Genomic DNA, 72,089 nt, shown 5'->3' with positions numbered 1-72,089 from the left:
GTGAATTTTAATCTGTTACTGCCGTCACGTTGGGTAATCCTTTTTTGGTTTGTTAGGTTTTGTTTTTGCTGGGAGGAAATGGATTCATTTTACAATTTCCCATTTTTCCAACTCCTTCAGAGGTCCCGTTTACGTCAGGGGCGACCATAACCCCCAACCAGATCTACTATCCCGCCACCAGTAAGTACGTTTTTTGTAACTTAAGGCGGAGGCATACTTTAAAAGACATAAGAACAAAAGACGTAAGAACACCGGGAGAACATGTCCCAGAACACTGTACTCAAGAAAATAAGAACTGAGTTTACGTCTTTATTTCATTCCAAGCCACTAGAGGGCGCAGAGTGATTCCAAGACTCCTATTTCCAGAGAGAATTGTCAGAAAGAGAGAAAAACAGCGAAACAACAATGGCGGAGGTGAAAGGTGCACTAATGCGTCAGCGAGAGGAGTCGTCTGTGGCTTTGGCGGATTTGAAGATTGTCGTGGGAACTTGCACCGACAAACGCAGAAAGAACCCAAATCACTGCGTCATTTTGTACTTCTCTTGTTCCGAACACATCTTTTTGGACGAAAAGTTATACTCCTTTTTAAGTATTCCTCCGCCTTCAATGTACAAATGTCAGCCTTGGCCGAAGTTCCACCGACAAACCCGAGGTCAGCTGCCTTGAGTGGCCTGGGAATCTCCATACTGTGGCGTTTAAAGAGGCATCATCATCATCTAGGATGCCAGACAGGGTTGTGTGTTTTGGGTGACTCACCATGGAGGGTTTAGCATACTGCGGGGGTGGAGGTGGTGTCAGGGATGCCGTAGGGGAGGCTGTGGCGTTAGCGTTGCTACTGCCACTGTTTCTCTCCGGTAGCGTAGGGCAGGGCGGATCGGGAACAGGGTAGGAGCTCAGGCCCTGGGGTGGCGGCGCAAGATTCCCCGGGGTCGGGGACGGTGTCTTCATACTATTCATGTCCATGGCGAGCTTCTGCTCGGTCGCATTGAGGTCGGCCACCAAGTCGGCCATGAGGGCGTCCAGGTCGTTGTCCTCCAGTTCATTGAGAGACTCTGGTCGTGTCAGAGATTCAACACAGAGAAACACAGATTCACGGACATATCAACGGCTTGTATCTACGTTAATACTGGTGTACACCCTACACTAACAACAGGGACTGGGTCTGTATGGCTGTATGGAGTCTTGCTGTACTCCACCCCGTAAGTACCCTGACATTAGCACTGCTTGTTTTACAGTCCATATAAACCCAGAGGCGCCAAATTAGCATGTAAAGTGATCTTTATCAGTTGTCTGAAAGCTGAGAACGAACAGGAGCCAAGTTACACTTCAGAGGTAAAAGTAAAATGCTCTTTATCAGCCTCTTTATGCCAGTGCCAGTTCTGCCTGTGATTATAATCTTTGTAATTTTCTGGTTAATGGATAAAACGTTTTCCCCCGTCACTGCAACTGGTGCTCTGCAGCGATTGCCATCGCGAAAAAACAACCAGTTTCCTTTGGTGTTCCTAACACTGCACAGACTTTGCGGGGCCTGTGAATGTATGAATGTTCCCCAAGTCACCGTTCAGGTCTGTGAAGCCGACGGAGAAGTTGACTTCTTTGGAGGTGCTGGCAGGAGAGGCCGGGGGCACCGTTTCCACCCCGAGACTCTGCAGGAGACACAGAGAGAATGAACAAGGGTCTGTGTATACAAGAGAATGAATGCAATTTCTGTCGAACCGCGAGAGTTTGCGATAGAGCATTCAAACCGCCGGAGGGCTCAGTCATAGTATAATCCACAACACATTCTCTGAAAAATGCTGTAGCTCAACGTGAAATGTCTACTTGTTTAAAATAGATGCGTGTCTAACAGTACTATTTTGACTCACAAAAACTTGCATTTTTTCTTGTATATGACCTGAAAATTTAGTGCAGCCCTGTGCCTTTGGTTGAAACAACATTTTTTGACAGCGCTGTCCCTGTGATTACATAAGAAATCAACATGTTTACATGGCATCTGGATTGAACTATTACACCGCAACTTGACTTCTATGTTAAATAACAAGCTGACCTGGCAAAATTGACATGATTTAAACTGTCTTGTAGCTGGAAAAACAACATCAAAAGTGACCAGCGGGGCTTTTTTCACCCCACTACCCCCCAAAAAAGGGCCATGTCTGTCTGGTTTATATGTTTGCCATTTGACCTCCCTTCTTAAAAGAGGGTGTAATTTATGGATGTTAGGTGGCCGCAAAGAGCGTCACATTATAGTGTCTTGGTGATGGACGGTGGGATTTGGAACTGTTGTAGTCTGTATCTTAAGTAGACATGCTACTTAAATGGCTGTTAAGGTATCACTTTTGGGAATTAATGGACCCTGGGTAATCTGGGGTAAATGTGCTGTCCATGTGTTGCTTGCCTGTTGGTATTGGAGGAAGGTGTTACATTGGGGGGTTTGGGGGATCTATATACACCTTTGATAAATAGATGAATAAGAAAGATATTAAGGGAGTTCCCCTGCCAGACTTTTTATTATATTATTATCATTATTCTACACAGGGCTTCCAGAAGGGATCAAGCTCACTGATAACTTTGAGAACTCCCTTCAAATTCCCATTTTCAGAGCGACAAAATGTTTGGCTGGACTGCACTCAAATGAGCTGTAGTTTGTATTGATAGAGGGATAGATAGACAGACACACAGGCAGACAGACAGACAGACAGACAGACAGATAGATTAACCCCATGATTGCAGGTATGTATTGGTTTACTTTCTAAAATGTGCTCTGTGTGCCAAAATCCCCTCTTTCTCTAAAGCTTTATGTAGCCACGTCTGGGCCATAATGGGCTGATTTGCTTGGATGTCACACCAGAGAGACACTCAAGGGCGGTCTCATTTGTGCCCCCAAATAGCATAAACACTATATTTCCTTTTTGGATGGAATAAAGTATTATAGTATGCGTCATGGGTGACTCATTAGCCCAAAACACAGAGGATCCTGTCCAAAAAATTTTTTTTACTTTTTATTTTTATGAGCTAGGGTCACATGAGCACTTTCACTAGTGTACCATTCCTCGCTTTGTGCTCCTGCCAGATATGGAGTTGTTAAAAATGGTGTAAATTATTTTCAGATGACTGCCCATCCTGTTCTGGAACCCGAAACTTTAGTGTGGGCGTTTCGCGCACATCTATTTTGTGAGTTTGTTTGACTTGACGTACCTGCGTGAGGAGATCCATTTCCCCCAGCAGGTCGCTGAACATGGCGTCAATGTCGTCCATCTGGTTGGAGGAAACAAGCAAAGTGTTCAATGTCACATGGGGGATAAATACAGAATATAATTAGTAGCACAGATTTATATCGAACGACGAGCAAAACAGTGAGTTCAAGACATTTCAGTGCTTCTATAAAAACATGTCATTTTAACTTAAAGGTCATCAAGTCTTATATGTTGTGTTAGTCTCCTTTATATTAGGATGTGTTTTTTCTACATAGACTCAAAATACGGTGGACTACTACTAAATAGAGTTTATTTTCTTTACAAGATCTGCATATTGTAATTGATAGCATTTTCTCATGAATTATACTTAAGGCCTTACTTAACATATATGTTTTCCACTAGTTTTCACCCTATTTGATCTTGTTTTTGATCAATTCATTTTTTTATGCACTTCCTGTGGACTACCTCCCATGTATAGCCGATTGCACTGCATAACTACAAAGTACGCTCTATAAATACAATTTCATTTATTGATCTAAACCCCAAAGACTAAAAATGATGTAACTGTAGTGTGAGGGCGGTGTGGTTTAATTAGCCAAACCCGTCTTGGGTCTAGGTAATTGGGCCCAGGATCAGTGTGGCTGTACGCCTGTTGCTCGTTAGGGTAATCAACGAGCAACAGGTAAAACCCACATCCCCACACACACAGGAGAGGAGCCTTTGTCATGACATGCTGTCCATCTGCTCCGGGCTTGTTCCACCTAGCCCCCTCTCTGCAATTAAACTGGTGGGTTTTCAACCCCATCGCCTGTCTCTCTGTGGCGGAGGGCTCTGGAAACGCTACTCGTGTGGCGTGTGGCGTGTGGCAGGCGAAACTGCCACAGTGACTCATGTGTTTATAGAAATAGACAGTATTTGTTGTTTTTCGCACCAATTTGTACAAGCCTGACAACATAAATGGACGGAGATATTGTTGAAGATCAAAGTCAGATCACTTGAAGATGAACAGATCTGTGACGGCCACCGGGGCCGTTTATTATCTGCAGCTGTACGCAACTTTTTCAGCTGAGCCTCAAACTAATATTCCCATTAAGCTTCAGTCACGATCTTCCGACACATAAGATAATAATAAAACTTGCAAAATGTTCCTTTGACGTGACTCGTATCGATGAGTCAACATGAGCGTGTGGTTCTTCCTAAAACGTGTCTCTTACTGCTGTGGAGATCTAGAGAGGCCTAAAAAGTGTCTCGCTACTGTTTCCTGCCATTTAATTTAACTTTTGTGCTTCACCGGACCTGGGGGGATATATTTATGCCCGAATTTTTTTTGTGTACTCAGAATCAAAAACGGAGCCCCAGGCTACATTATGTTGCCCAACCGCTCCACAGACCAAATAGAAGGATGGAAAAGTTTGGTATGCAGAATCTCAACTTGTTGTGTCTTGCTCGTACTTCTGAGGAGAGAGCGAGAGAGAGGGAGACAGAGAGATAGAGCACTCAGGATCTGATCTGAAGCCAGCGTTTATTAGCTCACGAAACTGATGCCACGTTGAATTTTGAATGCAGACTCTGAGTGGCGCGTTGTCGTTGTTATTTCAACAATGCACCAACCAGGGGCCTTTGGATGAAACCTAGGTCCTCCCCGGCTAATCGGAAATTGACCGTTTTACTTCCTGGTGATCTTGTGCTGTGTCCGTTCACACACCTTAGAATCAAAGGTTTGCAAATCCAGAAGTCCAGACTCGACTTACTTTGTGGTATTATTACAGTATGGAGCTATTTAACTGCCATTCAACGCTCCGCCATGACACAAGCCGTCCTATCCCCAACCAAAACCAAACACAGTGCGAGAAAGTTGCTTCAACCCTCCAATTTCACGACTGGACAGCTCCTAGTTACATCACAGTAGAGTGTCTGGTCTATCTGTGGCTAATTCCGCTTCCCCAATACTATTATAACACTTTTTAGGGGCCTGATACTGTGAAATATTTCTGACAAAATCATTAAGGGGTTTCACAGCTCTAAATTTCACTGACACATACAGACGTGATCAGGCTGCTACAGATGAACATTAGTGACCATGAACTGCTGTGTGAAGAGCGTTTCCACATATATAAGTGCGTGTGTGGGTGCTGGTGTGGTTTTAGCAGCCACGTCTGTCTGGGCCCCGGGATGGGGGTGGCTGTACGCCTGTTGCCCGCCCGAGCAATCAACGAGCCAAAGGTAAGTCACCCATCCCCACACACACACACACACACACACACACGGCGGGGGGGGGGGCTCCGTCATGACATGTGGCCATCTGCTCCCGGCTTGTTACATCTTGCCCACTCTACAAAAACCTGGTGTGTTCGCAACATCTCTGCCTGCGTCTGCGCGCGGCAGGCGCCACTGCCACAAGAAGATTCCGATATTTTACATAATCTGGTTATTTAAAATACAACCATGACGGCTGAAGATTAGCAGAGATACAAAGATGGAAGGTTTTACTCAATCGTTACTTGCCAAATATTGTACCTAATTACAAGTAAAAGCAATAAAGAAGTGAATTACCCAAGTATAAGTAAATAAGACTCATACCCATAATATAAACGAGAAATAGAGAAATAGAGATATAGAAATAGAAATAGAGAAATAGAGATAATCCTTGCATCCACAGGCACGAGAGGCACTCAAAGTGAAGGGCATTGCCTCTGTAACTCTAACCCACCAGTCAAAAACAATTTTTAAAACTCAAATGTTAGTAATTTGCAAGGTGACTCTCGTGACAGAAAGACTTTAGAGTCGTTGTTTTTTCGGTCTGATTTTGAGTGTGAAGGTATCACATACAGCCCCAATACTGGAATACTTAACGCAACTTGATTCAACTCTATTTAGCAACCCAAACACAAGCTCTTCATCTCAGATTCTCACATCCTCGCTCATCCTTCCATCATTCGATACTAATCCATCGTTCGAGACGCCCAGACCGGCACCGAACCAGACCCCCAACCCCCCCCCCACCACCACCCCCAATTTGGTTCTATAAAAGAATGGAATGGGGATCAGATCGCCGCCATTAGACACGGAATATCTCAATCGAGTGAGCCCATGCCCTGAGGGGCGGACGATCGATGTGTGCCAACAACTCCAGAGGATCGGCTTGAGATTTCTGGTAATTGCTCTACTCTCTCACACGCATGCACGCACGCACGCACGCACGCACGCACGCACACACGCACGCACGCACGCACACGCACGCACACACACATATTCAGTGAAGCTTCATTTTGGTAGAATGCAGTCAAAACAAAGCCCTTGCTTGTGTTTCTGTGGGGGAATGCGATGGCTCGTGCCCGGGGAATAGGAATAAATTCCGAAATGTATTCACATTCTCTCACAGTGTCAGTATGATGAAGTATGAAGTATCGCAAATATTTTCATAGGCTCCTTTCCTAATTATTAATCCACACGTGTGCGTGTGCGTGCGCGTGCGTGCGTGTGTGTGTGTGTGTGTGTGTGTGTGTGTGTGTGTGTGTGCGCGTGTGCGCGTGTGTGTGTGTGTGTGTGTGTGTGTGTGTGCTCCATCCAAAGCGACACATGGTGAATTCGCACATTTTCCGTGGGGGTTTTGTTCTCCATTGTTCCAGAGGGGCACTTTTAAAGGATGTGTTTGTGACTGAGACGCATAGCGACGCCTCCAGTCAGTCAATCAGTCTGAATGATCGCTAATGATCGGCCATTAAAGCTCCGTCTCGTCGTTAACTTTCGTGTTTCTCTCGTTTTTTTTTTTTGTTATTTTCTCTCCCCCTGCCGCCGTTGCCGCTGCAGTAAATTGGACGTGAAAATATCGTTCTGCATTGATGTCTCTCGTCACCCTTTAGATTCATTGTTGGGGAGATAAAAATAAAAACAGGAAAGGGCCGAAATGAGTCAAACTGGATTCTGCAGTCGAGGCCGCTGAGTGAGTGAGTGAGTGAGTGAGTGGGTGGGTGGTTTCCGAAGAGGAATTCACACAGTCAGGGTGATGTTTGTCCACGGTCTCTCATGTGAACTTGGACTGGATTAATATTGTTGTAGTGTTGGACTGTGTGTGTGTGTGTGTGTGTGTGTGTGTGTGTGTGTGTGTGTGTGTGTGTGTGTGTGTGTGTGTGTGTGTGTGTGACTGCTTGTGCGTGAGTGTGTATCTATCTTGTGTAAAAGGAAAATCTGCGATGTGCCTTTGTGTTTCTATGAACGTGCACCCATGTTAGTGTGCGTGTGTGTGTGCGTGTGTGTGTGTGTGTGTGTGTGTGTGTGTGTGTGTGTGTGTGTGTGTGTGTGCGCGCGCGCATGCATCTATGCTCTAAAAGGATAAAAATATATTACACCCAATACACCCACCAGCGTTAATAGGTCACGCCATGTTGTGTCCTCATAATATGAAAGTCTTAATAATCCAAATATTTCAAGTGATTTACAAACACTGAGCATGTATAATTGATTTTAAATATTCTATTTCATGCATATTTTGATTCACTATAATGTTTCAAAAATGTGTTCAGGCTGTTTGTACATCGACGTCATCTCGATGATTCTGAAAACCACCTATATCTATATTTGATTTGTGGCTGTGGGTGGTTGTCGTGTGAAAAAGGAAAAAGAGTTTGTATAGATCTGTCTGGTGGAAATATTTTGTCATTTATCGTGAAATACGTGTTCATTTGTTTTCGGGATTTTACCTTTTATTGCTTGTATACGCCTTCTGGGTATGAAATGTCTTTTCTAAAGTACTGCCTCGCAATGAGTACTTTGGCTGGTTGAGAAGTGACCAATTCCACCGAATAAGTGTGTGTGCATGTGCATGTGCGTGTGTGTGTCGTGTGCGTGCGCATGTGTGTGTGTCTGTGTGCGTGCGCGTGTGCGCACGCACAATCATCTTAAATAAGTTAGGCCTCCTTCCTCTCGAGCGGAATGTCAAGCGGAGGGAACCAGAGCTCGCTAAAAGCTCTGAAATGTAAAAAGCGCGGTGGGACTGATACCTGCCGCGTACATGCATATTTTTGTTAGTGCACATAAGTCACACAATAAACACACGTCGTTTTGTTTGGTTGTACTTCTCACCCTGCACCCGTTCGCCAAAACGGCTGCTCTGCACCAAAGCAGAAGGAAGTGGTGAGAGCCTGAGTTTCCTCCACCCCGCAGTGTCGAAATCAAGTAACAACGCCGCCGCCCCTGCCCCTCTTTTTGTCAGCTTTCAAAAATAGGGCTTTTGCCAGATAGTGTTCAGGGTTGGAAACAAATGCAACAAATGCCAAAGACCCAGCTCTTCAGAGAGCACCTCCTCTCCTAACTTACAATTACTTAGCACTACTTAGCAGTATTTATTGTTACACTAATGTCTCTGTCGCAATGTGGCTTGAATGTTATTCTCCCTTGTAAGTCGCTTTGGATAAAAGCGTCTGCTAAATGACTAAATGTAAATGTAAAATGCAAACTAATTATGTTTTAATTACCAACTTCACTGTGTAAATCCACCCCCCCCACCCCCGATTCCGGACCGACTGTGGGAGTCTCGTACGTAAAACACCAGTAAATATTACCACAAATACTGTGATTCAAAATTTCCGCATCGTTTCATGACTGACGCCTAAAAAAACCCAGATACGGTTTGTGTAATTTTCTACCACTAGGGGGAGAATGAGTCTATCATAAGCCGATCAAAATGAACCGAGAATCCCAAATGGAACCCCCCCCCCGCCCCGAATACTAGTAAAAGCTTGTACAATGTTTAGTCTACTTTGAACTCTGTCTTGGTCTGATATCCCGTATAAAAGGAGCGAGACTTCTTTCTTCCAGACGCCTGGGGATTCATTTCCCGTCCTTCACTTAAAACCCGTCGATGCCCAGGGAGTGAGAGGGAGCCGCCAGACACACCGGGCCTCGTCAGCCCGGGGGGGGGGGGGGGGGGCCGTCGAATCGAACTTCAATCTCAATCGCTGCCACCCTCAAAGTAGAAGGTAATGAACCCCCAAAGTGACGGCCCTGACCTTCAACCTCGCCCCGGTGACCTTGCGTCGCTCAGCCACCTCCTTCGGTCTGCGAGTACGGGATCTGTGAACGGCGTGGGGTGTGAAAGCAAACAGCCGTGGAAGCAGTAAAAGGGTGAACCCTGCGGAACGCGGTGCAACAGACGCGAGGCTAAACCTGGCAACCACTCGTGGAGAGAATTCTGGAAGATTTATTTCGGCGTCGCCCCCTCTGCGTAGTTCATGCTGCCGCTGAAGGCCGTCGTGACCAAAGCTGTTTCAAAGTGCGGCATTGACACCGCTGAAGAATGGGCCCTGAATCGGTGTCGGTTTTCTGCGATAATTGACCATGGTTGCCACAGGCAACCAAATTGAAGACACTGATTGGCCCCTGAGAAGGTGAAGCACACAGGAATAGAACAGTTTAGTTTGATGCGTTTGATTTTGTTTGATGATGTGTTATTTTACGGTTTACGAGTTGCACAGTGTGATTTGCTGTGATTTGTTTTAAGATTCGAAAATACGCTTGTTCAACGGGTTCCGCAAAGGTCGCCTGTGGCCGTTGCGGAATCGAACCGCTGTAGGCGCGGCACGGCCCTGCTGCCTTGCGACAATGACGCACACGGGGGGACTTTTGCTTGTTCCCTGGAGAACATTCACCAAAAAAGAGGTACAGATTTGAACATTCCTTCCGAGAGTGGACATGTGGAACCCTCTCGCAAGAAAATGGGAACCAGACGTCAACCCTAAGTGGCTCTATCCAAGAAAACAGCGCGCGCACGCGCTCAGGCTAAGATCCTCTCAGACAACTCCCTCTCCTCATCAGATCAAATTGGTCTTCAGTCAGATCTGTTTATACAACTGTACCAACAATAGGCTGCACTGTGGGGCGGTGGTGGCCGCACTGGGAGCAGAGCCGCGCATCGGCGGCGGTACGACAGTGGCTGTGACGCTGCCGTACCGTTGTTCCCCAAAAGATCAGACCGAAGGAGGGTTTCAAAGCCCGAGCTAAATGAATACGGCAGATGGTTTGAATTATTCCGGAACGCTCTTTTCGCCTAAAACCTTGTTTCATATTTTTCAAAAGGACTCGCGCCAGTGCTGAGGATGCCGTGTTTGGATCGGTGCTGTGAAACATCACAGGGTTGTCAACATTACATTACATTACATTGATCAGACGCTTTTATCCAAAGCGACTTACAATTGTTCAAACACAGACGGACGCAGCCATCAGGAGCAATTAGGGGTTAAGTGTCTTGCTCAAGGACACTACAGCATGCTAGCAGGAGGAGCCTGGGATCCAACCAGCAACCTTTAGATTACTAGACCACCAGCTCTACCGCCTGAGCTACCATCCCCGTCAAAGGGTTTATGGGTAGGTGGAAGTGAGCACGTCACCGGGGGGTGGTTACGTGGGCCTGCCCCCTCACAGCTGTGACCAACAACACCTCCAGGTGGATCAACGGCAAGTTCCAGCCTTTCACAAACACTCTCTCTCTAACTCTCTCTCTCTCTCTCTCTCTCTCTCTCTCTCTCTCTCTCTCTCTCTCTCTCTCTCTCTCTCTCTCTCTCTCTTGACATTACAGTGACATTTTGTAAAAGCCTCCATGAAAAGAATCACATCAATTCGAAATAAAAGTCACATTTGACTGTCAACAGCCTCGTGTTGTAATAGTAGGTGAAACCATCCAGAACTGTTCTAGAACCCTTGAGGACTTCTAGGATGTGGAACCGTTCCAAAGCCCTTGAGGAGTTCTAGGGTGAGGGATCATTCTAGAGCCCTTGAGGAGCTCTAGGGTGTAGAACCCGTTGGGTTCTATGTTGTAGAACCTTTCTAGAACCCTTGAGGAGCTTTAGGATGTAGACCTTTTCTAGAACCCTTGCAGATTTCTACGATGTGAAACCTTCTGGAACTCTTGAGGAGTTCTAGCTTGTAGAACCTTTCTAGAACCCTTGGAGAGGTCTAGCATGTAGAACCCAAGGGGTTCTGGGATGTAGAACATTTCTAGAACCCTTTAGGACGTCAAGGACGAAGAACCTACGGGGTTCTGGGATGTAGAACCTTTCTAGAACCTTTGAGGAGTCTAGGATGTAGAACCTTTCTCGAACCTTTGAGGAGTCTAGGATGTAGAAGCCAAGGGGTTCTGGGATGTAGAACCTTTCCACAACACTTGAGAAGGTATAGGATGTAGAACCTTTTTAGAACCCTTGAGGAGGTCTCGGATGTAGGACCTTTCTAGAACCCTTCAGGAGGTCTAGGTTGCAGAACCTTTCCAGAACCCGTCCTAGAACGCTTTGCATTATTCGTTCAAACATTTCCCGTAGTTAATACAGCTGAAACAAGTGCTTTGTTATGGAAAGCATTAGGAGGTTTACATGATCGCATGTCATTTGGCTCCAAGTCACTTTCATTTGCTGCACAAGACGTGTCGAACATCAACAAAAGCACCGTCACAAGTCTTTCAGCTGTGGCAGCTTAGAACACAGTGCCTACCCCACCGGTTCCGTGTGGTTATTGAGTCACACAGCAGTCCACTTTTAGAGCGTCCACCCAGTCAAAGGGCAACTCCCACAGCAAAAGCACTAAAATTGCATAAAAATCTGCCCACAGACACAACTGCACGACCACTGACCCCGACAACATATCACATGGGAACACAATTTTACAAGCAACCAAAAATGTCTGGTGACTGATTATAGTAATTATCCTTTGTTATACTCTTTTGTAGTGGAAACACTCGAGGTGGCTTATCACACGGGAGTGTTCAGTAAAACAATTATGGAAGGAAGCTTCAGAGTTTTGCTGATTCTTTGCAGTTTGAACTTCACGCTCAATCTATTCAGTCGCTCTCCAATGCACAATGTGGTCGGTTTGTTTAAACAGCATAAACAAATAATTGGACTCTTACACACTTAGTACGCACTACTCACTGCTATGGAAGTGACAAGTCAGCCATCCACTTTCTTTGTACATTTTTTCAGCAACACGGTACAGTTTGTTTCTTACTCACCTTTGACAATGTTTGGGTCCCTTTTGGCTTCTCACTTTCTGGATGAGCGCCCCGTGGAAACCAAGTCGACCAAAGAAAAAGTTCCCTTTTTTATTTTTTGATTTTTTTTTTTAAACCAATTAAACTCCAGAGCGCGGCACCGTCCACATGCGGGCAGTTTTGGGTGTGTTGATTTGCATGTGTGTCAGTGATCTGTTACTCAGCTTCCTGCTCGATGCGGAAGTTCAGGTCCAGACCTGTCAGAGCATTCCACCCACATTTTCACGACACTCCTGTCCGGGCAGCGCAGGCCATCTACTATACAACCACCTTATCTGTAACTAGCTGTAACCAGCGCTGTTTCAACAGCGGAGTCATAATAACAATCACAATAAGAACAAATAACCATATGAATATTGCAATCAGAAGGTGAAATTCCATAATGTATACGACACAAGGAATGTGTTGTGGCAGGGACTGGTTCACTGCAGGGCAGACAATGAAAGAACAGGCTGAAAAAAAAAACCAAATATACAAAATAGCCAAAAAACATTTTAGCCAAATCTAAAGTTAAGAAAATTGCCAGTTATTCAAAAAATTGCCAAAAAAAAAACATAAAAATAGCCAAACTTACAAAAATATACACAATATACATATTGTATTAGTGAATATTTATACAGTTATACAGGCATGGATAACAATGCATGGGTAGGTAGGTATATTGTATTACTATGAACAATACTTTACGGGGCCAACAAGGTAACAACGTGCTTTAAAAGACGACACTGAAAGCAAAACAACCAAAGTGGGACAGTGAATACAGTCTCCTCTTAATCCTCCAATTAAGCAGAAGGGATTAAAAACAATGCGAGGAGGACGACGTGACTTGATATCTGTGTGAGTCATAGTATTTGGGGGGGGGGGGGGGAGTGGGGGTGGTGAGGGCAGAAACTCTGTAAAAAAAACAAAGGCTATATATAAAGTATTAAAGTGCTGACTCTGCTCAGATCTGGTTTTGGTTAATAATTCACCTCATTGAAAGTGAGTTACTGCAGGTACGGGGAGAGCGCTGGGAGTAAGGCAGGTCAGGACGGAGCCTTGCACTGTGCCGTGCCAGGCCGCGCAACCGTGTCCTCTAATAAAAGCTATGAAGTCCATGAATTCATAAATATGGTTCGAATACATTTAAGGACATTGTCAGTGCCTATGTCACTGGATGCACGTATAGTAATAGCATCATTTTATTTTATTATAGCGTATACCGTACGTGCATAGAATCACATTTGTGTATTACGTATAGTTTTAGATATTTGACGATTTCTGTTTTGTATTTTTTGGCTTTTTGTTTATATTTTATTGTATTTTATTTTATTTTGAATTTTTATTGTATTTCGATTGTTTTTAATTCAATTTTTTTTTTTTTTCAGAATGAAACTTCTAATGCAAATTTTCCATTTTTAGGGAGCCGCACCGATGCTCACCGTGGTGAATCCCTCCTATGCAAATGTACCCGACGGAATAACGAACCGACTCTGATTCCGACTCTGGGTCTGAATCGGAATCGTTGCCACATCTCGAGAGCCTCGTCCGTTGGAAGTTGACGGGCACGGGTGTCGCGGCGCACGGCCATTTTTTTCCCGGGGGGGTGGAACAGGGGAGGTGTCAGGCTGTGAAAAGGCCGCCGCGCCTTATCGCAGCGCGCAGGCTGTTTATTTGCATTTCTCCTTGAGTCGCCCTGGGAGGCTCAGGCTGAGATCGCCGCACGTCCTGCTTCCTGTCGCAGGCCCACCGCTGTCGCAGCGCTGCGCATCCACCTCGCCGCCCCCCAAAAAAGACTCGTCGAAGCACCGGCGCAGGGAGGATCGGGGATGTTTGCGTTTACATTCTTTTTTTTTTTTTGATTATCAGCGGTGATCAATTCAGCTGGGCCCGGTGGAAAAGACGAAGCTGAGTGTGGTTGGCGGTGCGGGACATTTCAAAGGGCCCCGGGTTATGAAAATCTCACTTTTTCAGAGCTTTGGGTCTCTGATGGGGCCTGGCGACACGCCCACTGGGAGACAAGACCACCCGGTGGGTCCGTTGCGAGCTGCCTGTTTCGGAAAACGCGTGACTCGACGAGCCGCTCGGATTTGCGACGCCTTCCTACGTATGTCGGCGCTAAGATCCAAGCAGGCGAACTGCTCTGTCGGCTGCACGGAACCAGCACAAATCTTTTAACAACAAGGATGAATTCACATCTGTGCGTGTCCGTGACAAAACTGCAGACGGGGGAAGTGTAAATATTAAAAAAAAATAACTGCGTTGTGTGTTTGGTCTGGTCGTTTTCGAGGCATACCCGTTTCTCCTGGGCTTCTTCCGTATTTTACCCCTCTCTCCCGCTCTCCTCCCACGGAAATGTTTTCCGGTGAATCTCCCGTATTTTCGACCTTTCCGAAGCCGAGTGATCCCTGCTGTGCTTTTCATCCGAACAAGACCAATAAAAACGGTGTGTTTTTATTGGTTCAAGGAAATCAATTTCCTCCGTTTCCTGATTGAGTGAAGCAAATAAAGCCCCGCGCGCGAGGGGGTGATATGCAGAGCCCCGCCCCCCAGGGCAGCAGCTGGGGGGCGGGGCGTTTAAAGTGACACACACACAGGAACAGCCCCTGGAGAACAGGAGGCTTTTAGAGGCACGTTACAATGGATGGAATGCATCATCTGAGCCGTATTCTCGGCAAGAAAGACGTCGTCCTGGGGACCCCAGGGAGCTATATTAACTGGGTGAAAAGGAGCAAAGTATGGGACCTTTAACTTCCTCCCTCTCAGTTTGCACGACGAGTCCACTTTAAAGTTGAGTGAAATATTTGGGATGTGAAAGTAGCCCGAAAGAGGATAACCATGCTTCGTTTAAGACGTTTCACAGTGGACGAAAAAAAAAAACATACAAAGGTCAGCGGAGCAAGTTCAAAAATTGCTTCATTTTGTAACACCCACTAGGTTTTTTGGGGATTTTTTTAAAAATCTATCATCGAGGAATGAGCGTGTAGATCGTAAGAGAAACCCTCGCAAATGGAGGTTTAACAAACGAAAGCCACCTTGCCTCAGTTGGCAACATCTATATTTTGGGACGTTTTCTCAACTTCCCCCACTTTTTGTTCTCAATTAAAATTGGGAAATTTAAGATGTCGGAGTTAAGGGAAAACCTCAACAAAGTTTAACGGACTAAAGGTGTTTTCTAAATGCATCCCCTGAGTCCACGTTGACAAAACCCGAAAACGTGGCCGCCACATGACCTTGAGTGAGTCCGCGAGTGGGATCATGTGACTGATTAAATCAGAACGAGATTTTGTTCCGCCAGGTGCATTTGGTACGTTGCTACAGGAATGTTATCATAAAAAAAAGCTTAACAGGTCTGAAAAAAATTTAATAAAAATAAAATAGAGGAAAAAGTGAAGTGATTTTGTTTTCGTCAAATATACACAAACAGTCGAAAAATACAAAACAGAAATTGCCAAATAGATAAAACGAGACAGAATATACAAATGCGATCATATGCGCAGGATAAGTTATCTTTACGGGTGTATAGTGGATCAATTATGAATTATATCTGAATTGGGCAGGTGGAGTGGATGCAGGGAAACGTCACCAGCTATTATTTGGTGGAAATGGAATTTTTGATGGAAAATGGCAAAAAAAACCTTTGACAGAAAAAAGCAACAACCCCCCTCCGTGCCGGGCCCTGAAGCCCCACCCAGCCCCAGATGCTAGGAGGTGCGAGGGCTGGGCTGGACGTGGACGCCATGCTCTAAAACCATTAGTCTCTCCGCTGCGTTACCGCTTTAAATCATGTGCTACTCCACGCCGCTCGGCGGGCCGGGGAGGGGTTTTTTTTGTGCAAAAGCAAGCAAACGATGTGATGATGACAAAAGCTGAAAGGAAAGCTGAAAAACGATGAAGCGTGCGGCTGTGGGCCGGCGCCGGGGAGCTGTGGTGCCCTCTGTCGAGAGGCGACGCGCTGCACCGCGAGTGGCAGTTCACGTCAGATCACCGCGTGGGTGGTGGCGGCGGCGGCTGTGGTGCTGGGCGGGGGTGGTGTGCGACATGTGCTGACATCATGGAGCCGTGTTAGCACAATTATTCCCCCCCCCCCCCCCCCACAGAGAAAACAAAGGTGCAACCGTTTAACCCGGCAAACAGCCGGAGGAACTTTTTTTGTCTTTCTGCAGCTACTTTGTGTGCGTTTTTTTTTTGGTTTGTTTTTTTACTTCCCCTCAGCTGCTTTTATTTGCTGTTGAAAGCCGCGGAATCGAGGGAATTGCACGGTATGGAAATCCAACGCTTGGCCCGCGTTGGGTGGGTTACAACTACAAGTCCCAGAATTCCGTCTGAAACTGCATTTGTGTTATTTCAGCAGCAGGGTTTTTCCCCCTCGTCTGAGACAACACGCACTCTCTCTTCCCCAAAGTGTTGCTTCTTCTCATCCATAGATTTTTGGGGTTTTTTTGGGGGGGTTTTTCTTGGTCATTTGCAGTAGTGGAGTACATCTTTGCATATCTTACGTGAATGTTCATCCATATTGACGGTTTCCTGGCCACAACTATCGACGCTGCTTTACCGAATTCACCACGGCTGTCTTTAACTTCTTGCACACGCACCACTGATTCTTGCACTCTTGCCGGAAAAGGCGGACCCCGCCACCAACAATGGGAACGGCATAAATAGGAGCACATACTGAATGTGAATACATTGAACGGGCGTTTTGCATGAAGTGCAAGCCAAGGGAAAGTTTAAAATCTGGGGTCCTTTGAAACAGAGTAACTTCACGGTTCCCCACTTTAAAATGCGTGAACACCGGCCCCACGCGGCTCAACGGCCACGATCTCTTTTGTGGCTCCCTCAAACATCTTTACGTTCCGACGGGAAAGGCGGCGGGCCCCGCCAACCCCCGCACAGGGGGGGTTTTAACACAACACGCGACAGAATAATCTCATGGATTACCACTTTAATCACTTAAAGCCTGATAAGCGCTGATTGGCTGCTTTTGAAAGCACGTAACATAACGTGCCAAAATGTCAACTGGGACACCGTGTCGCATGCGATTCCAAAATGGTCCAAACAAACGCACTCCCACGGTTGATCAGACTGCAGGCTGCAGGTTTGACATCCTGGACTTTTTGGGCTTTTCCTCGCAAACCAAAGACGGGCCTTTGTCGGCGGGGCCCAGGCTGCCGGGCGTCTGGCGCTGAGGGGGCCCGCTCGGCCTGGGACGCACAGGCTCCTTCGGGGTTTGAGCGCCAGCAGCTGTCCCAACACCCGGGATGCGTGGAAAACCAAAACAAAACACCGACGTCCGTCCAGACTCACGGACGACCGCGGGGTCACAAGAGAGTCGACGGCCGGCAAGATGGACGGCGCACGCCCGGTCGCCGGTGAAAGTTCATCATTTTAACATTTTTACTGTTATTTGTTTTAAATTCTCAAGCTCTGGTGTTGGAGAGGTGGTTCGGAGCGCCGGGGGAAACCTCCGTTACAGCTCTCAAACCATTAGTTGTGTATTATAAGATAACCATGATGGTGGGATTCACTGCCTTTGTGTACATTTACTTTTTTGTCAATCCAATTTGTTGGGTGCAATTTTTTTGTGTGGAAATAGAGTTTGGGACATCATGGAGGAATGCTGTCATGTATTATTGTTGTTGTGTGAGGAAAAAGGCAAAAATAGATCTGAGCACATTTCATAAAAAAATCGTATTCATTTTATCAAATGCGTTTTGCTTCTTTGGTTATTATCACCGCAATTCGCCTGCTTGTGCACTTTGAATTGCATGTTATGTATGAAAGGTGTTAAATAAAGTGTATTATTATTAGTTGTAGTAGCACTATTGTTGGTATTATTAGTAGTAGAAGTAATAGTAGTAGTACTATTGTTAGTATTATTATTATTATTATTAGTAGTAGTAGTAGTAGTAGTAGTAGTAGTAGTAGTGTAAGTAGTATTGTTATTATTATTATTATTGTGATTATTATAATTATTATTATTATTATTATATAATTGATCATTAACGAATAATTCAACATATGCAAACACAAGTTATTGCAAAGTCTTCCTAGAAATAACAACAATACTACCCCGGTATGTTATAATGTATGACTTAAAGAGCGTTTCCCTGCTTTCTGCGGAAAGGGACAGGGAGGGTGAAGGGTTAATCTGTGGCTGTGGAAACCTGATGCTGATTAGGTTTGTGGAATGCCACGGACAGACGTTCTGCCCCAGAAGCCTCCGGAGCGGGTCAGTGCTGGAGTAATGCGTGGGTCTGGTGCCTTTTGTTTTTTAAGGGGTTTTTTTTGTTTGTTTTTTTAACTCATCGCTGACATCCAGAAAGACGCTCTGAAAGACCCTGGAGGGAAAGGTAACCCGCTCTCAACACCAAGCCCCGAGGTCTTCACGGAGGTTTTTTTTCGTGGTGGTCGCAGAAAATGTCACTGTTGCACTGGAGCAAAACTTCATTGTTCTCACATTTATTTCCCCATCAGGTCAAAATGTTCCATGTCTTTCGTCCCATTTGACTGTTTTTGTGTCTGTCTTTCAACCCCGCTGCAGTGAGAGCACCAGGACTCGGGATGGGTTTCTCCAGAGCCGTGGTGGTGCTGGTGGTCCTGGTGGTCTGGTCCTCCGTGCAGGACGGGGTGCGGGGCTCCGCAGAGCCCTGCTGGGGGACGCATTGCCCCGGCGGCGGCGGCGGCGGCGGCGGGCACACCGGAGACCCGAGACCGTGCACCGGGGCGCACTGTCCGGGCGGCAGGTCCTCCAGACCCGCGCGGCACTCCAACCCCGCGGCGCAGGGAGGGAGAGCGGCGGTCCACGACCAGAGGAACCCGAGGGAGGCTGCGCGGAGCCGGGGGAGCGGAGGGTCCGAGGGGCCGGTCCCCGCCAACGACACCCGGGACTGCAGAGGGATCGAGTGCAAACTGCCGCCGAGGATACGTCTGCAGCCGCGGCCGAAGCCCTGCGTGCCGGGGGGAGAGGGGTGTCTGGCCGGGTCCGGTCCGGACGATGCGGACCGGAACCCGGTGCGTCTGCAGGACCGAGCCGCGCAGTTCCTGGGAGACTTCCCCGAGTTTGGATACCCTTCATCCGAACTGGGGGGCGCGCCCCTGGGTGTCCAGCTCACATGTGACATCAAACCAGGTCTGTAGTAACAATTACAAATAATAATAACAATAATATTTATAATAATTATAATTAATACAAATAATTAATAATAATAATAATAACTCTATTATTATTATTATTATTATTATTTTCATCATCATAGGCTAGTAACAGTAGTATTGTAGCATATTTACTTATATATTTTTGATTCTATGTGTATATAGAGTATATTTTAATTATATTTTATTCTATTTGTTTACTGAGCTTTGTGCACCATTGCATGTATTTATGTTCTATTCATGTTATCTATCTATCTATCTATCTATCTATCTATCTATCTATCTTGCATCCTCTGTTCTTTCTCTCTCTCACTCATCTAGCTATCTGTCCCCCTCACAAGAAGTATTTCTTCTCTCGCTCCCTCCCCCTCTTTCACTCTCTCTTTCTCCTCCTCCAACTCTCTTTCCTATACTCTTTATTTATCCATCTGTCTGTCTGTCTAAATAAAAAATTAATGCAAGACTGTTGATACACATACTAATGCAACACGGTGACAGTGACAGCCTCAAAACGTAATGATGTTCCTAACATCATTCCCACAAAAGCCTTGGGGTACTACCCAGCTTCCCTCCTCACACCCGCTATCAGCAGCTTAATCTCATATCAGAGCGAGGCTTACTGACCTTCAGCTCAATATGATGTCTGCACGGCCATGTGAATTCTCACTGTGGAGCAGCTGATCTGGAAAGAAATGTCTCGGAGTGAACGGCTCAGAAAATGTGTCGTGCTTTGAAGCTGTGCTACACCAAGGGAACTCTCAGTGCCTTTTTCACAGCTGGCGACGAGGCAGCCATCACTGGTTGTATTCACACTGTGACTGCATTATCACTTTGCACAATCTAACACAGCCATAGTCATTTATTATTGTTTACGAGTAATGTAATGAATTCCAAGTCTTTCATATTTTTAATATTATCGATTCCAATGTGCCGCCCTTTTTCCTACAGGAGAGAATGAGGTCCCTTCAGAAGATGCCCTCATCCTCCACCTCCAGCTGGCAAAGGGGCAGGAGAAGCTGGTGGAGGCGCTGCGTGCCCAGCAGGAGGTCATCCGCAGCCTGCAGCAGAAGCTTTTTGAACAGCAGGAGGCGCTGCTGTCCCAGCAGCGTGAGATACTGGCGCAGCAGCAGCGCATGTACGAGCAGATGGACGTTGTGAAGGCCCAGTACGGCCTGCTGTCCGACACCGTCAAGCAGGTGTCCTTCCAGGGCCTGCAGGGGGAGCTGCAGAGCTACTTTGAGAGCCACCTCGCGGGGCTTCAGAGCCAGGCCCGCAGCCACCTGCAGAAGTCCTACGCCGTCCACAAAATGGACGTGGACGCCAAGGTGATGGACGTCGTCGGGGAGGCCCATCTCCCGCGGCCTCTGCTGGGCTGTCCTTCCACCTGCGGGGCGGACGAGTTCTGTGATTTCCAGAAGGATCCGGCCCGGTGTGAGAGGTGCACCATGTGTCCCCCCGGGTTCTTCTTGATCTCTCAGTGCTCTCCCAACGCTGACAGGATGTGCCAGGTAGTGGAGTCTCACACAATACATCGGCACCAGTGTTTGGTCTCAACTTGTCTTTTCTATGTTCACTGACGTGTGGATCGGTCGAGTCACGTACGTGTCCATATGTGTGAACTGCAGGACAGAGACGAATGCCTTGAACTACCAACGATTTGTGGAGAACGGGTGAAGTGCCTTAACACTCCAGGTGAGTTGAACAGCACACATTTTCTTATTCACAGCTTATTATGATTCTAGTCTTGGACAATTGGGAAACAAACTAGTATGAAATAGAGGAATTTCTCCTCTCCTGAGATCTATTTGACCCCATCTGTCTCCCTCACTTAACATGTGGTCTCGTGCTTCGTGACAGGAGGGTTCAGATGTCTGGGCGTTTCGGAGAGGGAAGCCATTGGAGGCTTGTGCGGCAAAGACTATTTCTATAACCAGGAGCTGCAGGAGTGCCAGGCTTGCTCCGACTGCGACGGCGAAGCACCCTCCATCACCTGCACCGCCCTCAGCGATGCTGTCTGTGGCCCCCTTTCAGAGAGCCGTCTCTCCGAGGCATGGGGTGCCAATGTTTTCGTCCCCCCAGCCAGAGCCCCTGGGAGCCACATCTTCCCGGGCCTCCAGCTCAACATCCGCAGCAAAGAGAGCACCAATCTGCTGACCTCAGAGGCCGGGCGGTTGACCTTGCAGCAGCACGGCCTGGTGTGGCTCGACCATAACTTCGCTCTGAAGCACAGCTGCAGGAACTTCCTCCAGGCCGGCATGCGGCTCAACGGGAGCCAGGAGGAAGAGGGTCGGGACCTCAGTGGCGTTCGCATCGAGCAGCCAGACGGAAAGTACTTCCAAGGCGTGAGCGTGAGCACTGGGGTGGAGGTGGAGCCTAACCACACCTTGACCCTGCTGCTGAAGAGCCCCAACCAACACTGCAACCAGAGCAAGGACCTCCATGTCTACGACCTCAACAGCCCTTCCTTTAGTCTGCTGTGGTTGTCCCACGACACGGGGGCCGTGGCCATGACCGCCCATATGTCCATGGCGGCGCACTACCAGACCAGCTACCGCCCTACCTTCCGCATGGCCTCCGTCTCTGACCCGTACATGGTCAGCCTGACCCACGACAGCCGCGGGGTGCGCTTCACCGAGAGAGGCGTGGTGAAGTTCGTCCTCCAGCAGGCCCTGTACTCCATGGGCCACACCTGCGTGCGAGAGGGGTTCTCCCTGATTGCCTACGTCAACCGCAACGGCACCGCCCTGGAGGTGATGCGGGCGTTCAAGACGGGCGTCAACTACAGGGACACCTCCATCACGCTGTCCGGCGCGGTGAGGGTGGACGTGGAAGACACGCTGAGCTTTGAGATCGTCACTCCGTCCCAGTGCAACATGCGCTACTTTGGTGACAACACCGGAATCAGCATGCTGAGCCTCATCTGGATTCCCTCGGCTGTGTCTTCAGCCCTGACCGCCACCGTGTCAAGGACCGGTCTGCCCTCGGGCGCCGTCCGGAACAAGCCCCTCTTGTTCCGGCAGACCGGCCCGGACTCACCGCAAGTCCACCTGGAACCGAACGGCCGGAAGAACTTTATATTCCGCGAAAAGGGGACCGTGAACGTTGCCCTCAACCTGAAGTTGATCCACTCTTGCAACGTGGTGAAGATCACTCTCCACCGAGCGGGAGGCGCTGGCGAGGGCGGGCGGGCGGGTCCCGTGGCCCAGCAGGTGTCCGGACACATGCCCGATGGAAGTGAGTGGACCAGCGTAGGGCTAAGGACCTCCTTTGAGGTCCAGAATGGTACCGCCCTCCATGCCACCCTGGACTGCGTCCGTGGTCGAGTTAATCAGATCACCGGCGAGGGAGGCACCAACATTTCCATCCTCTGGGTGGCGCTTTGAGAGAAGGGTGCTCTCCTCAGGATCGCCAGGCGCTTTGCTCAAGGTTTTTGCACAGAAGGGAATTGCGGAGCAGATTCTACAATTTACCAAATGGAAGCAGCTTTTCTTGTTGACAGAAAATGTCTCATTAGTCTCGTTTTAAATATTTTGTCATTTATTGTCAAATACGTGTTCATTTGTTTTCGTGATTTTACCTTTTATTGCTTGTATACGCCTTCTGGGTATGAAATGTCTTTTCTAAAGTACTGCCTCGCAATGAGTACTTCGGCTGGTTGAGTAGTGACCAATTCCACTGAATAAGTGGGTGTGTGTTTGTGTGTGTGTGTGTGTGTGTGTTTTATATCTGCTCGAAGGTAGTTTGTGTACATACAGCGCTGTGGTTGTTTTTGCATGCTGGTATGAATCGTTCCACGGGGTTATATCCTACTTTGCCTGCACATACTTTTAAGTATACATGTATTGAACACGATGTTTAATAGACCTTGAGGTGCTTTGGAGAAAGTTTTCATAAAACAGTGACAGACTCATGTGGTGTAGCCAACATCCTGAGCAGAGATTTTGACATTTGATTACTTTTTTTTTATGATAACTTATTTAAATTTTCTATATTGTCTGTGCTTTTTAAATCTTCACTATCATATATCGATTTTGTTTAACACGTACCCAGATAGGAGAAAGACATAAGAAGGCGTGTATTCTGTATAGCCTGACACGTATAGAATAGATATTGGGATTCAAACAGGCCTCCGTCACGTGTTTATTTGCACAAGCATGGTTTAACACAGGATTAAAAGTGTAAACAGAGTATGCTGTGATTCCTCCCGCCCCGAAAGAGCTGTCGGCCTATAAGACGGCCGCCCGGCTGTGCCCGTGCACGGCGGTGCATGGACGTGCACGGGCACGGCCGTCCTAATTGCCTTTGTGTGTTTTCTATCGGCGGAACAATCATCCGTAATGAAGTGTTTCAGGAACTTGGCAGCGGAGCTGCCTGGGACATTCTGGAGCTGCATTCACACTTTGTCAGGCTCGGAGGGGAGTTTAGGGTTTTTTATTTTCGTAGGGGGCGGGTGGGGTGGGGTGGGGTGGAGTGGAGTGGAGTGGGGTGGAGTGGGGTTGGGGGGACTCTGAACTGAAAGTCCTGTAAAACTTAAATAGTCTTTAACCCCTTGAAATAAAATGAAAATCTCATATAATAATTATAATAATGAAAATAAAATCTATCTGTCTGTCTGTGTCTGCCTGCTTGCCTATCTATCTATCCATCTATCTATCTATCTACCTGTCTACCTATCCTGTCTGTCTGTCTATCTAGCTGTCTGCCTGATTGCCTATCTATCTATGTCTGTCTGTCTGTCTGTCTGTCTGTCTGTCTATCTGTCTGTCTGTCTGTCTGTCTATCTGTCTGCCTGCCTATCTATCTACCTGTCTACCTGTCTGTCTATCTATCTATCTGTCCTGTCTGTCTCTCTGTCTGTCTGTCTGCCTCTCTGTCTGTCAGTCTGTCTCTCTATCTATCCATCATAAGGGGAATTAGGATTCCACTGCAGAGGCTTGGTAGATGCAGTATTTTGATTCTGCGTTTTACTGAATGTTCCTCCGTTCTCTCCCAGCGAGACGTGCACCACACACAGGCTGGCTCCAGGAACCCCACCCGAGCTCCACCGCCCCACCCGTCACGTGAAGCTCAGTCCTACGTGTCTGAGCCGGACGGCCTCGCGATGCACTCACCTGTCATGACCGGCGCGGTTCCACTTCCAGCGGAACGTACTTTCCACCGTATAAAAGGGGGGGGAAAGTTGAACATTCAGACGTTACTCATTCCATTAAATCCCAAACACGGCCGAGCTATGTGAACGCAGCCCGCTCCAGCTGGGCCCCGGCCAGATCTGCAGCCCCTACACCGGGAACGCCACAGAGACTATGGCCGTTTCTCAATACCAAGTACGCGAAGTCCGGACTCGGTAGTTCTGTCTTGGTAGTTGGACTCGGGAGTACAGACTCCCGGGGACCAATACCATTACCACCGCTTGGTGCCAAATGCATTGTGGGATACTTGTCTGTCCCAAGTCCGCACAGGTCACCACCGATGCATCCTCCATAAAATTGGCGGAGCAAGTCCACATCCGGGCATTTGGACTGGACTGGGCGTACTTTGAATTGGAACACAGTACTTGGGCTGCGACTGATGACGTTTCACATGAACACAAGTACAGACAAAAACGCTCACTGAGAGAGGGCCTCCGTGTTTTCCCCGTCGGTCGGTCGAGTCTTGAAGTGCCGAGTGCCGTTCGAGGCCTCGAATGGATCCCCCCCCCCGCCCCCCCCCCGCAAGGTGCTTTAATCGGGCGGATCCCGAAATCCAGTGGAGCGGCGGGGGAGTAAAATACCAGCTGTGGGGAGGAATGAAGTGTCTATGTCTGTAGCCCGGGATTAAAAACAGGTGTTTTCGGCGAGGCGGCGCTCCAGATGTCTGCTCCTGCAGATGAAATGAGAACGGAATTCAAGGCACAAGATGGAGAGAATATCAAAGAGGTTTTTTTATTTTATTTTATTTGGGGGGGGGGGGGGGGCGATAATTACAGTGAAAAAGACGAAGAGAGCGAGAGACGGAGCGAGCGGGGTAGGAATGCTGCTCCTAAAATAGTTTATTAATCCAGCGCCAAAAGAACTGCATCACTATAAAACCGCAGTAATCACGGAGAAAAAGAACATTTGTGGAATAGAGAGAGACAAAGAGAGAGAGAGAGAGAGAGACAAAGAGAGGGAGAGAGAGAGGGAGGGAATTGGGGAACATGTGCACCTGGTGCATCTGAAACAACCGTCCAAACGTCGCTTGTTTCCACACGCAGCGCGGACGTCAAAGACCACCCCCCTTGTGACCCGAAACGCGTGCCGTGGCCGTGGCCCGACACACACGCGTCACAGACGTGGTTTCCGAGGGGGAAGCGGACGAGCCCCCCTGTCGACTAAACGGCGCACAAGACGGAAAAGCTGCCGAGCGCCGCCGGCCCTGGCGAAAGCCCCCGACCCTGACGAGCGGCCGGAGCATGTGGCGCGGGTTTATTTACTCTTCCGCGCTCGGCGTTTGGCGCCCGGCTCGGGTGTTTACGGTTCGCCGGGGCGGTGAAAGACGATGACGACCCGTGTCCTCAAAACGGTCAAAAGGTCCAATCTCCAGACCTCCCTCCCTCTCTCGCTCTCCCCCTCCCTCCCCCTCCCTCTCCCCCCCTACGCCTGCCATTATCCGCTGTGCTTTAAAAAGTCTTTAAAAGGCCACCTGCAGCTAATCTAACCCCCCGCCCCTGTCCAACTCTCTTCCCTTCGTGGAAAGAACACGTCGCGCCTTGTAATTGAACGTCACGTATCAGCGGCGCCATGGCAACCGGTGATGAATAGGGCAGATTAACACGCTCTCGGCTCGATAACGGAGAGCAACAGCAACGATGTTCCAGTGTGAGCAGCTGACGTGCTCAGTACGTGCGCTGTGGGGAGGCTGCCGCAAAGAGGCCGAGACGACTGTGAGGAAGTGCTTTTGTTTCTGGGTGAATGGGCGTGGCACTTTGATTATACTATACGATATCATTTTGCCAAGTACCAGTTCAATAAAAGCTTGGAATTTTGACCCTAACCACGACGCGACCAACCCTAACCTCAAACCGAATCTAAACCCTGACCCTTCCCAGGAAGACGGGCGGTTCGATCCCCAGCTTCTACTAGTAGGACGCTGAAGGGTAGGACACTTAACCCCTAACTGCTACCGGTGAGCCTTGCAAGAAAAAAGTATGCGCTGAATGAACTCATGTAATGAAAATTTAAATATAATGGTAAGATTAAGTCTCTGGAACTGTTATTGCTAGATATATTGTTATTGCTAGATATATTGTTATTGCTAGATACGGTTTTGTGTCTGTACTCGAGTTGGGGAGGTAACAGTGGAGCTACGATTTGTGGCGCTGTTTTGGAAGTGAAAAAACAGTGTTTCCAAGTCTTGAATATCAACCCCCTGGAGGACCCTGGAGGGCCCCTGTGGGTCCCGGCAGCCCATGTTGAGAACCGCCGCCCGGGACAAACACTGAATGGGGTCCAAAACACCATGAAACACGAGAAGTGGCCTTTGAAAAGAAAACCCACAAATGCGCACAGGGACTCATTGGAAGGCGCAACACGGCGCCGGGTCGACAGAAACATGTGTCGCGGGTGTTTGCGGTCCAAGGTTTGAACAGGCCGGGGGCCCGGCCCCCGGCCTGTTCAAATGTTGACTCAAACAGTACACGTTCAGAGACGGGCTCGCTCTAATCAGAAGCAGAACCAGAAAGCGGGCCATGGCAAAAGCCGAGGCTGCTCGGGGCCACGTGCTCGGGGTTTGATGCCGAGACCGTCGGAGGCTCACTTGGACGGAGCCGCACAGTCGAAGTATCTGTCGAGTGAATCAAATGTTTTATTCTGCCTGTTCGCGCGCTGAAAAATGTGAAGAAGTGCCCACTGTGGTGCCCACTGGCCCCCGGAAGACAAGATTAGGTGAAAAGAAAAATATCTTCTCACACCAAATTAATTGTACGAATATCTGTGGCTCGGTTTTCTGGCGGGTGTTCGTCAAGCAAAACTGCCTCAAGTTGAGTTCACACGTAGGACTATTCGACAAAACGGAACGCACTGTTCCGCTGTACCTTCCAACCATTACAGTATATCACTGCGATGTAAATTTGATGTCTGTGTTTGTACAACTGTACAATGTAATGCAGGCCGGGACATTTGGATGCAGAGTTAAAAGTTCTGAGTTTGTGCAGATCGTTGGATTCTGGGCTCCTTGTACGGCTCGTCTAATTTGTTGCATACTGTACATGTGGCTTCAGTCTATTAGTGTTGGTAGAAGATGAAATGGGCGTCGCTTTAACATCTGTAGATGTTTGCTCTTGTGCTTTTTGTGAACCGGCCAGGTCCGAGTTCTGCTCGCAGAAAAACCCAGAACACCTTATAATAATGAGAATTTTATTATCAATCCAGAGCATGATATACATGTTAGGGAATAAAATAAGGAAATCAGGTCACGGTGCAGGTAATTGCAATAATAAAACAAAGAAAAAAAAGACACACACACTAAAACACCCAATAAAAATGTTGAAATATCATTAGTAAATGTCCTATAAATATGTGTATAGAGTGAGAAAAGTGTGAGGATGAGAATAAGAACGTGAGGTCTAAAAGATAAACAAGGTGACCAAGTGGGCCCAAAATGCCGAAACTCCCTGATAAGAACAGCATAATAATAATAATATCAATAATTATAATAATAACATGACCCCACTTACTCTTCAGCTGTGACCAGTTTGGAACCCCAGCCCCAAACCAGCAATACACCAACTACTGAAAACGCCGTACTGTATATCATGGACCGCACACGCTACATGATCAGACCTGGATTTCTCCTCAATCATTCCATTTCTTGTGGCATGTGAACACCTGATCGGCGTATCCAAACTGTGCATCCGGCACAAAACCCAGCGATCCCGGCGCAGATATCTGACCCGGAAAGAGTCGTTTCAGGCGTGGCACGCGCACTTTGGGTCGGAACGTGAGACTGTTTATATGATGGCGTTAAATATAGACAGACAATTGGACGGACGCACGCACCGAAATGGGGACGTACTGTATTCAAGAAAGAGTTCCGAGAGGGTTGTAGATGGAGGGTTTTCCAGGACGGAGTGGAGTACTTCCTGTCATTAACCCCACAAAGCCACTCGCCGTTTATTTTTTAGTAATCTCATTATTCCAAACGCACGTAAACACCTTGAATGCATTATTACCTTCACCTGACTATTCACCTTAATGGAGGTATTGAGTGCATGTATATGCACTCAAAGGTTTGGAAAATGGGCGTTGGGAAAATCCAAGTAAAAGAAACAACGTGATTTTTTCCCCAGTATTCCCAGACACGAGACACAAATGGCTGAAGCACAAATTAGTGGAATAATTTTTGATCAGGGTTCGATTTCCGTCTCGGCTCTGATGCACGTGCCCGAAACATCAGAGTGCAGACCGTCCATCCCCCGACCGACGTTTCCTGGTCATTGTCGTTTCTTCCGTCTTCGTTCCGTTTCTCCTTCCTCTTCTTTGCTTTTGTCTTTTATCAAATCCTACGTCCCCGCCGCCTACGCGCCCCCCCCCCCCTCCGTCCTCTGCGTCCATCCCCGTGCTCATTAGGGAGGGTAGTGGTGCATGCTTCAACGGGCTGGCAGGTCGCTGGCCGCAAACACAAGCCGGGATTCTTATCGAACGGCTCGTGAAAAGTTTTCCCCCCCGGCCGACGCCCGCGAAAGCTCCGGTTGCATCGAGTCCAAACTCTCCAACATGCGCAGCAGACCCTGCCAGGATTTCTGTCGATGATGACTGAGTCCAAAACCGGTGCTCTGAGAATAATCGTGTTGGACGCGGAATATCTCTTATTTCCTGCTTTTGGCAGCGTTTGCTCCAATGTCGGACGACTTCCCTGATTCATTCATTCATGAGGAATGCAGGGTTTAATTTTCAAATTTTTTATTTCCTTAATAATCTAATACAGCATCAAAGCCGATCGAAACCTCCAGAGCCAATTTATCAGTCAGAGTGTGTGTGTGTGCGTGTGCGTGCAAGTTTATGTGAGATATCTATGTATGTGTGTGTAGCTTTTAATGTGTGTGTATATATACATATGTGCATGTATGTATGTATGAGTGTGTGTTTGTGTTTGTGTTAACACTTGTACAGAATGTGTGTGAAAGATTGTGTGTGTGCATGTGAACATCAATGTATGTGTGTGTGTGTGTGTGTGTGTGTGTGTGTACATTTTTGTGTCTGTGACCTTGTGTGCAAAGCTGTGTTTGTGTCAATGAGACAATGGGAGTTTGGGCATTGGAGTCTATGTGTGTATATGGCTGTGTATATGTACATGCAATCATTTGGCTTGTGTGTGTGTGTGCGCGCACGTGACAGAAAAGGAGATTATGGGTGTGTTGTGTGTGTTACATATCTATCTCATCACCATATATACATATAAATAAAGTCACACTGGAGCAGGAAGTGAGACGTGCCCTCGTACCGGAGCTGTTCAAAATGCTGACAGTGAGAATGTGCCTCGCCGGCAGCGGGCGAGTGAATCCCTCCGGCGCACGTTTAGGCGGAGGAGCGATGCCCTCCCTCCCTCCCTCCCTCCCCTCCCCCGTGGGGCTTGCTGAGGTTAATTGCTTTCTCAGCCGGGCGCTTACGTATTAACTATGTCAGTGAATGCATCCATACAAATGACACAGCGCGTGGGGTGTGTGTGCGTGTGCGTGTGCGTGTGTGTGTGTGTGTGTGTGTGTGTGCGTGTGTGTGCGTGTGCGTGTGCGTGTGCGTGTGTGTGTGTGCGTGTGTGTGTGTGTGTGTGCGTGTGTGTGTGTGTGTGCGTGTGTGTGTGCGCGGCAGGGCACGCTGCCTCCTCAGGTAGCGAGCTCACAGCAGATTGCGACTGACTCACTTTGACAAAGGAAGCGGCTCCGGCCGCTGCAGCGTGGACGGGGCCGCGGTGGAAACCACGAGGAGCATCTGCCTCTTTCTGCAACGTCTTCAACCGCTGAAGAATAGTTCTTAATGAAAGTAATCGCAGAGCCACACGCCCTCATTAGTGATTTAAGTCCCCTGAAACGGACGGTATTCGTCCCTTGGGGGTGGAATCAAGCGCTGGAATGACCTGCCTGCAGAGCTGGAATGAAAAGCCCTGAAAGGCTTGTTACAGTACAGTAACCTGCTGCATGCAGGCGCTACAGGTAGATGTCCTGGAGTAACATGTCACATATTTGCATTGGGGGGTGAGGGTTGGAGTAGAGGAGAGAGAGGCACAGCAGAGGTCGAGAAGAGCGACGTAGAGTATAAGGCCGAGTATAGATAGAGGAGAGGACGAGTGGAGGGATGTAGAGTGGAGGAGAGTAGAGGTGGAGTACACTAGAAGTAGAGTACAGGTTGTTCAGAGTGGCGGTAAAGAAGAGGTGGTTGGGAAGTGAGAGGTAGACTAGAGGTTGAGTAGGGGAAGGTAGAGTAAAGGTAGAGTAGGGGGAGGTAGAGTAAAGGTAGAGTAGGGGGAGGTAGAGTAAAGGTAGAGTAGGGGGAGGTAGAGTAGAGGTAGCGTAGGGGGAGGTAGAGTAGAGGTAGAGTAGGGGGAGGTAGAGTAAAGGTAGAGTAGGGGGAGGTAGAGTAGAGGTAGAGTAGGGGGAGGTAGAGTAGAGGTAGAGTATGGGGAGGTAGAGTAGAGGGCAGTAAAGCTGGGGAAGAGTAGAGTGAGACAGGGCTAGAGCGCGGTGGAGGAGCTGGAGGCAGAGTAGAGTAGAACAAGAGTAGAGGCAGAGCAGAGTAGAACCGCGGATGTGAGCGTCCACTGAACGACGACGTCGTGATGACAAACAAGTCATTTTACATAAAATACGTGAAGACGTTCACACATCGTAGAACGTAGAACGGAGGATTTCTGCTTCCTCTCTCCCCCCCCCCCCCTTTATCTCTATGTCTGCGTGAGTATTTATGCCTCTGGAGAACTATCGGAGATGAATATGTTTTCCACTTCTGATTTACCAAAAAAAAAAAAAAAAAAAAACCCAAACAAGGCGAGTGAACATCTGGCTTCACTCGGCCGCTCTGCAACAACAACAGCCTTTCAACACACGCATGCAGTTGAATTATGTTTATAGAAAAAGGTTTTTGTTGTTTGTTGGTGCACTAGGATCAGGCGGCCATCTGTCCAATTCTTTATTTAGATCAATGTCAAGACACTCTGATGTCACCCACCTCTTTTAGCCCGCATCGTTTTCTATATTCCCCAGGTTCAGACGAGGAGGTCGATACCCATCCCGTCTGGGCTGTATGCTAACTGTGTTAGCACAATGCATGGCTGCAGATGGAAGCGGCTAGCCTAGCTCCTGTGGCGTGAGGGAAATACACCCAACGGAACATACTGTCGCGTCCATCTCCAGATTAAAATCTCATGAATTTACTCTGATGATAGTTTATAAAGGACCTTGTACACATACTTGTTATGTTTATTTAAAGTTTAATTACCCCAAGGAAGGAAGGAAGGAAGGAAGGAAGGAAGTAACGGACTGGTCACATTGGGCTGAGTAATGGAGGCCGCATCAAAACATATGTGTCAGGGTTAAAATGTGAACGTGGGGGTTCAAGTAAAACCCAGAGGCACTCACACTGCCTGACTGTACTGTACTTACTGCAAGTTTCTATATCACTGTACTGGGTTACTGCATACTGTATAACTGTGCTGTATATAGCATACTGTATTGCATACTGTATCAGTGTTCTGGGATACTGCATACTGTGTGACTGTACTGGGTTACTGCAAACTGTATCACTGTTCTGTGTTACTGCATACTGTACTGCATACTGTATCACTACGGGGTTACTGCATACTGCGCTGTATGGCTGTTCTGTTCGCTGTTACTGTATTGCTGTGTAGTACTGGTGTATACTGTACTGTATATCTCCATACTCACTTTATTCACATGCACTTTACTGCACATATCTGTAAATACAAATAGTCCATCCCATATACATAACTATTCCCTTCTATTTTGTACCCCCACTTTGTATTATCTTTTTGAGTCTTATTTTATTTTATTGATATTATTCTATTCACTAACTGCATTACGTTTTAGGAATCAGTAAGTTTCACTTAGTTGCTAGGTAGGAATTTGTTTAGCTATTATGTTCGGTTTATTAACTTTGTGCATAATGAAAGTATGTACTGTATATGTACATGACAAATAAACCTCTTGAATCTTGAATATCTCCTCCACCGCAGATGACCACCGTTTCAAGTCCACAGCCCGAGGGTTTTCTATCCTCATTTACTTGTCTTCCTGCTTCAAGTCAAGAATTTGGCCATTGACATTCCACCCGTGTATTACCAGGAAGACTTGGGAACGTCGATGATACGGAACATTTTCACGCCTTTTGTCAGTCCAACCAGGAACACAGGAGCTCGCAATTCATCATTTTAATCCACTATGGCTGATTTTTATCAGCCATAGTGTATGATGTATACATGTCATATGTATAAATGAATATATAAAGCAGTACATGAATACATGAATGTATAAATAAATGCACAAATAAAAATAATGTATTCATAAAATGTGATAAATGCTCAAATGAGTTTGTCTTTACTGCCGTTTGGTACGAGCCGTGTCAATCAAAGTTGGGTGGGCGGGGCCTGATACCCCATTTGTTAATCTTTGTTAAACTCTAGAGTTGATTATTTTAGGGTTGGACGAGCGGGAAGTCACTGCAGACTGGAGACGCTGAGGACAGAGCAACTGTCGATCAATTTAAATTTGGGCCAATCAGGGGCTTTGCAATCCTGTCGAGGCGCTGGTGCTCGGCTCGTTGTCATCCTATAGCCACACCCCTTTAATCACACCTTCCAGCACGGCCACAGCATCACAACACACCTGGAGAGCTCCGCCGAAGGGAACTCTGGGGTCCGACAGCGAGTCCTACCCAATCCCGGAGAGCCGCTGAGGCGGCCGAACACCCGGCACGACCACACCCTCAGGATGGTGGCTGTGCGGGGCCAGCCCCATCCACACCATCGTCTTCAGGCTTTTTAATCGTAGAAACAATACCAAGATACTGTTACATTACATTACATTACATTTACATTTACACTGTTAACAGGTATATTGTCAACAACAAGAGTTTGCACAGTTTTAATATCAAATCTGTAGCTATTAAAATTCCATTCACTGCCTCTGTGCTTTGCACTTGGTTCATCCCAATTTTAAGCGTGTGGGACAATAAGCACAGACAAGGTCCTTGCGATGAGTTAAGGACAGTTATTTTAAAATAAAATAGAGTTACAGCTGAACTCGCCTGCACCAAGTTGCTGAAGAACTGAATAGACTTGAGTTGCAGACTTGATCAGTGATATTTTGGTAAAACCTGCAGCACATTATGACGCCCCTGGGCTGGAGCGGCCAGAGCTGCGAGGGGCGAGCGCTCGGGCCCCTGAGCGGGTGCAGTGCTGATCCCAAGCCCCCTTAAAAATGGGAGACGCTGGTGGCGGCGGGGAAGGCGGGCACGACGCAGGGCATTCTGATCCGGGGCCAGTTGGCCGTCAGCCTCCGGGGTTCTGAAATAACGTGTGGAACCGATTCAGCGCATTCCTGAAGACGGCTCTCCATCGTCGTTCAATTCCGTTGAGAAAAAAAACAATAAAAAAACGGAAACTCAGTAAAGAAGAAATCGAACCGACGTTTTGATGGCGTCGGGAGTTTTGTATTGTTTGCTTTGTTGTGATTTGGCTTTACAGTGTTTACTGATGGTTTTAGAATGCTTAATCATGGCTTCCACTTGTTTTAATCAGACGTGAGGTGAACAACCAGTGGATCTCACTGCTTCGGGTGCAGGTTGTGATGCTGTTTTCAGTTCCCTTTGGTCTAATGCTGTGGGATGTGGATCCATCTTGTCACTCAACTGCCTTTGGGACCTGAAAACATCTGACGTTATTACATATTTTGGGCCTTTAAGCAAAGCATGTAACTGCAATGTCCTAATGCTGTGATATGATAAAGAACAATGGATGATAAACTGTTATGGCCGCTCGGCTGTAGCACCTTCCTACTAAACCTTTGATTGTGGACAGAGCGTCCATGAGGTGGGTGACCTCCACCTTTTCTCCTCCCTTGTCTGATTGAAGGAAGCCCAGACTGCTCGACGGCTTCCAACAACCTCCCAAGCACCGTGTCGGCACGCCGCACGCCTGTCGCCTGTGGCCTGTCGCCTGTGCACAACAGATCTCCATCCACTGAGACTGTAACGAGGGAACATGATTTCACTGTACTTCATCTGGGTTGATTTACACAGTATTACAGCGCTCCACTATAGCGCCCCCTGTTGCCAGGCAACCCTCATCTACCGTCAACAAATATCAACTAAACCTGTACAAAAACATTGCTGTTATCTCCCACTAAACCACCCCCGACTATTTGCAACCTTTTCCCTTGGCAGTATAATGTTGGAGCACTATAATAATAATAATAATAATAATAATAATAATAATAATAATAACATTAGCATTATCATTATAATAATAGAATAGAAGAGCATATAACTGGCCACCAAATTGGTAAAATAATAGTTAACAGTGGTTTTAATAATGGTAATAATAGTTTTTCTAAGGTACCTGTAGCGTGGGGTTGTTAGATGTACTGTGGGGTACTTAGATGTACTGTAGGGTGGGGTAGCTAGGTGTACTGTGGATCAGTTAGGTGTACTGTCGGGTAGTTAGATGTACTGTGGGTACCTGAAGTGTGGGGTAGTTAGATGTACTGTGGGGTACTTAGGTGTACTGTGGGGTACTTAGGTGTACTGTGGGGTAGTTAGATGTACTGTGGGGTACTTAGGTGTACTGTGGGGTAGTTAGATGTACTGTGGGGTAGTTAGATGTTTGCTTATGAGTTTATATAGTTATATTTAGTATTAGAAGTGTATTTTCCCAGTCGATTCCAACAAGATATAATTCTTAAGGATATCTCTGTAGTATAATTGTATTGTATTCAATATATCTGTCATTTTCTGATCCCTTTGCCTCAATTATATGTAATTTTAGCATTATTGCATTTTCCTTAAAGTATTGTTCCAGTAGGAACAAAAAGAATAAGTGTGAGAGAAAAATGCATGTGATCAACTATTTAAATGATGTTTTACATGTTTTAAAGAGGACTACAGCCTTTTGTATGTTACATAGCTTTTAAAACACATCAGGTTTTAATGAGTCTCTCAGAGTTTATGTGAAGAGACTTCTTCTTTGGGCTGGTCCCGTTAGGGGTGGCCACAGCGGATCATCTGCCCCCAACAGCTCCTGTTCTGCGCATCTTCCTCCCTGACACCACCCGCCTGCACGTCCTCCCTCCCCGCCTCCATAAAGCTTCTCTTTGGCTTCCTCTTTTCCTCTTGCCTGGCAGCTCCATCCTCAGCCTCCTTCTCCCAGTGTAACTCTCATCTCTCCAACACACGTGTCCAAACCATCTCAATGTGGCCTCTCTCGCTTTTCCACCAAACTGTCCAACCTGAGCTGTCCCTCCAATGTACTCCTTCTTAATCCTGTCCATCCTTGTCGCTCCCAATGAAAACCTCAACATCCTCAACTCTGCCACCTCCAGTTCAGACACCTGCCTTTTTGTCGGTGCCACCGCCTCTAACCGGTACAACATGGCTGCTCTCACTACCGTCCCGGAGACCTTCCCCTTCACTCTTGCTGGAACCCTTCTGTCACAGATCACTCCGGACACTCTTCTCCACTCACTCCACCCTGCCTGTACTCTCTTCACCTCTCTTCCGCACTCTCCGCTGCTTTGGATGGTCGACCCCAAGACACAGCACGCAATTGTAATTAACCATATTATTTAATTGTATTATTATATCACATTTAATGACATTATTTAACAATAGAATTATATTATTTAATCATATTTTTATTTAATCATCTGTTTACTATCATCATCACCTACAAATATGGTCAGGCAAGGTTTAGAGACATTAAAAAGATAAACCTTTGAAGATTGGTGTCAACATGTTGATTCATCCATAAAAACAATCTTCAGGACAAAGGACTCTTGTCATGTTTGACGGTAAAGCCGAGGCCGTCGAGGGCGACGGCGTCTCAGCAGCAGATGATGCCTCACCTGGTCGTCTGCTTTGGTGTGGTGGTCCAACGCCAGGACATGGTCCAGGGAGACGTTCAACTCTGAGGACGCGTGCTTGAGCAGCGTGCCGTGGTCACAACGCTGCTTGATCCGACCCAAGAAAACTCCACGTCGGCTCAAAGTTAATGTCATAAAAAAAAAATTATTAAAAGAAAATGACTCACTGCATCGGACTAAATACACAAAGATATATAAAAGTAAAATTCTTTCAATATAATGAAGTAATTATCATCATAACGGCTCCCTGTTATATCTGAGCGGGCTTATTGTTTCTAGAACAATTCAAAAGCTTAAATTCCTTATGAACTTATATCTTAAATCCCTGAGTTGGTAAACGAGGTATTATTTCAAAACAACATGGATGTTATGGTGATGGTTACCTTGTCCTTTCGCCAAGGAAGCTGCAACTGCAAACGCCACCAACATGTAAAACAGGGACCACAGGCCGTCATGGCCGTCTTTTTCCTAGAAATGGAGACGGCACAACAGTCAATTAAAAAATATATACATAGGGAATATGAAATGTAAATACGGCATAAGACAATATGAGAGCGACTCACCTTGCTCTTATGAGCGTTGACCGAGGCATAGAGGACGGTTCCTCTGAATCCTGCCACGGTTCTAGGCTGCAGCAATAAGAACCAATCAGATCATATTTAAAACAGCTCATTAAAAATAAATATGTATAGAAAGTGCTTATCATGTAAACAATAGGACAGGAGACCGTTGTATCTTTACTGAGACAAGTAATAGCGGAGAGGCAAAATAAATAAGATAAAATATAAAATTAAAATTCCAGAGATTAAATTCCAATTGAGTTTGAGTCTTTCAATCACACCATGACATGGACATCAGAGAAGAAGAACCTAGTACAATGATGATGTCATGTCCTTGTGTGGTAGCATACTGCCCCCTGGTGGTGCTGCGAACATGCTGCTGTTACTGAAGAGGACCGGGACGCCCACATCCCACCACCACCACCACCACCACAGCACCGGGCGGTTACCACGGCACGAGCCGTTACCATGGGAGCCGAGCTGATGGAGATGCGCGCGCGTCAAAAATCATGAAATCCAAAAGGAACTGGAAGAAGAACAAAAACACTTCAACAAATTCAGACAAACTGATGAATGGTGATTACAAAGAATACGGACTAAAGATCTGTGGAAAAATACATTTAACACAAATTAACATGTTGTACTTCACATGATCCTTTGTGGGGATGGAAGTACAGCAGGATTCTGATGTCAAGGGTGAGGAGAGAATAGAAGCTGAGAGAAAGAGAGAGACTCCAGTACAGGACAGTTTTATATTCATGATAATTTAGTTGTAATGATGATGTAGGGTTAACTTACCACCATCTTGTCCCAGTAGAGTTGTGATTGTGAGGACTTTGTTTCAAAGGTTTTCAGACTCAGGAAGAAACAATTTTATTCTATCAGGCAGTGGTGTAAAGAGGTGGAGTAGAGCTGAGCTTTCTTCAGGAGAGGTGAAGGTAACACCGCTGCCTCATGGGTCTTAGACTCTACAGAGCAGAAACCTTGGAAGACCACAGCACCGCAGAGCTGCTATGAGGACCACAGCATGAGGTCACCATCCAGGACGGGACAAGGTCACCATCCAGGACTGGCAAGGTCACCATCCAGGACTGACAAGGTCACCATCCAGGACTGGCAAGGTCACCATCCAGGACTGCGCAAGGTCACCATCCAGGACTGCGCAAGGTCACCATCCAGGACTGACAAGGTCACCATCCAGGACCGACAAGGTCACCATCCAGGACTGCAAGGTCACCATCCAGGACTGACAAGTCAACGAACGGCAACAGACCGACATCAATGTGAAGAAGGGCTACGCAACTATGATGAGGCGGCCAAAACAACCTTCCCTTCAGCGTGCATCCGAATCCCACCACTTAATGCTGCCGACACCCTGCCAGAACGGGAACGCCAACAGGAAAGAAAAATCAACACTTTCCTCCAACAGTAAGTACACACTATTCCCCCCAGAAAGAATTCACGACTACAGGTGGGATCCACTAGGAATCAGCAACCAGGACTAACATCTGGACACACTGGCGGATTTATTTAGAGAGCTGACGCCTCCACCGAACACAAACACAGCGAGGGAAGAGAAATCATAATGTCTAAACTTATCGAAATTTATTAAACGGGGGGGGGGTAGCTCAGGAGGTAGAGCTGGTGGTCTAGTAATCTAAAGGTTGCTGGTTGGATCCCAGGCTCCTCCTGCTAGCATGCTGTAGTGTCCTTGAGCAAGACACTTAACCCCTAATTGCTCCTGATGGCTGCGTCCGTCGGTGTTTGAATAATTGTAAGTCGCTTTGGATAAAAGCGTCTGATCAATGTAATGTAATGTAATGTAATGTAAACCTACCCCAGCCCAGACCGTCCCACTGGGGAAGGGCCAATTTTTTCCTTTACGTACCGACACTGGGTACGAAAAGGGGGGCCATCCCCCGAACAAGAGTAGACGTGGAAGAATACCACAGAAGATTGCGACTGGCATCTTTCTTTTTCAACCACTCGAAGACACAAACAAACAGACAGACTACCCTTCATCCCAGCATCACAGTGGGAACCCAGACTCCTGGGACCTCAAACTCTACAATCGATAAAACAAAATAGAGCGGACCTATCAAGAACAGATCCACGCCACTACCAAGACCCCCCCCCCAAACCCCTCGAGAGATAAAGTACCGGCACTAAAACAACTAAGCGCCAATCGAAACTTGGTAATCAAACTAGCAGTCAAAGGTGCAGTAGTAGTAAAAGTAAGCCAGGACCGAAACCACTAAGTATGGGAAGCGAACCGACAACTACAACTTACGGAGGGGCGACACACTTCTGGAGAGGCCCATCTTCAAACAAACACCACAGGAGATCCAGGAAATCCTATCCATAATGATGGGGGGGGGGGGGGGGGGCTCATAACAAACAGTGTCAATAACTCATGGAAGAAGAAGAACCACAGGAACGAATATTCTCTCCCACCTAAAATCCACAAACCCAGAAACAACTTGTCGTCGCTGTGTAAAATACCATTTGGAAAACCCATCGTGTCAGACTGTGGCAGTGAGAGCTAGAGTGGCGGGATTCAGTGACTATTTCTTGAGCCCACTCTCCATGCAACATGCCAGCTATAGCAAAGACACCTATGACTTCATCTCCAGAACAAAGGAAACGAGGGTGAGTAAAGAGGATTTTCTATTCTCCACAGACACAGTGAATCTCTACACCAACATCGAACCGGGACCCGGCCTACAAACAATCAGGAGAATCCTTAACAAGTTTCCAGACCCACAACGGCCAGACAGTGCCATACTGGAAATCAACCCAACTAAAAACGACTTTAAATTAAACCAAGAACACTTCCTACCAACAAAGGGAGTAGCCATGGAAAGAAATTTGCCCCAAGCTATGCAAACCTCTACCTGGCGGATTGGGAGGAAACAGCATTAAACGGCCACTCTAAGACCGAACAACTTCTTCAGATATCTAGACGACATCTGGGAACTTGGTCCCATTCGATGGAGGACTTCACCTCTTTCATCACCCACCTCAAAGTACAACATGCCTCCATCAAAGTCACCTACGTAACAGACAACACCAAGATGGACTTCCTGGACACCCCCTCCTACAAAGGCAGGGACTTTGTAGAAACAAGAATTTTGGACACCAAAGTCTACTTCAAACCTACGGATACACACGCCTTATTAGATACAACCATCTTCCACCCGAAATACACCTTCAAGGGACTAATTAAATCCCAACTCCTACGCTTTGAAAGAATATGCTCACAATTTTTGAGGAAGCAACTCAGGAAAGCTGCGGGCCCAGATGGCATATCTGGGCGAATACTGAAGACCTGTGCTAATCAGCTAACCCCGGTGTTAACTAGGTCATGAAGTGGGTGATGAGGCTGATTAAGAATTACACCTGCGCCTCCCTCCCTCCCTCGACCCGCTGCAGTTCGCGTACCGGCCGAACAGATCCACGGACGACTCAGTCTCCCAGGTACTGCACACCACGCTCATGCACCTGTATGGCCGGAAGGGGGCCTATGTGAGATTGCTGTTCATAGACTATAGTTCAGCTTCCAATAGCACAGTCCCCACCAGACTCGCTGTCAAGCTGCGGGAACTAGGACTGAGCACTCCGCTGTGTGCCTGGATCCTGGACTTCCTCACAACTAGGCCCCAGGTGGTTAGGCTGGGGGGGGCACATGTCCACAGAAACCAAAAACTCTCCATGGCAACGCATCAGCCACCACAAATCCAACATGAGACACAAGAGGACAACCAATGACCTATTAGCAAGCCATATTGTAGAACACAAATTAACCCAAATGTGGTTCTCGATCCTGCAATACAACAGCCAATGGACCTAACCTTGGAAAGAAGAAGGGCTGAAGCCAAATGGATTACCCGGCTGGGTACCCTAACACCAGGAGGCCTCAACAACAGACTATGACAGCCGCCTACAAAACCCTCGGATCCTAATTTCCAAAAAAAACAAAAACCCTTTATTTGATAAATCTTTCTTCCACCAATCTTTACAGAGTGAAGGACCGTCCAGCCTAGCAGTGGTGCGTGCAACTTCCATCCAGTACTGGGTAGGCCTCTTTTTTCAAACAAGCTAACCATAACCCTAACCTCCACTAACCTGTAACCTAAAAAAAAAAGGAAAAACAGAAAAACCCTAATCCCTAAACTAAAACCCCTACTAAACTCCACTTATCTGGAACCAAAAAAGAGAAAATCAGCTGAGTAAAATATACTAATTCAAAATGATAGCGCACAAGAGAAAGAGAACAATCATAACTAAAATCCACTAAAAGATCTTCTTTAAAAAGAAGATTAGCTTTCACCCTCCATATGTATGTGACAAATAACCTCTTGAATCTTCAATCCATTTCTATTTCCTGAAACCAGGCATATAAAACGATTGAAATTACTGAAAAGAGCTCATTTCAGGTCCTCAACGGATTCACATCTCTAGAGCTTAAGAACTCGTTTACCTGGAAAACCGACAAAAATATTTTTTGCCCCCAACCAAATTAATCCCTCTACTCACCTGTGTGTGTGTGTGTGTGTATATATATATATATATATATATATATATATATATATCCCATCCTCACCCCCCACCAAATTAATCGCTCTTATTTCCTGTATTTTACTGACCTATATTTTACTTACCTGTGTTTTATTTACCATAAACCATCATCACCCGATTCAGAAAATTTGGGCCATACTTATTCCGTCCGACCCCAAGCTGGAAGAGACCCACATCCTCATCGTGGAGGGCTTTCTGCTTTACACCTACGGACCTTTGATCGACGTACTGAACCAACGCTATTTTATTTCCATCCCATATAAAGAATGCAAAAAGAGGAGGTGCTCAAGGAACTACACTGTGCCAGACCCGCCCAGTCTGTTTGACGGTCACGTCTGGCCCATGTACGTCAAACACAAGAACATCAGATCCCACTTAGAAATAAACAGATCCCAACAACAGGCTCAGATATTAATATCTCATCTTTATTAGTAACCAAGACGTCATCATATTTAAATACAAAGAAATAACCATGTAATAACTAGTGACAAAATTCAACACGTCAGGCATTCCCTTCAAGTAGAAACTGGTACCAACAACCCTGTTAGTTACTAGTACTTCAGCACTAAGATAGACAGAGGAAGTCTTCAGGTCTAACGGTTTCAGTTTTCACGCCATGCTAATCTCTGCACTAGGTTAGAGTTGGCCTGAGTTAGAGATGGACCTAGTTATGGTTAGGCCTAGCTACGGTTCAAACTAGTCAGAGATAGCCCTAGGTAGGGTTAACTCTAACCCGCCGTAACCAAGGGTTTGCAGACTCTGCCGAGTGATGTTCTAGTAATTAACTAGTGAGTTAGTTAATAGTAGTTCAGTAAAATCTGTGAAGCACTGAGCATCTTGGTATTTCTATGGAAACAGGTCAGGATAAACCCTGCCTCAAAGTGCTATTTATACTTTCTATACTTTAGATATATTATGTACTTTATGTACTTCTAGTTGAGACCTCTGAAGTTAAAGAAGAATGTTGGAATAATGCTTCATAAAAATATGAATCTAAAATGTGATATTTTTCTAGATACAAGTCTGATAATCGACTAATGATCTGTTATCTACTAATGATCTACAATCTATTAAAGACCTTCGGTTTGTTGACCTGCTCCAAATGTAATAAACATCTTCGAAAATGTATTTGAATAACTTTAATAGGTTGTGTGTCTTAGTACTACATTAGTACTTTATTATTATTATTATATAAGTACTATATTAGTGCTATATAAGTACCATGTGAGTACTTCTGCTACTGTTTGATCTGATGAATATTAAAATGTGGATTTTAGGCACATTCTTTGTGTGGTAAAAAACTTGTCATTGGAATTAGATCCAATTCTCCAAGAGATACAAAACACTTTACAGTTAATAATGATTAATATTATTACAAAGCCAGATTTCTTAAGTTAAGAATAATTATTGTAGTTTTATTATTAGACACATCTTAGAAATATAGAGAATCATTTATAATAGAAACAGTGAAAACTATCCAACGCTAACAAATTGCAAGGTTCTTATCGTTTTATTGGACGGCACAGGTGGTGGAGGTGGTTGACGGATGGTGGACGTGGCCAATCACAGCAGCTCATACTGCCGTAGGTGCATGCGCTGGATGATGTCACGACAGTCGTTGAAAACCCGTCGGATGTTTTCGGTGTCGATGGCGCAGGTGAAGTGAGGATAACAGTGATGCTTCCCATCGCCGCTAGCGGTGCTAATCCGCTGCAACACACACACACTAGCATTAGCATCCCCTCTAGCCATGCTAATTGCTGCAACACACACACACACACACACACACACACGCGCGCACGCACGAGCATCCCGCTAGCTGTGCTAACCTGCTGCAACACACACATTAGCATTGGTATCCCCGCTAGCCATGCTAATCAGCTGCAACACACAGAATGGACTGAATATTGAAACAGAAGCGACAACAGCAACAGAATAATGTAAAGGAATCCTCCGGTTCTACGAGAAGGAATCCTCGGGTTCTACCAAAATGAATCTTCCCGTTCTACTAGAAAAAACTCCTCTGGTTCAACCAGAAGGAATCCTGGAAAAGTAGCGGTTCTACTGATCTCCTCCTGATATACCAAGCTCCTCTCCCATCTCAAGGCCCCTCCCATATACATAAAACATCTTTCTAGGTTGGAACCAAGATTTATGGTAAATTGAAGCTCTCTTCAGCACGGCGGCCCTATGGCCATCCTTTCCAGGACCCTGGAGCAGTGGGATCCCACCCACTCTGGTCCATTATTTATTTATTTATTTTTTTTAAATAGAGGCCACCCCCTCAGTCAGCCAGTCTTCTGGTCCTGGTCGCAATATCCACCCAACGTTGAAGAGGCGTGTCAGCCTTAAACATCCAGGACCTTCCTGGAAGGACCTCAGTGACTCCCACTAAGGACATGGTTCTGATCCCCCAGAACACTCCAGTCCTGCCTTCTCAACCAGGGGCCATAGCAGTCTGGTTTATCTGAACTTTTACAACCATGCACCTGCAGTCCTTCTGGTCTGCCAAATGTGACCCACCGCAGCAAAACCTACTATCTTGCGCATTTCTAAAATTGCCAGGAGCAGTCGAATAATTTGAAAAAAAAACTTTCTATAAGGAAACTGAGATTTTTCCAGATTAGTGTTCCTTTGTTTTTTTTTCTTTTTATCTCGTATTTTCAAAACCGAATTAGATTTATAAATAGGAAAAAAATGTTAAACCGTGGAGTTAAATATTCCCATTAGATTACATGGGGAAACATGGTTCACTTACCGAGATGCTGAACAACTCTGTTCGATCGTTTTCTTTAAAGCAAGCGTCCAGGTGAAGATCATTTATCAATATTCCATGTGATGTGAAGTCACAATGTGAAACCGTTTTGATAGAGTTTCAATTTTAAAATCGTACTACTTTTACACACACACACAAAGACATTATTGCGTAGGGGGCGTATACCAACATTTACCACCGAAGAAGTCATCCTGACGTCACTTCCGTAAACAAGATGAGGATCCTTCAGTTTTACTTGTCTGTGAAAACTTTCGTCTCTGTGTTGTTATGGATTATGAGAAGCGGGTGGAGGAAGATCTAAATCATATCGCAGAGCTTGATCTGACCAGTGCGATAGATCCAAGTCAGTGTAAGCAGCGCATGCTGGTCTTCATTTTCCGCGATGATAGTCAGTTCTCTGACGGCGATGCTGAATCTGATACCGGTGTTATCCCAGACTTGGAGAACATTTCAAACAGCGGATTTCAACCTTAATGTGACGATGAAATGGAATATTTTGAAGAACCACCAGAGGAAACCGACAATTCACCTGTCGTCGTTACAATGGAAGAAGTTGATGATGTGATGATGTCTGTTAAGGTTGGTGATGCTGATTATGAACAAGTAGTAATGGACAAAATTCCCAAGTTTACCTGCAAAAGCAGCCAGGGGCGAAAAGAAAAATAAAAGGGGCTCCTAACAGGCTCTAAGAGTGTAGCTGGGGTAGGGTTGGGGTTAGCCCACATAATAACCCCAACAACTCTGAAGATCTTTGGCATACGCACATTTATATATAAAAAGGACACACCAAGGCTGATATACAGACTCATATTATTGATGGACAAAACATTTTGATGTGTTGTCCGCACTTTTAAACACCTAAATAATTCCACTTTTATAAAACATGTTTATTCTGACTCTTAAACAAAAGCTTTTTTAAAAACAAAAGATGTTGTGTGTCGATGACAGTGTTCAACATTCACCCAAGAACAATGCAGAGATTGCCCCATTAAGCAGGGTGTCAAGTGGCCATGTGACAAGTAGCCATGCGGCTTTGTTGGTCCTCCAACCTATTTGCATTCTTGGAGCTGGCTGAATGAACCAAGTGTGGGGAGAAATTTTGAGGGTGATTATCTCAGAAACAGTTTTCCACACCCTTTTCATTAACAAGTCATAGCTTTAAAAATATATGCTTGATTTGCACAAGTGACACCTTGTTTTGAAGCTCTGATTCTTCACTTTCCAATGTCAGCAGTCAAAAGCCACCAAATGTACTTAAAGTCTGCGGTCGGTCACAAATAGGGAGTTACCGTGCACTGCCCCCTGGTGGTGCCCACAGTGACTGAAGTCCAGTAACAAAGCTGTACCCCCCACCCCCAGGTTCCTTCATCACTGGCCACATTTTAGCACCCAGTAGAACTATAGTGCACCGCCCCCTACTGGCTCCAGGAAGGCGGTGCACTGTCAACTTCTGTTAGAACAGCTGTGTGTGAGTGTGTGTGTGTGTGTGTGTGTGTGTGTGTGTGTGCTTACCAGAAACTCATCTCTGATAAAGAACTTGGCTCTCATCACTTTGGGATCCTCATCAGCATCTGGAACAGCTGGACACACACACAGATTTATTATTAGAAAGATTTATTAAACCGATATACGTGTGTGTGTGTGTGTGGGTGGGTGTGTGTGTCCTACCATCCACGGGTTGGGCATACTGGGTGTATTCTGGGAAATAATCCTCCAGTTTGGATTTTCCAGCCAGAATCTTGTCAGCGAGGACATCCTGTTTATTCAGGAAAAGTATGATGGAGATGGTCTTCAGGAACCTGTCAGCCAATCAGAGAGCAGGGCCATAGAGTGGTCAGGTTTATTCCCACAGTCTCAAGATACTGTGTATTAAACGGCTAGTTAACTCATAGTTTAAGTGGTAAACTAATCAACTAGTTGACCTGTTAGTCCAGATGGATTTGAAGAGGTCCAGGGATTCTCTTAACCGGTTCGTTGAGTTGTCTTCTCTGATCACCATGTTGTAGCTACTGCTAGCTGCTACGAAGATGATGGCTGTCACATCTAGAGTGAGACAGGCAAAGAGAGAGAGACAAGCAGATAGAGACAGGCAGAGAGAGAGAGAAATACAGGTAGAGATGGACAGGCAGAGAGAGAGAGAGAGAGAGAGAGAGAGAGAGAGAGAGAGAGAGAGAGAGAAAGAAATACAAGTATAGATAGACGGAGAGAGATGCAGGTAGAAAGAGAGACAGACAGTTAAGCCCCAAAAACCTAGAAGGCCAAGATGTCCAACGTCCTTGATGGAACAAATCCCATTCAACAAGGTGAGGACAACACAGACCTGAAAGTCACTTCCACTGGAACTTTAAATCTGTTCATAAATGAACTGAAGGAGGGCGCCAGAAGCGCCTTCTACGCCTAAAAACTCACTACATACCAACATCCCAATTAAGACCTGGACCAATATATTCCAATCAGTTATTGAACCAATTGCATTTTATGGCAGTAAAGTGCAGGCTCCTCGTTCAAACCAAGATTTTGATAAATGGGACACAACCGACACCCAAAAGGCATTCCCAGGGCCTGTTCGGAGTCTGTGCCTAATCTGAAACACAAGCAAGCCAGACCAAAACATTGTGACCGCCATTTTTTTTTTTTCCTTTTAGCGCTTCACCAGTACGGAATTCATGGGCATAAAATCTGGTCAGTGGAGCTGTCAAGTGGACAAATCAAGGGGACATATTTTATAAAAAATAATATTTTATTGGGTCATAGCACAAACCGGGACGATTTGGTAGTGAGGGTTGAAAACCGGGGTAAGAGTGGGCTCGAATTCCGGCAGTCCGCGGAGCCTGGAGCTGCAGTAGCGAGCCGTAGCAGCTCACTTGACAGCCCAAGGGAGCTCCGGGCTCCATGGACTGCCAGAATTCGAGCTCACTCTGACCCCGGTTTTCAACCCTCATTTCCAAATTGTCACGGTTTTCACCACAATTTAAATAATAGTAATTATAATAATAATAATACTATTATACTGTTTTGTTTTTTTGTTAGTTTTTTTCCCCATCAATCCCACTCTTTGGAGAACTATTTATCATGTTTGTGTATAAACAACTGATCACTACACCAAGAGGGGGAGAATCACCACGGGTGAGACAAATAAACATAGAGCCAAACAACATTTACACAAAAACATAAACATTGGACAACAACATGTATTGAAAAACAGTGAATTACGTCCAGGAAAACTGGAACTACAACTGGTCACGTGGCCTCTTCCTGTCATAGTTATGGCAGCAAATGAGGGAGGAAAGGAGAGGAATGCAACCAGGAGGGTGCTGGGTCTGTGTGTGTGTGTGAGGTGTCCACCGGACTTATCCCAATTGGTTCTGGTGTATCAGGTCGTTATTATGGTGTTGCGCCTCCAAGCAGCGGAAAGGCCCCGAAGCCCCCCCCAAAATCCGCAGCCTTGTAGACACCCTACTGCTGCAGTAGGCCCCGAGCACCCCAGAGAAGCCGGAGGGCCGCAAAGCAACCCCCACGCCCGGCCCCAAGGAGCATAAACAAGTTCCAGGGAGCACAAGGAGACCCTGCATCCCAGGGGCGCACACATATAACCCACCCCCAAGTGCAGGCACAAGATGCAGCCACAGGCACAGAATCCAGGCTGTAGGTGCCAGGCACGGACCGCAGGCCCGGATCCAGGCCCTGCGCCGACAGACCGACACCCCGCCCCTACCACCCACTCAGCCGATGCCTGCAGGCAGCCAGATATATGGGCCCGCAGCGGGAGCAAGGGGCGACAACCGCCCCCCCACACCCCAACCCACACCCACAACAGCAAGCAGCCCCTCCAGGGTCCCTGGAAGGCATCGTCGGCGCCCTCCGCAGCCCGATCAGGTCGCAGCACACCTTAAGCCACCAGGACTCCAGCCCGGCCAGCGGAGGGCCCACCCGGCTGCCCCCTGGCCAACCACGTCCCCACACCGACCCACCACCAACCCATCCCGAAAAATCCAAGTGGTCAATGTGTGCTGTTGGCAATTGAAAGTTAAAATTGTGGGGTGTGGGGGTGCTTCAGGCAAAGCTCGCTCGCTCACTCGCACCCCACCTGCCCTGCAGTCCCTGGTCTGGTGGAGTGTTGTTCGGAGTTGGACTGGTGTGGGAGTGTATGTGTGCTGAGCTAATGTGAGTGGGATTCAAATTTTGGGACGGACGAGAAGCACGCTGGTCCACCCACATAGCTGGCACCCCACCTATCCTGCAAGCTCTGGGCCTATTGTGTGGTGTATGTACTGAGTATGAGTTTTGGCACTGCGAGAGATAGCCGAAGCGCGACCAGATCGATGCGGGGACACAGCATGCCGGGGAGCGACCATGCCGACCCCACCCCGGACCCTGGTCAGCCCCCAGCCGCCGAGCATGCGGACCACAGAACAGAGGGCAGCAGATGGCCCCACCACCTATAGCCCAACCCCCCAGCGCGCCGCGCACAGAGAGCACTAGAGGACAGGTACCCCTGCAGCCCAGTGTGATGACAGGAGTTCGCCCCCCCCCGAAGGAGGCCACATGGTGAGCCCCACGCCGGGCACACACAGCCAGACTCAGGCCACCGGGTAAGAGGACCAGACGGAACGCCTAACCAGCCCTGGCACAACTGCGCCCCGGCATGACGGCCGGCGCCCCGACATGATGGCCGGCGCCCCGGCATGACGGCCACCCCCACCCCCGAAGGGGACGCAGAAGGACAAGCAAGCCCCGCCACCCCACCCATGGGGCAGGCGACCCCAGCAGCACGCCAACCACGGAAACGCATCATGAATGTTCCAGGCTGCTGCAGCATGACACAGTCAGACCTGGCAACTCAGAGAGGCCAGGCTGTGCTCTTGCTGCAGCGCAGGAGACATGACAACTACATTTTAAACAATTCTAAAAAATACAATAAATTAAAAAAGAAGCCGAGCAATGTCCTTCATTTTGGGAGAAAAAGCAGAATGCTCAATACATGGAGCCTATCAGAAAACAAATTAACGGGTAGGGAGTGGCAGAGAGAGAGAGAAAAGCAGTGAAAGAGAAACAAAACATATTCACACAACACACATACACACACACACACACACACACACACACACACACACTATTGTCATAATAATTCATATTGTTTAAAAGATAATTCTCACCATTAAAACACTGGATCCACTTCCTGCGTTCATCCCTCTGTCCTCCCACATCAAACATGCTGGGGGGAGGCGGGGAGTGAGATGTTAACGGTGTAATGAGTACGTCCTACCACCCGGTGGAGACAGACCGGAGGAGACGGAGCTGAAACACTCACTGGAAGTTGACTTTGTCGACTTGGAAGCGAGTCTCAAAGATCCCTGAGGTCAGTACCCTGCAGCGGAGGAGGTCCTGGAGGAGTGGGGAGGAAGAGCGCGTTCAGACAGAACGAGTGGAGGTGACGGGAGTACAGTGACGAGGCGGACTGGGGCTCAAGTCCGATGTCTGAACAAGGAATTCACTCACGTCTCGTGGTCAGGTAAAGGCTATGTTGCACATTTACACCATTTGTAGAAACTGAGTTTGGTCTGAGTCTACAAAGACGTAATAATAATAAATAACTTTATTTATACAGGTACTCCTCACTTAACGACCTACCTGTTCAACGTCCGTTCCGACTAACGACCAGCTCTCTGACCAGCCTGTATTGGACAATACCAGGTGTCTCATCTCATCACCCTTTATATACTATATACACTCTATATATTCGATATGTCCTATATACACTATGTATAATATATACACTATATACACACTATATATACCAGCCACGCCCCTTCACTATGAAATAACATGGGTCCTACACTATATACACTATATATACCAGCTATGCCCCCTTACTGTGGGTCCTCGCTTATTGACCAGTTCGCTTAACGACCTGGTCCTAGGAACGGAACTCAGTCGTTAAGTGAGGTGTACCTGTATAGCACCTTTAAAAACGCAGTTTACAAAGTGCTTTGACGGATTAAATAAAAGCAGAGTGCTAAGATAGTACACTATACTTCACTAACTAGTTAAGTACTCATTTAACTAGTTAATTAACACAGCGTATTCCATCACACATTGAACAGGTTACCACCAAGTTAACAGTTAGTTAAACTCTTGCTGGTAAGATAATAATACTAGTTTGTTTGTCAGTGATACTAAATGTTATTGAAGTTATTTAAGGTTGGTGTGAGTCCTAAGGATAGTTTAGGGTTAGGGTTAATCCTTAGGTAAGTCAGGATAATGTTCAACATAAGATTAGTTGAAGTTAAGATTAGTTGAAGTTAGGCTTAGTTAAAGTAAAGGTTAGTTCAGGTTAAGGTTAGTGTTAATCCTCTAGTTAGTTGAGGATAGTGGTAGTGGTAAGGTTAGTGTTTATCCTGAAATTAGTCAGGTCTAATGGAGAGTGAACGCTACGTACCCTCCTGGCTCCTGATTGGCCGGCTCCTTCTCCAACACCTGTCAGTCATCACACCTTTCAGTTAAAACTAACGAGCCGTGTGCTAATGCTAATGTGTACAGTTTTAGTGGTCCATCGTGTTGATGTACTCTGTGATGAAACAGAAAGTGAGGAGGAAACAGGAAGTGAAAATAAAACAGGAAGTGAGGATGAAACAGGAAGAGGAGGAAACAGGAAGTGAAGATAAAACAGGAAGTGAGGATGAAAGAAAAAGTGAGGACGAAATAAAAAGTGAGGATGAAAGAAGAAGAAGAAGAAGTAGTGACGGTTGACACAGGAAGTGAGGTCGTACCTGATCAGTAGGAGTGTAGTCGCTTCGCCTGACTGGATCCAACCTGTCCAGGAAGCTGCACCCCACACACACACACACACACACACACACACACACACACACACACACACACACACACACACACACACACACACACACACACACACACACACACACACACACACACACTTCCATTGTTTACGATTAAATAAATATACATGCTTCGTTGTGTTCCTAGTTATCAATTAGTTAGATAGTCAGGGTGGGTAAGAAAAGCCTAAATTATAACCCAAATTATAACAGATGCTGAAGATGTGAGACCCCACCATACCATACATAACACATAATAAACTTAAAGGGGACCTATTATGCAAAACTGACATCTTCAGTGCTTGTGCACATCCATGAGGGTCTCTACTAACTACTATCACACATACACACACACACACACACACACACACACACACACACACAGTGAAATAAGACAACTTAGTCAGTTTGTTGTGATCCGTCTGTTTCAGAGAATATGTGATGAAATAAGCCGTTCAGACTTGAAGCCCCTTCCTACTTTGTGAAAGTTGGAACAAACAAACTGAAATTAGGTCTTGTATATCTAATATGAATGAAGATTCAGCAACTGGATTACATGTCTTGTCCCAAATTTGTTCGGAAACAGATTTTGGTGGACTGATAAGGGGAAATTAGTAAAAGTTTACAGAGAAATCCAACGAAATCCATAGTAAAGCTCAAACCCCAGTGGCTCACAGAACTAGGGGCATGGCTGCTCATTTACATTTAAGTCTACAGACACAGGAAAAAGCCTGTTTTGAAACACTATGGTTTTGAGGCATGTTACAATGGCTCAAATGCATAACCTGAGTGGTATTTTCAGCAAAAACAAAATTCCAAAACATGTTTTTGGGACCTCAGATATTAACGGAGGAGGCAGACAATGCTCCTACAGCAACAGACCCAGACGCTCCAGCTTCCCCAAGGGGATTACTCGGCCCCGTAGTGCTTTCCTGAAGGGGAAAGATGACACTCTGCGCATCGCATTCGAACAGGTAGAGCGGATTGATGGGGTGACAGTGCGTCCAGGCGTCACGCTCGTGCACCCATACACTTCAATGATAAGGGACAGATTATATCGGGTGAGCAGTCACACCCAGTCAGGAGAGGAGCTCACCAAGTTGTTGGTTGCGAAAAGCCGCCGAGAAATGCTTTTCTAGCTGGCTCACAGCAGCCCAATGGCCGGTCACCTCAGACAGGAAAAAAACGCTGCAGAGGATAATGGCACGCTTTTACTGGCCGGGCATCTCAGCTGACGTGCAAGTGAAGTGGTGCGCCGCCTGTCCAGAGTGTCAGCTGGTTAACCCGCCAGCCACGTCAAAAGCACCATTGAGGCCCCTCGGTGGAGGTCCCGTTTGAAAGACTGGGCATGGATCTCATGGGGCCGTTAGACAGTGCACGTGCATCGCTATGGGTTAGTTCTGGTGGACTATGCAACCCGATACCCGAAAGCAGTGCCGTATTGCAATATTTCTGCAAAAAGTGTTGCACAAGTGCTGTTCCAGGTCATCTCCTGGGTCGGGATTCAAAAAGAAATCCTGGCCGACCAAGGCACCTCCTTTATGTCACAAACTTTATGAGCTATTGGTCATCCGCTCTATCCGGACCAGTGTACCGACCCCAGACCAACGGCCTCGTGGAGCGGTTCAATAAGATGCTGAAGAACATGGTTTGTAAGTTTGTACACGAGCATTGCCGTAATTGGGATAAATGGTTAATAAATGGTGTGGCTCTGTTGTTTGCTGTATGGGAGGTTACCCAGGCCTCTATGGGATTCTCTGCCTTTGAACTCCTTTTTGGAAGGAGACCCCGCAGGGTGCCAGACCCTATTAAGGAAAACTGGGAGGAAAGGCCTAGCACCAGTAAGAAATAAATTCGTTATGTTCTGGACTTGCGAGCAAAACTCCACACGCTGGGCCACCTGTCACATGAGAATTTGCTCCAAGCCCAAGAACGGCAGCAGCAACTCTATGACATTTGAAAGCGACTGAGACAGTTTTCACCGGGAGACAGGGTGCTAGTCTTACTCCCGACATCCAGCTCTAAACTACTCGCCAGGTGGCAAGGGCCCGTTGTGGTCACACGGCGAGTCGGGGAGGTGGATTATGAGGTTGAACATACTGACAGGAGAGGGGCGACTCAGGTGTATCACCTCAACCTCTTAAAGGCATGGAGGGAGGGGGCGTCCGTCTTGCTGACACCCTCCGCTACTACCTCCTGGGTCGCCCTTTCACCCTCTTTTCGGACCATGCCCCGCTGCAGTGGCTCCACCACATGAACGACACCAATGCACGGATCACCCGTTGGTACCTGGGTCTTCAGCCCTTTAAGTTCAAGGGGGGGGGGGGGGGTTGGCTGTTGGCCAGACGGCTCCTCGGCCTAAGTCGGCGGTGGAGTTGTGTGGCAGACTCGGAGGCATGGTCGAGCGGGCCCAGGCGAGGGGAAGTCAACATGGTAGACGGACGCTCCCCACCTCGGTGCTAGCTGTGGCCAACTGAATAAGTGGCCAATCACAGCAGCTGGCAAGATTTCTTACATGTCCGCCTTGTCTTGCAGAGGTGGATGGCAGGGACGTTGCGGGCGCGCTATGAGGGAGTCCCGGTGGAGGCCCGTCCATAAAAGTCCTATATTCATTGCATGATCCTCACTGGAGCTTGTTTTATAAACAGTGTGCAATAAAACTCGCCATGCCGGCACTTCAACCCCACGTAACCCCGTGTCACGCATCCTTGGCGAGAACCTTGTGTAGCGATCGCCCTACACACGCCAATAGAATTTGTCCAGTCACTAACAGATTCCATTGATTAACAACCAGAATCCTGATTTCACAAAGCCACACAGAATCTGACACAGAGGTGTGGCTTCAGCATATTTTGAGGGTCCCGTGTGACGAGATATGGATAGATAGATAAATCGATCTATCGATCTATCTAGAGGTTGGATAGGCGGTTGAATAGGAGGTTGAAAAGGAGGTAGAATATGAGGTTAAAAAGGAGGTTGAAAAAGAGGTTAAATAGGAAGTTGAATAGGAGGTTAAATAGGAGGTTGAAAAGGAGATGGAATAGGAGGTGGAATACTGGGTTGAAAAGGAGTTTAAAAAGGAGGTTGAATAGGAGGTGGAAGTCCACCCACTGACATGACTCAAGGGCATTTGGACCAATCAGAGACAAGATGAGCTCTCGGAGCCTCGGGTTTCCAAATAACCGTAATTCTGTTCTTCTCTTGTTCTGAACACCTCTTTTTGGTGTTAAAGTTGTACTTCTTTTGTATAGTTTTTAGTATAGAATATACAGTTTATTAGGCTTGGGTGATTGGACGAATATATCGGCAACCGGCAATTGGCTGAGTCCATTGGCTGTTTTTTCAGGCAATTTTTTGGGGACGATTTTTGCCCTTTGTTTTGCGACTTTAATGACCTGTAAAGAGCAATTCAAAGCGTGCGTGAGTAGTAACTGGTAGTCCACGCCGCTTTAACTGCGCCTGGTGCTTTTCTCCCTGTCTGGAGAAATCCCCGAAAAGAAGAAATAAATGCCCGAAACCCGGTTTCCAGGTCATTCTGAAACGGGTTCTCTATCTTTTTTTGGTTGGGGTCAGTTTGGTTCAGACATTGGAGGAACAACGCGACGGTGCAGAGCACACTCAGACACACACACCTGTTAGCGAGGGGTAGCTCCACAGCTCCGCCTCCGGGAAGCAGAGACGCAGACCGGGATGGGCTTTCACCGGGATAATTACACTATTTGATCCTTTCACTTTGCTATCCTTTTAAAATGCCTGATTAAGCTATTGTTTTAACTGAACCAGTGCTCCGCACCGGGCCATGTTCACAAAGACGGCAAAGTACTTATTTAAGTCCTTCGGCTCAAAACCGAGATCATCCCAATCCCAAAAGATTACAGCGGGAGAGGGAGACAGGGACAGGGAGTAAGTATACCTCCTCCTTCATGGTAAGCTCTTCACCACAAGTCAGCTGATTCAGGGTGAAACTGAATTGTTTGTTTCCTGTGTTACCGTGGAAACGTCTGAGCCAAGCCGTTATTGGTCCACAGGGTTTTCTGCTGCACTCTGATTGGTCCACAGGGGTTTGAAATGTCAGAGTAACTGAGTGGAACACACTGTGTGTGTGTGTGTGTGTGTGTGTGTGTGTGTGTGTGTGTGTGTGTGTGTGTGTGTGTGTGTGTGTGTGTCCCATCTCTTCAGACCAACCTGTCTGTCTGTCCAATGAGCATCTTTTTTCCCTTCAATGTCTAAGATCATTTCCTCCCTCTAACTCTCCTTGTACTTACTCCAATAGTGCCAACTAGGGATGCTAGGGTATGTTATCGAACCGTTCGGTACGCCCCCTACACTACAAGACGCACACGTGAAACGCAGTGTTACGGTATAAGTCCACCGGACGCGTTGGTGCGGTGTACGGAGGCGTTGGTGCGGTGTACGGAGGCGTTGGTGCGGTGTACGGAGGCGTTGGTGCGGTGTACGGAGGCGTTGGTGCGGTGTACGGAGGCGTTGGTGCGGTGTGCGGAGGCGTTGGTGCGGTGTACGGAGCCGTACACTACACCAACCAACAAAAAATCATAGCACAACAGATTACTGATCACATGTCCTCCAGTGGTCTTTTTCTAATTATTTCAGTCTGGATTCAGAGCGCTACACTCCACTAAGATGGCCCCTCACTAAAGTGGTTCATGGTCTTTATCAGCAGTGGACGCTTACACCTCCTCAGTAGAACTATTACAGGACCTCAGCGCTGCTTTTCAGACTGTTGACCACAACCCATTACTAGATCGCCTCGACACGTTTGTTGGCATTAGAGGTTTGGTACTTTCCTGATTTAGATCTTATCTTTCAGAGAGGACACAACGTGTAATTCATGGCAACCTGACCTCTGAGTATCATAGTGTTTCTTATGGGGTCCCATAAGAAACACTACTCAGCGCTTTACTGTTTGGCATCTACATGTTGCCTCTTGGAGATATCATACGCAAATATGGCATTAGCTTACATTGCTATGCTGATGAGGCCCAAACATACACACCCTTAGAACTAACGAACCCGTGCAATAGTCGTACCCTAGAGGCTTGTCTGGCTGAACAGTGGATGTCTTGTAATTTCTTGCTTCTCAACTCCCAGAAAACTGAAATGCTGGCTATTGGTCCTTCCAGACACAGGAACCTGTTTAAGGATACCACCCTGAAGTTTGATAGCTGTACTATTACCCAAAGTAGCTCAGCAGAAACTGTAGGAGTTATATTTGATCGCACTCTCTCTTTTCAACTGCATATTTAGAACATTACCAGAACTACTTAAAACCCTTCAGTTCATACATAACACTGGTGCGGGGTACGGAGGCGTTGGTGCGGGGTACGGAGGCGTTGGTGCGGAGTACGGACGCAGCCCTTTTTGCATTAAGGGCTACTTCCTATTGAATCCACTGTTGCAGTTCCACTTGAGGGTCCGTGCGGAGCCGCACAGCATTTCTCTATTTTTATGGGAGAGGTCTTTTCAATTGAACTGCACTTGTGTGCAATTAAATAGACCTCTCGGAGCTTTTTTCAGTAGAAACACCCTCGCCGTCCCTCTTTATTATGTATTTCTCAACTTGCAAAAGGTTGTGTCAGTCGTTCACGAATGATCTGATTCTTGTAAACGGCTCTTTTGTAGGAGTGAAGGGAACCGAGTCTCGCTGGGTGATGAGACCTTCTTTTTTCCGTCAAGTTTTACGGTTTTATGTTGTGTTTGTTTAAGCTGCCATCTCCTGCCACCGGCAAATGTTTCCCTCTCTATGTAAGAGATATCCTATGTTCCTCCCTAGCCGGAAGGTTGCCTGGCTGAAGAGCGCACCCACTGTCACGTCAGGTTCACAAAGCAAAGGCACCCACGCACTGGTCTGACTGCGAGCTTCTATTTAAATAAGTTATTTAACTATTATTATTTACACCGATCGGCTACAACATTAAACCAGTGACAGGTGAAGTGAATAACATTGATCATCTGGTTCTAATGGCACCTGTCATGGGGTGGCAATATATTATTATCATATATATATACTGTAATCTATTATTATGTATATACTTTTATATATTATTATTATAAATATACAGTTATATATTATTATATATAATGTTGTATATTATTATATATATACACTGTTATATATTATTATATATATACTGTTATATATTATTGTATATATACTGTTGTATATTATTATTATTTTTATATACTGTAATGTTTATATATATACTGTTATATATTATTATTATATATATACACTGCTATATATTATTATTATATATACTTTTATATATTATTATTATTTGAGGCAGCAAGTGAAGAGTCAGTTGTTGAAGTTGATGTTGAAGCAGCGTAAGGATCTGAGCCACTTTGACAAGGAGCACATTGTGATGCTGGACGACTGGGTCAGAGCATCTCCACAACCACAGCTCTTGTGGGCTGTTCCCGCTATGCAGTGGTTACTACCGACCAAAAGTGCTCCGAGGAAGGACGACCGGTGAACCGGCGACAGGGACGTGGGGCTCAAGGCTCATTGTGGGAAGCCAGGTCCAGCCCGTCTGGTTGGCTCCCACAGAAGAACTACTGCAGCACAAAGTGGTGAAATAGTGAACGGTGCTATGATAGAAAGGTGTAGAACACACAGTGCATGGCAGCTTGCTGCGTATGGGAGCGCTCACAGTGTCCATGCTGACCCCTGTCCACCCCTGAAAGCACCTACAATGGACACAGGAGCGTCACAACTGGACCAGGGAGCAATGGAAGAAGGTGGAGGTCTGATGAATCACGTTTCTTCTACATCATGTGGATGGGCGGGGTTAGTGTCCGATCCGGCGGAGCATCGGTGGGATGTGCTGGAACAACAAGCCTGATCCGTGGGGGCCCCACCTCCAACTTCCAGGACTTAAAGGATCTGCTGCCAACGTCTTGGTGCCAGATACCACAGGACACCTTCAGAGTCTGGTGGAGTCCATGCCTCCACCTCACAGCTGTTTTGGGGACATGAGGGGGAGCTCCACAGTATTAGTGTTAATAGTGGTGCTTTTAATGTTGTGTGTGTGTGTGTGTGTGTGCGTGTGCATGTGCGTGTGTGTGTGTGTGTGTCTACACTCACTACTGTGCACAGTCGATCAGCTGGTATTCGTTGGCTCGCTCGTAACACGCTCGGATGCCGTCATCGTCCCACAGCTTCTGAGTGTGTTCAAAGAACTCCTGTGTGTGTGTGTGTGTGTGTGTGTGTGTGTGTGTGTGTGTGTGTGTGTGTGTGTGTGTGTGTGTGTGTGTGTGTGTGTGTTTGGGGGAGGGGGGGGGGGGGGTTGGGGGCAGAGATAAAGTGCAGGTTAGTCTCACTCAGTGAAGCCCAGGCCTCCACTTCCTGTTGAAATCCTTTCATTGCTTTGGTTCAATCCTTTCAAAGTGACTCCTTTACGTGAGCTTGGTAGATGCTCCCTCAATGCTCTGTGTGTCAAATCCACTTTCCTGTCACACACAGCGGTGCTTATAAGTTAGCAACAGTGCTAACACTTACCCTGCAATTATTCTATACTTTATTAATCCTCTGGGAGAAGCTAGTATTCTGTATCCCACTAGTATCTCACTACAACTCGTTTAAGAGCGGTTTCAAACCCTAGGACCCTCTGCTCTTAACATTATTAACTAATCCTTGTCCTCTGGCACTGCACCTTTAGCTTTTAAGACAGCCATGATTAGACCCTTACTTAAAAACCCAACCTCCACCCTGAGAGTCTGAGCAACTATAGGCCAGTCTCAAATCTCCCCCACCTCCAAAATTCTTGAAAACATACAACAGATTACTGATCACATATCCTCCAGTGGTCTATTTGAATTATTTCAGTCTGGATTCAGAGCGTTCCACTCCACTAAGATGGCCCCTCACTAAAGTGGTTCATGGTCTTTATCAGCAGTGGACGCTTACACCTCCTCAGTAGAACTATTACAGGACCTCAGCGCTGCTTTTCAGACTGTTGACCACAACCCATTACTAGATCGCCTCGACAAGTTGTTGGCATTAGAGGTTTGGCACTTTCCTGGTTTAGATCTTATCTTTCAGAGAGGACACAACGTGTAATTCATGGCAACGTGACCTCTGAGTATCGTAGTGTTTCTTGTGGGGTCCCGTAGGGATCAGTACTCAGCGCTTTACTGTTTGGCATCTACATGTTGCCTCTTGGAGATATCATACGCAAATATGGAATTAGCTTACATTGCTATGCTGATGAGGCCCAAATATACACACCCTTAGAACTAACGACCCTGTGCAATAGTCGTACCCTAGAGGCTTGTCTGGCTGAACAGTGGATGTCTTGTAATTTCTTGCTTCTCAACTCCCAGAAAACTGAGATGCTGGTTATTGGTCCTGCCAGACCCAGGAACCTGTTTAAGGATACCACCCCGAACTTTCCACCATCTGGAGCCTTACGCTCACAACATGCTGCCCTTTAACAATTCCGAGAGTTAAAAAAGAAGTCTGCAGCTCCAGAGCATTCTCGCTTTGGGCTCAGTACTCTGGAACACCCAGTACTCTGGAATGCCCTTCCCGCGGAAATCAGAGCTGCTACTTATGTTGAGATGTTCAAATCGAGACGTGACACAATTTTTTACAGTCTTGCATTTGGTTAAAGACACCCGTTCTATGCTTGCCTCTCACCCTGCCTTCATCCTTTAGCACTGGCACGTGAAGTCTAGATATTAACCCACTGTGTTCTATCTCTCTCCCCCTCATCGCCTTTTCTCTGGGGAGGGGTGGGGTGTCAGGCTGCTGCGAGCTACCTGGATCGGAACTGATGAGGACCACTTTCCTGGAGGCGTTCTGCACCAGCAAATACTTTCATACTTTTTAGCTTTGACATTACAATAGAAGTACAATATGCTATGATCTGTCATCTAACACTATCATTGTCTCCCACTCGGCATCCACTGCAGCCTGGTCATCCTGGAAGGGGGATTCCTCCTTCTGTCCCTTCTCAAGAATTTTTCTCCTTTTTTTCCCCCCGCGTGAAGGGTTTTCCGGGAGTTTTTCATTGCCGGATGAGGGTTCAGACCAGGGGACGTCGTTGATTTCTATGTAGAATGTGGGTTCATGAAGCCCTTTGAGACTGTACTGTGATTAAGGGCTACACAAATAAACTTGACTAGTATCTCAGTAGTATCTTACTAGTATCTCAGTGGCAGAGCCCGCTCAGGGGCATCAGCAGAGTCTAACCCTGATATCATGTCTATAATGGGGGGGGGGGGTAAATTGGAGGAAACCAGGAGAACATGGAGAGGCCACGAGGAGAGGAGGAGGAGAAAACAGGATGAATGTTCTCTGCCTCAAGAGAAATACAGATAATTAGACCTCAGGTGATACACTGTGTGTGTGTTAAATCCCAGGTTATCTCATTACATCATCATTAAAACAAACAAGTTCTTAACAACCTGTCTGCCTGTCTACCTGTCTGTCTGCCTGTCTACCTGATTGCCTGCGTGTCTTTCTGTCACTCACATCAGCTCTAGGAGGCTGATCTAGCGTGTCTAGCTCTACGCTCCTCTGGGACTCTCCAGTGTTTCTCCAACAGCGTCAAATGTTACAGGAACAAAAACACCTGAAAACACCCGAGGGTCCTCATTTGGAGTGTGTGTGTGTGTGTGTGAGTGCGTGTGCGTGTGTGTGTGTGTGTGCGAGTGTGAGTGCGTGCGTGCGTGCGTGCGAGTGCGAGCGTGCGTGAGTGTGCGTGCGTGCGTGCGTGCGTGCGTGCGTGCGTGTGTGTGAGTGCGTGTGCGTGTGTGTGAGTGCGTGTGTGTGTGTGTGTGTGTGAGAGTGCGTGTGCGTGTGCGTGCGTGCGTGCGTGTGTGTGTGTGTGAGAGTGCGTGCGTGCGTGCGTGTGTGTGTGTGTGTGTGAGTGCGTGTGCGTGTGTGTGAGTGCGTGTGTGTGTGTGTGTGAGTGCGTGTGCGTGAGTGCGTGTGTGTGTGTGTGTGTGAGAGTGCGTGTGCGTGTGCGAGTGTGAGTGCGTGCGTGCGTGTGTGCACCTCGGTGTACTCCAGGTCGGACAGCGGTGCAATGCTCCTCACGTATTCGACTCTGAACTGGTTCCCCGGATTTCCCAGAGGGACCGGAGGAATCAGCGTGCTCATCGCCGTCACAATCGTCTGAAAAAATCAAACAGTCTGATCAACACTGAAACAGTCAGAAAAACACTGATACACAGCGTCTGGTCCAACACTCACCATCTCGTCATGTAACGTGGTCATGTGACATTGTTATGTGACTCACCACGATGGCGTCCTTGACATTCTTTCTAATGTCTTGAACCTTCTGCTGCTTCTCCCTGAAACACATCAGTAAATTCTGATTGGTCAGTAGATCAACCAGCGCTCAGTTAATTCTGAATAATGACGCGGTCTGTTAATAATGACTGTTGTCACGACAACCATTTCTCCTCTTGGTTTCACATCCTTCATATCACTTAAAATGAATAAAAATAAATTATTAAATTATAGTTATGACAGGGAATAGGTTATAAGCATATTAGTAAGGGTTAACTCTCTCACGTTGGTGTAACGCACAGGGGTAGGCTAAAATGAATAAATAAATGAATCATGATGAATTAGATATTCAGCTCTAAAAACACTAGAGAACTGGTTTTACCCACATGTGACGGCAGTCTGACAAAGTGAGATGATGACAAAGCAGCGTCTGTTATGAAACCTCATTTCGCTACAAGCCTCATAAGCGGGTGCATTATAGGACCGAGAGGAGGCAGTTGACATTGTTGGCACAAAACAAATCTCTATGACCGGCCCGCCTCAGAATTCTTTCTAAAGATTCTGAGGCGGAGAACCTGTCAACAGTCAGTCGATTAGTCCACACATTTTAAAATCCCTAAACTAGACATACTACTTATAAAACAAGTCACACTAGTTTTAAACAAGACATACTACTTATCAAACTAGTCATACTAGTTATAAACTAGACAAATCTGACATACTAGTTATACACTCCACATACTACTTATAAAACTAGTCATACTAGTCATACTAGTTTTAAACTAGACATACTACTTGTCAAACTAGTCATACTAGTTATAAACTAGACAAATCTGACATACTAGTTATACACTCCACATACTACTTATAAAACTAGTCATACTAGTTTTAAACAAGACATACTACTTATCAAACTAGTCATACTAGTTATAAACTAGACAAATCTGACATACAAGTTATACACTCGACATACTACTTATAAAACTAGTCATACTAGTTTTAAACTAGACATTCTTCTTATCAAACTAGTCATACTAGTTTTAAACTAGACATTCTTCTTATCAAACTAGTCATACTAGTTATAAACTAGACATACCAGTTATAAACTAGACATACCACTTATAAAACGAATCAAACTTGTTTTAAACTAGACATACTAATTATCAAACCAGTCATACAAGTTACAAACTAGACAAAGCTGACATACTACCAACACACAACTTATAAACTAGACTACTACTTGTAAAACTAGTCATACTAGTTATAAACTAGACATTCTTCTTATCAAACTAGTCATACTAGTTATAAACTAGAGAAACCAGTTATAAACTAGACATACCACTTATAAAACTAATCAAACTTGTTTTAAACTAGACATACTAATTATCAAACCAGTCATACAAGTTACAAACTAGACAAAGCTGACATACTACCAACACACAACTTATAAACTAGACTACTACTTGTAAAACTAGTCATACTAGTTATAAACTAGACATACTAACTCGTCATATTAGTTTTAAACTAGACATACTCATTATAAAACTACTCATACTAGTTATAAACTTGACAAAGCTGACACACTAGTTATAAACTGGACATACAACTTATAAAACTAGTCATTCGAGTCATAAACTAGACACAGCAGACATCCTAGTTATAAACTAGACACACTAGTTATAAACTAGTCATACTAGTTATAAACTAGTCATACTAGTTTTCAACTAGACAAAGCAGACATAAGTCAATTATATAAGTAGTATGTCTAGTTTATAACTAGTATAAACAGACAAGACATATATATAAGTACTACTTATATATCTAGACATACTAGTTAAAAACTACACATACTAGTTATAAGCTAGACATTGGTTATAGGCTAGACGTTATAAACTACACATATTAGTTATAAAACTAGTCAAACAAGTTCTAAACTTGCCATACTAGCTATGAAACTAGTCATACCCGTTTTAAACTAGACGTACTATTTATGGGTGTGTGTGTGTGTGTGTGTAACTTACTCTGAGTTAAATCCGTCCACGTGTAGAATTCTCATCTGTTTAACAATCGTACTTTTACCAGATTCTCCAGCACCTGAACAACACAGTGGAATAACCTGTAACCAGACAGGCAGACAGACAGACAGACAGACAAGCAGACAAACAGGCAGGTAGACCGACAGAGACAGGCAGGCAGACAGGCAGGCAGGCAGGCAGGCAGGCAGACAGGTAGACAGGCTGACAGACAGGTGCACAGACAGACAGAGAGGCAGAAACACAGTTAGACAGACAGGTAGACAGGCAGTTGCACAGACAGACAGACAGACAGGTACCTAGCAGCAGCAGTCTGTGTGTTGCTTTGTACGCCTGTCTCTCTCTCTGAAGTTGTTTCTCGATCTTCTTGTTCGCTTCACGTTGAGCTTTTTCATCAATTCGCTGGTCGTCGCTCTTACTGCCTCCCAGGCAGCCCATGGCCCCTGGAAGTACACACAGAGTTCACACAGTACACATTAAGTACTACACAGTCTTACTGCCTCCCAGGCGGCCCATGGCCCCTGGAAGTACACACAGAGTTACCACAGTACACATTAAGTACTACACAGTCTTACTGCCTCCCAGGCGGCCCATGGCCCCTGGAAGTACACACAGAGTTCACACAGTACACATTAAGTACTACACAGTCTTACTCCCTCCCAGGCGGCCCATGGCCCCTGGAAGTACACACAGAGTACACACAGTACACATTAAGTACTACACAGTCTTACTGCCTCCCAGGCGGCCCATGGCCCCTGGCAGTACACACAGGGTACACACAGTACATATTAAGTACTACACAGTCTTACTGCCTCCCAGGCGGCCCATGGCCCCTGGCAGTACACACAGGGTACACACAGTACATATTAAGTACTACACAGTCTTACTGACTCCCAGACGGCCCATGGCCCCTGGAAGTACACACAGAGTACACACAGTACACATTAAGTACTACACAGTCTTACTGACTCCCAGACGGCCCATGGCTTCCTGCCGCCCCCACTGCTCGTGTATTGAACTGCATCATTTCTGAGGACGAGCGCAACCAAAGCTCCATAGGAACGCAGGACAGCAGGGCAGCCATCTTGCTTTTGCGTTTGTGTTGTTAGAGGCAAGTATATCAGGGTCTTCAGTGTCTTCATTGTCTTCAGGGTCTTCAGGGTCTTCAGGGTCTTCATTGTCTTCAGTGTCTTCAGTGTCTTTAGGGTCTTCATTGTCTTCAGGGTCTTCAGGGTCTTTAGGGTCTTCAATGTCTTTAGGGTCTTCAATGTCTTTAGGGTCTTCAATGTCTTCAGGGTCTTCAATGTCTTCAGGGTCTTTAGGGTCTTCATTGTCTTCAGTGTCTTCAGTGTCTTCAGTGTCTTCATTGTCTTCATTGTCTTCAGGGTCTTCAGGGTCTTCAGGGTCTTCATTGTCTTCAGTGTCTTCAGTGTCTTCAGGGTCAGTGTGAGGCGCCTCCAGTGAACATAGTGATCTGCGCTGCATGTGACCCCTGTGGCACTGGAGAGCGAGAGGTGACTGAGATAAAAATATCTCAACTTCTTGTAACGCCACAAGCACCTACAGAACAGGAAGTGCAGCGGCTGAATCTGCCTACAGAACAGGAAGTGGAGCGGGTGAATCTGCCTACAGAACAGGAAGTGGAGCAGTTGAATTTGCCTACAGAACAGGAAGTGGAGCAGCTGAATCTGCCTACAGACAGGAAGTGGAGCGGCTGAATCTGCCTACACAACAGGAAGTGGTTGAGTGAAGCTGCCTACAGCCAGGAAGTGGAGCGGTTGAATTTGCCAACATAACAGGAAGTAGAGCGGGTGAATCTGTCTACAGAACAGGAAGTGGAGCAGTTGAATTTGCCGACATAACAGGAAGTGGAGCGGGTGAATCTGCCAACAGAACAGGAAGTGGAGCGGTTGAATTTACCGACATAACAGGAAGTGGAGCGGGTGAATCTGTCTACAGAACAGGAAGTGGAGCAGGTGAATCTGCCTACAGAACAGGAAGTGGAGCGGTTGAATCTGTCTACAGACAGGAAGTGGAGTGGTTGAATCGCTGACCTAACAGGAAGTGGAGCCGCTGAATCTGCCTACAGAACAGGAAGTGGAGAGGTTGAATCCGTCTACAGACAGGAAGTGGAGAGGTTGAATCCGTCTACAGACAGGAAGTGGAGCGGTTGAATTTACCGACATAACAGGAAGTGGAGCGGGTGAATCTGTCTACAGAACAGGAAGTGGAGCAGGTGAATCTGCCTACAGAACAGGAAGTGGAGCGGTTGAATCTGTCTACAGACAGGAAGTGGAGTGGTTGAATCGCTGACCTAACAGGAAGTGGAGCCGCTGAATCTGCCTACAGAACAGGAAGTGGAGAGGTTGAATCCGTCTACAGACAGGAAGTGGAGAGGTTGAATCCGTCTACAGACAGGAAGTGGAGCGGTTGAATTTACCGACATAACAGGAAGTGGAGCGGGTGAATCTGTCTACAGAACAGGAAGTGGAGTGGTTGAATCGCTGACATAACAGGAAGTGGAGCGGTTGAATCTGCCTACAGAACAGGGAGTGGAGCGGTTGTTTGACCCTAAAATTGGTACAGGACATAAAGGGACTTAGCTTCACAAAAGTACAATCAAATATTTACCATCAGATAAACAGTATGGAATGTTTGTGCCAAAGTAGGTAAAAAGTGAACAGTAGGAGGCACTACAAACGCCAAAAACATGCCCCTGGTTGTGTGATTGGTGGAATTAGGGTTAGGTGCGTACACAGAGTTGGGCAACCCTAACTCTGCGTACACACCTGAGAGAGAACCATTGGTGGAAATATGCAGTTTGGTGGTTATCGGTACATGCTAGCCTGGCCTAGGCGTGTCTACGTGTGGCCACTTGGGGAACATGTTCAGAACACTAATATGAACATTCACAAAGACTTATGATTCCTGACAACGATAATATTTGTAATAACTAGTGCATGAGCGTTCAAACGGGAGTTTCACAAAATGTAAGGACAACTTTGCAATAAAAAAATAAAAAATAAATAAGCACCAGATGTGAAAATATAGGCATTTTCACATCTGGTGTTTATACTTTAGTTCTGATATTATTTGAACTTCAGGAGGATCAGTCAAGTCCAGGTTTCTTCAGTGAATGATTCTGTCATGTTTTTGTGGAGGCGCTCCACTCGCCGCGCAGGCGTCTCCTCCGCCCGGTGCTCCGCTCGCATCTCCAGCGCTTCCGCTGCCCGCATGTTAGCAATGTTCCTGCGTCTCGTGCACTGTGATGTCACAAATCGCCCCACTCCGGCTCTGTGCAGCAGAGGCGGATTGTTGTTGATTATTACGCATGTCGTGTGTACAAATAGCACTAAATTGGACACTGCACATCCTTGGGTCCCCAGAAATACACCCGGCAAGCGTGAAGTAGATCGCATGAACGGTTGTTGTGGCACGAGTCGGTACCGTGACGTCACAGCATTGTGATGACAGCGTGACATCAGAACACAGGCAGCCGAGGCAGACAGACAGGCAGAAACACACGCAGACTATCAGATCATGCCTCAAACTCGCACTAGCGCCTCCTTCCATCCGCCTACTCACTGCCCTTGAGAAAGCACAACCTGCAGGTTCATGTTACTGGTGTATGCATACAGTGTAGGCGCTATGACAACGTATCAACAGGTTATTTACATCGGCATAGAGACTGATCCTTAATCTGCATATTTCTGTGCTGTTCCATAGTTTCACGCCACTTCTATTACAAACACCCAAAGTGAGCTCCTGTTTCCGGGTACTTCTTGGAAGAGTGTTTAGCTCGCTGCATAGCCACGTACGTCTCCACGTACAGACAGACGCAGAGATTCCTTCCTTTATTAGTTGGACGTGTCCAGTACATGGGGGCGTTGTTCTGATCACCCGTCTCATATCTTCAGGACTAAACCTTGCACCGGGAGATCTGAACGGCCTTCATGGGCTGAAATCCCATTAATAGCCGCCCCGTGTTTTCTGACCTCAAAACACGGATATCCACTTCTGCACCTTCTTTTTGCACATTTTTAACTGTACATTTTATACTCTATATAGATATGTTTATAACATATATATATGTTTATATATTTATATATAAATGTTTCTTAATAATTATTATATGTTGTATGTAAATATGTTGTATGTAGATTTGGAGCTGTAACAAATGTAAGTATTTCTGATTCTGATTCTATATATTTATTTTTCAATTTTTTAACTTAACTGCATATTCTACCTCCAAGCACATTGTGAACACTATCATTACTGTTAATTACAATTTATTACTCTATTGCTGCTTATTAGGGTCCCTCCTGACCCCTATTGTTATTGCTCCGATTATTAATATTATTATCCTCCTTGGCACTTTTCGGGCTAAAATGTCCAGAACAGAACAACCGCTACAGCTAACCCTCACCCGACGGAGCAGAAATTAGTGAGAAACCGATTAAATTTGACCCGAGGTAGCTACACGTTCCTGCACCGTGCACACGCCCAGGCTGTCAAACTTGCGGTCGGGTGGTGCAGCGGGATGAGTTTGTGGAGCAAGATGCTTTGTGACATCATCATCCGATTCATTATAAATGTGCCGGTTGTGGCTACAAAGGTCCATCCAAAATGTACGAGCTACGTCGCATAGACTCCATCGTGTAGACTCCATCACTCTGGTGGTTACACACGGTGTGTGTGTGTGTGTGTGTGTGATATCTGAGCTGCTCGACGTGGGTGGGGCGTTTGGTTTGATATTTGATTATTTTTCCCTTTTTGTGAATAGAAAAACATTCTGTTCCATCGTCCTTATTTTGCAGCATTGGATCCAGTCGTAACACAAACTGTAAGAGTGGAGAAGAGCCCAAAACATATTCCCTGTTTGTGACCTCACACATAGAGTTCGCTTGCAGCTCCAGAGCAACGGATCTCTGTGCACTACAGGAAGTAGACAGTGACCTGAGAGGAAGTAGACAGGGACATGACCGGAAGTGGGCAGGACCTGACAGGAACCTTCTCATTTTTAGGATAAAGTCACAACACGCAACAAGTGGATCCATGTATTAGTAACTCTACGTGTCACCAGGACTCACCGCGTCACTACGTCAGCCGATGCTGCGTTCAATGGAAACTCTGAAAATTGTAACTCGTTTTGGATGTGACGCTGATGCAAAGCCGAGCGACGGCACAAACTGATGCTACGTTTTATGGGAATTGAAAATTTGTAATCGGTGTCGATAATGGACCCTGTGTACTGCTGCCTGCACCTACATTTACTCTTAATTACTGTGTTTTACTCTTTTACTGTTTGCTTTTTTTTTTACTTTTTTTGTTCAATTTGATTTAATAGTTGTTTTTTTAATAGTTCATTTTTTTTTACGATTTAATACTCTTCATTAATATTTATTACTGTCTTTTACAGGTTCTTTTTTAAGTTTATTACTATTTGTCACTCCTTTACTATTTAATACTCTATATTACTATTTATTAGTCTTTTACAGTTTTTTTCTGTTTAATTCTATTGCTCCTTTACTATTTTATACTCTTTATTACTGTTTATAGGGTGCGGGCTGGATCCCCTATTGAAATTGCTCTGGAAAATCTCTCTGAATATTTCAGGCTTCTGAAACAGAAGAACGGCAGAAGCTACAAACGTGGTTTACGTCTCGTTTAAACAGCCATGTACCGAACATCTCGTGGTTTCCATTTCATCCAAATCAATCCACATACAGAGCAGATACCAGTGAAAAACCTTCCCGCTGTCAATGCTGAACTTACCAGGGGTCCTCACAGACACTCACACAGGCCCCACTGCCTTACTCTACTGTATGTAGCATACTCTATGACTGTACTGGGTTACTGCATACTGTACTGCATGACTGTACTGGGTAACTGCATACTGTATGACTGTATGGGGTTACTGCATACTGTATGACTGTACTGGGTTACTGCATACTGCGCTGTATTGCTGTTCTGTTCGGTGTTACTGTATTGCTGTGTAGTACTGGTGTATACTGTACTGTATATCTCCATACTCACTTTATTCGCATGCCACTTTACCGCACATATCTGTAAATATAGTCCATCCCATATACATAACTCTATTCCCTTCAATTTTGTACCCCCACTTTGAGTCTTATTTTACTGATATTCTATTCACTAACTGCATTTCGTTTTATGAATCAGTAAGTTTCAGTTAGTTGCTAGGTAGGAATTAGGTTAGCTGTTATGTTTGGTTTAGTAACTATTGTGCATATACAGTATGTATGAAAGTATGTACTGTATATGTATGTGACAAAACCTAAACCTCTTGATTCTTGAATCTCAATTTGATCCCAAGTAGTGGGGTGGTCTTACTTGACTGACATGCCACTATTCATGAACAAAATGAAATTTAAAGTTAGATGCTCTGACATATTTACTATAAATGTACAGATTGTGATTGAGAATGTCCAGTTGGACGGTGTCCAGTGTGCGGCGTGGACTCAGTCGCTCTGTCCTGTTTATACGTTACCAAAGTATTGATTTACGTGTATATTTATATAACTTCTAACCTGGTAGATGTCAGTAGATCTGTTAGATTGATGTTTATCTCTTTGGTATCATTAATTTGCTGGATTCATGAAAAATACAATAAACCATAATCCACAAAAACTCCGACCACGTCAAGTAATGTGCAACTGAGTGATGCGTTCAAGATCCAGTGAGGCGTCGGAAAAGTATAAGCCGTGAAATGGTAATTACTCACTGAAATACCATGTTTTTCATATTTCATGGAATCATAATCTCTCCAAAATGTAAGTCACCATCAAAATTACGTAAGTTCGATTACCTTCGTAAACCTCCTTGAATAGGTCACTTCAACCATGTGACACAAACAGCCAACTGTACAACCGGAGCGCCGGCGCTTCCTCCGCTCGCCAGCACGCAGCGGGGACGACGTCCCCCGCAGCTGACCTGGCGGGTCTTCCTAAAACACCAATTGGAACTGGAAGTCACACTCCTCCCACCCCGAGAAGAAGGAACCAGTCTCCCCAGGTCGAGAGTCCCTCGAGAGTCCCTCGCTCCAAACGTCCCCGTCTCATATAATCACAGAGGCAGATTCAGGAACCTCCGAAAACTGTAACACGTACCTGACAGACTCAACTGGACCCGTGTATTGCTGCCTGTAGCTAGATTTACTCATTACTCATTATTACTCTATTACTTTTCATTATTCTTTATTAGTCTTTATTTAATGTGTATTCATGTTTATTACACTTCATTACTGAAGTGTAAATATTTTTGTCAATGTTAATATTTAGCTCTACTATTTTCCTACTTCACATTTTGTTCTGTTTGTACTGAGAGTCACAGTAAAACACAATAAAATACTACACAGAAAAACAATAAAATACTACACAGAAAAACACAATAAAATACTACACAGTAAAACGCAATAGAACACTACACATTAAAACAGTAAAATACTACACATTAAAACACATTCAAAAACAGTAAAATACTACACATTAAAACACTACACATTAAAACAGTAAAATACTACACATTAAAACACTACACATTAAAACAGTAAAATACTACACATTAAAATACTACTCGTTAAAGCACATTCAAAAACAGTAAAATACTACACATTAAAGCACAGTGAAACACAGTGAAACACAGTGAAATACTTGCAGGACCTAGATGCAGGTGCCGTTGCACTGATGTACCGGTCCCCGGGGCACCGTCACTCCACTGAGCACCGTCACTCTACCGGGCACCGTCGCTCCACCGGGGCAGCAGGTTGCCGGTTCTGATCCAAATTGCGGAAAGGTCCCGTCCTTGTACTTTCCTTCTCTCCTGCTTTCTGTACCTGCACCCCCGAGCCACCTGCATTACCGTAACCCCCCGAGTAACCTGCATTACCGTAACCCCCCGAGCCACCTGCATTACCGTAACCCTCCTAGTAACCTGCATTACCGTAACCCCCCGAGTAACCTGCATTACCGTAACCCCCCGAGCCACCTGCATTACCGTAACCCCCCGAGTAACCTGCATTACCGTAACCCCCCGAGTAACCTGCATTACCGTAACCCCCCTAGTAACCTGCATTACCGTAACCCCCCTAGTAACCTGCATTACCGTAACCCCCCTAGTAACCTGCATTACCGTAACCCCCCTAGTAACCTGCATTACCGTAACCCCCCGAGTAACCTGCATTACCGTAACCCCCCGAGTAACCTGCATTACCGTAACCCCCCTAGTAATCTGCATTACCGTAACCCCCCTAGTAACCTTCATTACCGTAACCCCCCGAGTAACCTTCATTACCGTAACCCCCCTAGTATCCAGCATTACCGTAACCCCCCTAGTAACCTGCATTACCGTAACCCCCTAGTAACCTGCATTACCGTAACCCCCCTAGTAACCTGCATTACCGTAACCCCCCGAGCAACCTGCATTACCGTAACCCCCCTAGTATCCTGCATTACCGTAACCCCGTAGTAGATTCAAGAGGTTTATTTGTCACATACATATACATACTTTCATACATACATGCAGTGAATGTCTTTGCAACGCACCCAGAGTTTATGCACAAT

At 46.2% G+C, this 72,089-nt stretch overlaps 3 protein-coding genes across 3 annotated transcripts in view; 1 reads left to right on the top strand and 2 right to left on the bottom strand.

The window, feature by feature from the left end:
• Positions 1–12,239, bottom strand: part of apbb1ip (amyloid beta (A4) precursor protein-binding, family B, member 1 interacting protein) — a 29,844-nt gene extending 17,605 nt beyond the window's left edge. The window contains exons 1-4 of the mRNA XM_080020103.1: positions 12,193–12,239; positions 3,196–3,255; positions 1,559–1,646; positions 757–1,052 (exon numbers count right to left, since the gene is read on the bottom strand). Of these exons, the coding sequence (XP_079876229.1) occupies positions 757–1,052; positions 1,559–1,646; positions 3,196–3,255 (444 nt within the window). The 5' untranslated portion in view covers positions 12,193–12,239. The remainder of the gene's footprint in view (positions 1–756; positions 1,053–1,558; positions 1,647–3,195; positions 3,256–12,192) is intronic.
• Positions 12,240–18,422: 6,183 nt separating this feature from the next.
• On the top strand, positions 18,423–23,550 carry nell3 (NELL (neural EGFL like) family member 3). Its single transcript, XM_080020241.1, has 5 exons — positions 18,423–18,560; positions 18,752–19,339; positions 20,311–20,870; positions 20,988–21,054; positions 21,220–23,550. The coding sequence occupies exons 2-5, from the start codon at positions 18,772–18,774 to the stop codon at positions 22,743–22,745; spliced, it is 2,721 nt and encodes a 906-aa protein (XP_079876367.1). The 5' UTR covers positions 18,423–18,560; positions 18,752–18,771; the 3' UTR covers positions 22,746–23,550.
• Positions 23,551–43,164: 19,614 nt separating this feature from the next.
• On the bottom strand, positions 43,165–63,945 carry LOC307244803 (guanine nucleotide-binding protein G(olf) subunit alpha-like; the record flags this gene model as incomplete). Its single annotated transcript, XM_080020108.1, has 12 exons — positions 43,165–43,311; positions 45,890–45,957; positions 46,046–46,176; positions 46,300–46,420; positions 49,534–49,592; positions 49,689–49,762; positions 51,148–51,202; positions 58,322–58,419; positions 61,238–61,357; positions 61,482–61,536; positions 63,496–63,568; positions 63,807–63,945. 12 exons carry the CDS (start codon positions 63,943–63,945, stop codon positions 43,165–43,167), a joined length of 1,140 nt encoding a protein of 379 aa, XP_079876234.1.
• Between the last annotated feature and the right edge of the window lie 8,144 nt (positions 63,946–72,089).

The sequence above is a fragment of the Zeus faber genome (assembly GCF_960531495.2).
Source record: "Zeus faber genome assembly, chromosome: 19".
Taxonomy (NCBI): Eukaryota; Metazoa; Chordata; class Actinopteri; order Zeiformes; family Zeidae; genus Zeus; species Zeus faber.
Note: the sequence above shows the minus strand (reverse complement) of the source record. Positions and strands in the feature narration are given on the sequence as shown.

Coding starts and splice junctions, on each gene's coding strand:
- nell3 (XM_080020241.1), top strand. CDS start 18,772: ATGGGTTTCTCCAGAGCCGTGGTGGTGCTGGTGGTCCTGGTGGTCTGG. Junction 20,871..20,987: donor ACGCTGACAGGATGTGCCAG/GTAGTGGAGTCT, acceptor TGTGAACTGCAG/GACAGAGACGAATGCCTTGA. Junction 21,055..21,219: donor GAAGTGCCTTAACACTCCAG/GTGAGTTGAACA, acceptor GCTTCGTGACAG/GAGGGTTCAGATGTCTGGGC.